This window comes from Zingiber officinale, chromosome 3A, assembly GCF_018446385.1.
Source record: "Zingiber officinale cultivar Zhangliang chromosome 3A, Zo_v1.1, whole genome shotgun sequence".
NCBI lineage: Eukaryota > Viridiplantae > Streptophyta > Magnoliopsida > Zingiberales > Zingiberaceae > Zingiber > Zingiber officinale.
The window spans coordinates 148,390,576-148,462,664 of record NC_055990.1 but is presented as its reverse complement, the minus strand read 5'-3'; the positions used below and the strand labels follow the sequence as shown (position 1 = coordinate 148,462,664).

At 38.9% G+C, this 72,089-nt stretch overlaps 3 protein-coding genes and 2 long non-coding RNA genes across 5 annotated transcripts; 4 read left to right on the top strand and 1 right to left on the bottom strand.

Moving 5' to 3' along the window:
• Positions 1–313: 313 nt before the first annotated feature.
• On the top strand, positions 314–1,120 carry LOC122054121. The gene is made up of 3 exons (XR_006132570.1): positions 314–456; positions 526–748; positions 1,061–1,120. It is a non-coding gene; the product is annotated as an uncharacterized LOC122054121 (long non-coding RNA).
• A 6,661-nt stretch (positions 1,121–7,781) lies between these two features.
• Positions 7,782–8,635, top strand: LOC122054119. Its single transcript, XR_006132569.1, has 3 exons — positions 7,782–7,993; positions 8,063–8,285; positions 8,598–8,635. It is a non-coding gene; the product is annotated as an uncharacterized LOC122054119 (long non-coding RNA).
• A 14,608-nt stretch (positions 8,636–23,243) lies between these two features.
• On the top strand, positions 23,244–26,731 carry LOC122052743 (vacuolar protein sorting-associated protein 60.2-like). Its single transcript, XM_042614426.1, has 7 exons — positions 23,244–23,472; positions 24,164–24,315; positions 25,421–25,514; positions 25,600–25,671; positions 25,799–25,910; positions 26,041–26,201; positions 26,486–26,731. The coding sequence occupies exons 1-7, from the start codon at positions 23,404–23,406 to the stop codon at positions 26,537–26,539; spliced, it is 714 nt and encodes a 237-aa protein (XP_042470360.1). The 5' UTR covers positions 23,244–23,403; the 3' UTR covers positions 26,540–26,731.
• A 10,441-nt stretch (positions 26,732–37,172) lies between these two features.
• On the bottom strand, positions 37,173–40,059 carry LOC122052742 (obtusifoliol 14-alpha demethylase-like). Its single transcript, XM_042614425.1, has 3 exons — positions 39,899–40,059; positions 39,269–39,748; positions 37,173–38,359 (listed from the first exon to the last, which is right to left on the bottom strand). Exons 2-3 carry the CDS (start codon positions 39,743–39,745, stop codon positions 37,361–37,363), a joined length of 1,476 nt encoding a protein of 491 aa, XP_042470359.1. The 5' UTR covers positions 39,746–39,748; positions 39,899–40,059; the 3' UTR covers positions 37,173–37,360.
• A 12,170-nt stretch (positions 40,060–52,229) lies between these two features.
• On the top strand, positions 52,230–54,334 carry LOC122050761 (fas-binding factor 1-like). Its single transcript, XM_042611641.1, has 4 exons — positions 52,230–52,331; positions 53,063–53,276; positions 53,376–53,825; positions 53,937–54,334. Exons 1-4 carry the CDS (start codon positions 52,230–52,232, stop codon positions 54,332–54,334), a joined length of 1,164 nt encoding a protein of 387 aa, XP_042467575.1.
• The last annotated feature ends 17,755 nt before the right edge of the window (positions 54,335–72,089 follow it).

Genomic DNA, 72,089 nt, shown 5'->3' with positions numbered 1-72,089 from the left:
CCATTTAGGCGAGGAAAAGTTATTTATTTTCTTTTCCTTTTTATTTGTTTTTCTTTTCTCTTTTATTCCTCTCCCCGACGCCGTTCATTTCTTCTCCCCCGACGCCGAGCCGCACCCTCTCCTTGCCCTAACCGCCGGCCGCGGTGCTTTTCTCCTCTTCTCCCCTCTCCTTCGCCGAAGCCAGGCCGCCGACGACGAGAGCCACCCTAGCCGCCAGCCACCGAGACCCCCCTCTCTTCCTCTCCTCTGGCCGAAGCGACACCACTGTTCTTCTTCTTCTTCTCTACCTAGCACCGACCGTGATTTCCTCTGCCGATGATGCCACCCGAGCCTTCCCGGCGAAGTTGCCACAGCCGACGGCGAGCCCTAGTTCTTCACCGTGCCTTAGTCCTCACCACCGGATCTTATTTTTTTCGCCATCAGAAGCCGGCAGAGACGAAGAAGTGTATCAAGATGGTAGGCATTATGTTTCATTTGATGGTTGAGATGTATGGGATCGATTCATATTTTTCCCTTGCTCACCAGCGACATTAGGTTGTTGAAGTAAATTGGTTGTGGAATTTTCTTCCGGCAGCAACCATCTGTGGTTGAGAATTGAACAGAGGAAGAATTCCAAGAGGTGAGGTTCTGTGCACTGGGGTATTCGGGTGGTGGACAACATGTTTGAACAGGGCAGAGAGGTAAATTCCAGTAGGGTTTCTTTGCCGGCAGCACTTCAACCAGTAACCCTATTGGCTGTGAACTTGAGGTATGATGTAGGAATCTTAATACATTTTGTAATTGATGAGGTCTATAAATTTAGAATGGAACATGTGGTTAATCATGTTTTAGATTCAGGTGTACTTGGATTTAGGTTTTTGGATTTCTATCTAATGGTTTGTTTAGAGGTAAGGTGTATAAATTTGTTCTGGTATCAGGTTCGTATTTGGAAGAGTTTAAGTTGATTTAGGTTTAGACCTAAATCAAATTTTATAGTGGAACGAATTAGGGTTCTGGTAAATAAGGAATTTTCTTTAGCTATGTGATATATATGTAGCTAAATTAAATGTGGTTATTACAGGACCTGGTCGCGAGACGAGTATCTCGATATCGGATTGGACCTTTCTATTTTCGGAGGCGGGTACTTTTGACTTATGTCATTTGATATGCTTAGTAATTAAATTAACAGGTTGCATTAATTGTGTTTCTTATCTGTTTCGGTTAATCACTACCCAGATCTTACATGCTTGATTGATTGATTGGTTTTGCATCTCAGGTATATTTTACCTGTTTATACATGCTTATAGGGGTAGTGATATACCATGCTTTACCATGTTCAGGACCTAGGTTTTATACCTTCTGTATACCTTTGGATTGTTTTGGATTCGTTGACCTATGATGCATTTTTATATATGTATGGATTAGGTCAGGATGTTTATATGGTTATTGCCATGCATCATTTGCATGATTGCATGCTGTGCGATAGTCCGCTCCATTATTGTTGAGCACATCGCCAGTTACATGGATCTGCACACACCACCACTCATGGGTTAGTGGTCGATTCGGGCAGAGTGTTGTGCAGGGACTCGTTAGGCACCGTTGGTCCGCCATGGGTAGTGTGACACAACGTGTTATCCGGGATTCCTCCCGTCATTGTGTACCGGAAGTTGAGCATTGCGCGCCCCCATCTATGATTTGGGGTAGGAGGATAGGTGTACTCGACAACATCCCGTCCACTCGGTCACTCATCGTGAGTAGTGACGACAGAGTGCACGGTTGTCATAGCCCTACCCACCCGGCCTCACTTTTGTGTGACGTCGAGGGGTGACCAGACGCATCATTGGCATCATATGCATGATGCATTTATTGCTGTGTTTGCTGCATTTACATTTATATGCTGCATATTGTTTGGATGCCTATGTTTGACATGCATGATTCCTATACCACTCGGACTGTTTGACCTTATACTCAGGACCTGTTAGTACATTCTCTCTGCTTACTTCAGATGCATATTTATATCTTTCTTATATCGAGACACGCATGATTAGTGTTAGGTGTTATTTCTTTACTTTGCATATCAATTGTACTGCCGAGTGTTGGACTCACCCCGCCTCCATTGTTGATATTTTCAGGTTGATGCTGTCAGGAGAGAGTTCCAGTTGTTGGTCCCTGCAGACCTCGAGGATAGGATTTGGTTTCCGTTTTGGTTTCTTTTCTGTTCTAGACTATTTAAAACTTGTTATGTTTTAGATTTATTCCACCTATGGACGTTGTATGGATTTTATGATGTCGATGAAATTGGATTTGGTTTTATTCTACTACATGCCTGCCTGGACGGCAGAAGAGGTAAGTTTGTCGGATTTGAGCTTTACGAGTGTAGTGGAGTAGGGTGGATTTCGAGTCAGAGTATTATTACTGCGTGGTTGTGTCAGCCAGAGGCTGAATATATATATAAACTGCGTGGTGATTGATTTTATTTATTGTTATGACTCCAGTCGCCTGTGGCTGAGTATTTAGTGCTTGTAGAAATTTTTGATTGTTCGCCGTACAGGGGAGATGCTGCCGAAATTTTCTCGGACAGGGACTCCTCTGGGGGCGTGACAATTTAGTGGTATCAGAGCAGGTATACGATACTTGCTATATGTTTTGGATTTTCGAGATTTATCTGATACCAATTTATTTGGTATCAGAGCGCTAATTTTACGATCTTTGTTTTCGTATTTGGAACATTTGAGATAACCTGATACCAATTTGTTGGTATCAAAGCGCTAAGGTTTGGCGATACTTGTTTTGATTTTCAGTATTTGGTTGATACCAATTTATTGGTATCAGTGCGGGTTATGATACCTGCTTTTGGTATTCTGGATTTTTGGGTTAGCCCAAGTTTGCGAGTCAAACTGGGTAGTTATTTTGGATTACATGGATTTTTCCATTATGTGTATGTGTTGGAGTTCTGTTTCGGATTATATGGATTTCCGATGTTTCTCGTTCGGAATTTTGAGGTCAGAAGTTGGGGACTGGACAGCGATGGAATATCTCCAGACGGCATATAGGTATGATGTTTAATTTTATAGTTTATGTCAGGTATTAGCATTCTTTATTTAGTACCTGTCTGGTTGCTGTAGCACATATTACTTGTGATGGGTTAGCCATTGAGGATGGTTGACCTTAATAGAGATAAAAGATTATAATTTCTGGTGATTTTTCTTATCATACCATTAGTAGTGTTAGCTTCTGTTACTACTAGTAGGAGATGGAGGCACATACTAGCCTTTGCTATTGTTAGCTGGGTAGTGGATGATACCTACATATTCCTGTTGACTTAGCCAGGAGAGTTTTATACTCATATCTTTTGGATGTTAGGGTATCAGGTACGATGGAAATTGATCATTGGGGGTTACCATGTTTGATCATTGTTGAGAATGGTTTGAGGTTGAGGGATATTGTGAGATCATATATTATGATATGTTGATTTCTAATGATTTATGAGAGTAAATGTTATGTGGTTGTTTGATGATCAATTACTAGATATTTGTTTTGATGATCTATTAGTGGATAACTATTTTGATGATTTATATTTGGGTTGTCATTGATGGTGACATAGTTAGTGTCATTTATAATATTCACAGGTTTGATGAATATGGTTGGTGATCAGATTATAAATTGGGTGCTAGAGAGTTTATGGTTGAGTGTGCCTATGAGATTTTAATAATCTGGTTAGTTGTGGTTAGTTAAAAGGATGATAAAATGGATAATTGCTTCCTCTGATATGGGACTATGTGGATAAATAATGATTTGATGTTTTGAATGCTAACTTGCCCTCATGGGGAGTAGAGACTGATTCATCTGATATTATGTGGGCTGATATTTTTGAGGATGAAAATGAGAGTGTCTTGATGTTCCTAAATATTGACTTTTTCTTTTGGGTTGTACACATTTATACATATGATATTATGTGGTTGGATATACCTTAGTTGCTTGTGGAGGATTAAGGTATTCTTGATTAGTTAGTAGATGAATGATTTAGTTTGTTGGGTGATCAGTAGAGGATTGCCATATTCTATTTTTAGAGTTTCGAACCTTTAGGTTATTTGTGCTTAGTTATGTATCTAGAGCACATTTGAGTACATGTTTTGTACTGACGTGAAAATGACTGATTTAGCCATATATCATTATCGGCTTGGATAGGTTATAAAGGATCGATGTATCCTATTCCATGAAGATTTTGACCATGGATTGGATATACCTGGTGGGATAACTTAGAGGGTGCTTTGGGATATGTGACCCGCTGATGTAAGGAAGTGTAGAGCTAATTGCTTAACACTTATGGGATACAATCGCTACTAGTGTAAACTGGGAGAGTATATTTGGATTTATGATGATAAAATTTTTCCCATTGGATATAGTCTTGGTAGTTTATGACATTGACTGGCAATGTTATACCACGGTGTGTATATTTTTCTTGTCCGATACCAGTTCCTTTGAACCTAGAGCAGGGTTGTTACTGGATAATTAGGCTGCTTTATTTTGGGTTGCCTTTGATTGATGTATTCATGCTTGATACATATGCATGAATTTTGTTTAGATATACCGGTAACCCATGAGTGTTGGTAGCATAAGGTTGGTCTCTTTGATTGAGCTGGTATGTTGATTTTGCATGTATATCATGATTGTTTTGGGTTGTAGGAGTCCTGTGGTAGACTGTCCATTTGCAAGTAGTATATGTATCCATGTTCTGATATGATTTGAAGGTTCCTTGTGGATCATAGATATGTAGTTGGGTGTATGTATCTGGAGGTATTATTGAAGATATCTTGTTGATTAAATCCGAGATGTAGTATAAGTACATCGGTGGTGTTTTGATGGAGGCATTTTGTCGATTTAATCTGAGTTGTGATATGTACATATGTGTTTGGTGTGGTATCTGAGGTATCTTTTTGATTATGTTTGATATGTGAGTGCACCTGGGTTTAGTATGTTTTATTGGAAGTATATGTTGGTTATACTCTTGGCATAGGTGAAGATATGTCATGTGAGTGTTGTTTGAGGTGTATTGTTAATTTTACCTACATTGATTTTTGCACACGTGTTCGGTATGTATTGTTGGAGGTATCATACTGAATATACCGGAGTTGTGAGTATGTTTGGTGTATAATAATTGGAGGTTTTTGTTGATCATACATATGTTGTGTGAGCATGTGTGCTAGGTGTATTATTGGTAGCAGTATGATGATTCTACTTATACTGAATGCAGAATGTGGAGTGACTGCATTATGTCATTTGTTGGATTAACTCATCAACTAATTCTCCTATCAGTGGATGACCCACTAGGACGCTGATAGAGTTGATGATGGATTTGATTAGTTTACTAGGTTGTTATAGCCTAGGCTAACCACAGTGATTTGTGGTAGAGAGATCTTGTACAGTCTCTAGCTGGATAGTTAGGTTTCTTGGGGTACTTATGTATTATTTTGTGGCGGAGAGTTGCTCCCACATATTACAGATTGCTTGTAGCGAAGCATTGCCCCTATATTTATTGCGATACATATTTCAGATTATTTGTAGTGGAGTGTTACTCCTACATATTGAGGATTTCTTGTGGTAGAGCGTTGCTCCCACATATGTGGTATTTCCTGTGATGGAGCGTTGCTCTCACCCTGGAGGATTTATTCTTTGGTGATTTATGTTATTGATGATCAGATTTTGTTTTGATTTATTATTGGAGATCTTATGGATAGGAATGACTGTGATACGGACATTATGTGTATTGGTTTTTGCCATATAGGCTTACAGTACCTTAGATATTTTCAGGGACTCGATGATCCCGGTATGTCGAGGATGTTTGGATAGGTGTCCATTATCTTTGTGGACGATGTTGTGATTTATTACGGATCCGAGGTGAGTCACGTACACTATCTTTGTATAGATCTAGAGATGATTCGACGAGAACATCTATATGTGATTATCAGTAGTGTTGGTTTGGATTGTCTTTTGTTATGATGTTTGGGACACACGGTCACCAGTAGGAGTGTACCGTGGTTCCACAGGAGATAGAGGTTGTTACCGTTGGGAGCAGCCGAAATCAGTGTAGGAGATCCGCAGTCTTTTGTGACTCGCAGGATATTACAGACCTTTCGTCGAGGGTTTCTTCCGCATAGCTATGCTACTTTCACGCGTGACCATGAAAGACGTGAAGTTTACTTGGACTAAGGATTGCAAGACCAGCTTCTAGGAGCTGAAGCGGAGACTAGTGTCGGCTTTGATTTTTGATTTTTACCTTCGGAAGAGGACGAATTTTGTCCTCTACACCGACGCGTCTATACAGGGTATAGGTGCTGTTCTGATGTAGCACGGTAGAGTATTCTCATATGCTTCTCGATAGTTGAGGGAGCCTGAGAAGAAAATACTCAGTTCATAATCTGGAGTTGGCTGCTATTATTTTTGTCCTGAAGATTTGGCGGCAGTACCTGTATGATATTACATTGAGATTCTCACTGACCATCGGAGTCTCAAATATCTGTTCACTCAGAAGGAACTTAATCTTCGACCGAGGAGATAGATAGAGTTCCTGAAGAATTATGATTGTACCATTAGCTATCACCTGGGAAAAACTAATGTGGTTACCGATGCACTTAGCTAGAGGTCCAGAGGGACTTTAGCTTGCCACCGAGTTGTAGTCACAGATTTGATTTAGGATTTCTCTGAGTTAGACATTGAGGAGCAGGGCAGACAGAGCAGGGTATTCTTGTTACGATGGTTGCTCAGTTGTCGATCAGGAAGAGAATCCGAGAGACCCAGTTGTTGAGACCTTATAGAGCTCAACGTGAGGCAGAGTGGTCCATATTATCAGACAGAGAATGTCAGAGGCATAAGACTGCCAGAAGTGTTATGCTGACCGGAGTCGGAGACCTTTAGAGTTCTCCATTTGCGACCAGGTATTTCTGCGAGTTTCACCCACGAAAGGGGTGAAGAGATTTGGCCTCAGAGGTAAGCTAGCTCCGCGGTACATTGGCCCTTTCGAGATTTTGGAGAGGATCGGAGCAGTAGCTTACCGATTGGCACTACCACCGTCCCTGTCAGGCGTCCACGATGTATTCCACGTATCTATGCTGAGGAGATACGTACCTGATCCGACGCATGTGCTGGTTGATATTCCAGTTCCAGTTCAGCCTGACATTATTTATGAGGAGGTTCCGGTAAGGATTTTGGATCGGAAAGAGTGTAAGTTGTGGAACAAGACTATCCGGCTGGTTAAAGTCGGATGACAGCATCATTCAGACGAGGAGATTACTTGGGAGCTCGAGGATACGATCCGAGCTCGATATCCCCATCTTTTTACTGGAGGTATGTGATTTATTTACCGTTCAGCATTTATACTCTATATCTGTTGTTAGTACTTGCTGATGGTAGATAACGAAATTTGGGGACCAAATTTTTATTAGTGGGGGAGAATATAAAATATCAGAAAATAGGCGAATATTAATAAGGGAATTTTCTGAAATTTTAGGTCATTTTTCGGGAATTTTTCAGAGCTCGTATGGACGAGTTAACGGGGACAAGAACGGGGCCCGGGAAAGCCTGTTTAGGCTACCCCATTTAGGCGAGGAAAAGTTATTTATTTTCTTTTCCTTTTTATTTGTTTTTCTTTTCTCTTTTATTCCTCTCCCCGACGCCGTTCATTTCTTCTCCCCGACGCGAGCCGCACCCTCTCCTTGCCCTAACCGCCGGCGTGCCCTCTCCGCCGGCCACTCGGCGGTTCTTCTCCTTCCTCTTCTCCTCGAGACCCCCCTCTCTTCCTATCCTCCGGCCGAAGCGACACCACTGTTCTTCTTCTTCTTCTCTACCTAGCACCGGCCGTGATTTTTCTCTGCCGATGATGCCACCCGAGCCTTCCCGGCGAAGTTGCCACAGCCGACGGCGAGCCCTAGTTCTTCACCGTGCCTTAGTCCTCACCACCGGATCTTATTTTTTTCGCCATCAGAAGCCGGCAGAGACGAAGAAGTGTATCAAGATGGTAGGCATTATGTTTCATTTGATGGTTGAGATGTATGGGATCGATTCATATTTTTCCCTTGCTCACCAGCGACATTAGGTTGTTGAAGTAAATTGGTTGTGGAATTTTCTTCCGGCAGCAACCATCTGTGGTTGAGAATTGAACAGAGGAAGAATTCCAAGAGGTGAGGTTCTGTGCACTGGGGTATTCGGGTGGTGGACAACATGTTTGAACAGGGCAGAGAGGTAAATTCCAGTAGGGTTTCTTTGTCGGCAGCACTTCAACCAGTAACCCTATTGGCTGTGAACTTGAGGTATGATGTAGGAATCTTAATACATTTTGTAATTGATGAGGTCTATAAATTTAGAATGGAACATGTGGTTAATCATGTTTTAGATTCAGGTGTACTTGGATTTAGGTTTTTGGATTTCTATCTAATGGTTTGTTTAGAGGTAAGGTGTATAAATTTGTTCTGGTATCAGGTTCGTATTTGGAAGAGTTTAAGGTGATTTAGGTTTAGACCTAAATCAAATTTTATAGTGGAACGAATTAGGGTTCTGGTAAATAAGGAATTTTCTTTAGCTATGTGATATATATGTAGCTAAATTAAATGTGGTTATTACAGGACCTGGTCGCGAGACGAGTATCTCGATATCGGATTGGACCTTTCTATTTTCGGAGGCGGGTACTTTTGACTTATGTCATTTGATATGCTTAGTAATTAAATTAACAGGTTGCATTAATTGTGTTTCTTATCTGTTTCGGTTAATCACTACCCAGATCTTACATGCTTGATTGATTGATTGGTTTTGCATCTCAGGTATATTTTACCTGTTTATACATGCTTATAGGGGTAGTGATATACCATGCTTTACCATGTTCAGGACCTAGGTTTTATACCTTCTGTATACCTTTGGATTGTTTTGGATTCGTTGACCTATGATGCATTTTTATATATGTATGGATTAGGTCAGGATGTTTATATGGTTATTGCCATGCATCATTTGCATGATTGCATGCTGTGCGATAGTCCGCTCCATTATTGTTGAGCACATCGCCAGTTACATGGATCTGCACACACCACCACTCATGGGTTAGTGGTCGATTCAGGCTGAGTGTGTTGTAGCAGGGACTCTGTTAGGCACCGTTGGTCCGCTCATGGGTAGTGTGACACAACGTGTTATCCGGCAGGGATTCCTCCCCGTCATTGTGTACCGGGAGTTGAGAGCATTGCGCTCCCCCATCTATGATTTGGGGTAGGAGGATAGGTGTACTCCGACAGCATCCCGTCCACTCGGTCACTCATCAGGAGTAGTGACGACAGAGTGCACGGTTGTCATAGCCCTACCCACTCGGCCTCACTTTTGTATGAGACGATCGACTGGCGTCAGGGGTGACCAGGACGCATCATTGGCATCATATGCATGATGCATTTATTGCTTGTGTTTGCTGCATTTATATGCTGCATATTGTTTGGATGCCTATGTTTGACATGATTCCTATACCACTCGGACTGTTTGACCTTATACTCAGGACCTGGTTAGTACAACATTCTCCTGTTTACTTCAGATGCATATTTATATCTTTCTTATATCAGGAGACTGTACGCATGATTAGTGTTAGGTGTTATTTCTTTACTTTGCATATCAATTGTACCTACTGAGTGTTGGACTCACCCCGCCTCCATTGTTGATATTTTCAGGTTGATGCTGTCAGGAGAGAGTTCCAGTTGCTGGTCCCTGCAGACCTCGAGGATAGGATTTGGTTTCCGTTTTGGTTTCTTTTCTGTTCTAGACTATTTAAAACTTGTTATGTTTTAGATTTATTCCACCTATGGACGTTGTATGGATTTTATGATGTTGATGAAATTGGATTTGGTTTTATTCTACTACATGCCTGCCTGGACGGCAGAAGAGGTAAGTTTGTCGGATTTGAGCTTTACGAGTGTAGTGGAGTAGGGTGGATTTCGAGTCAGAGTATTATTATCTTTCTGTTTACTATATATATAAACTGCGTGGTGATTGATTTTATTTATTGTTATGACTCCAGCCGCCTGTGGCTGAGTATTTAGTACTTGTAGAAATTTTTGATTGTTCGCCGTACAGGGGAGATGCTGCCGAAATTTTCTCGGACAGGGACTCCTCTGGGGGCGTGACATTAAAAATCATTTTAAAAATTATTTTTAAAAAACTTTAAAAAATTATTTTAAAAACTTTTAAAAAATTATTTTTTAAAAAAGAAATTTAAAAATCATTTTAAAAATTATTTAAAAAACATTAAAAAATCATTTTAAAAACTAAAAAAAAACTTTAAAAATTATTGTAAAAACTTTAAAAAATTATTACAAAAATAAACTTTAAAATAATTTTAAAAACTTTAAAAAATTATTTTAAAAATTCTTTTAAAAACCTTAAAAAATTATTTTTAAAAAATTAATTTAAATACTTTAAAAATTATTTTTAGAAAATTAATTTAAAAACTTTAAAAATTATTTTTAAAATTCTTTTAAAAACTTTAAAAATTATTTTTAAAACTTTTAATTTTTTTTTAAAAATAATTTTAAAAATAATTTTAAAAATAATTTTAAAAAAACTTTAAAAATTATTTGAAAATTTTTAAAAATTATTTAAAAAAAAATAAAAATTATTTTATAAATTCTTTTAAAAACTTTTAAAATTATATTAAAAATTATTTTAAAAATTCTTTTTAAAACCTTAAAAAATTATTTTTAAAAAATATTTTAAAAATTCTTTCAAAAACCTTAAAAAAAAAATTTTAAAACTTTAAAAATTAATTTAAAAACTTTAAAAATTATTTTTAAAATTCTTTTAAAAACTTTAAGAATTATTTTAAAAATTCTTTTAAAAACTAAAAAAAAAATTATTTTTTCAAAAAACAACTTTAAAAATTATGTTAAAAATTCTTTTAGAAACTTCAAAAATTATTTAAAATTTTTTTTTGAAAACTTTAAAAAAGTATTTTAAAAACTTTAAAAATTATTTTTTAAATTACTTTAAAATCTTTAAAAAATTTATTTTAAAAATTCTTTTAAAATACTTTAAAAATTATTTTAAAAATTCTTTTTAAAACCTTAAAAATTATTTGAAACTTGAAAACTTATTTTTTTAATAAAATCTTTTAAAAACTTTAAAAATTATTTTAAAAAAGTCTTTTGAATAATCATATATAATAATAATGATAATAATAATAATAATAATGATTATTTTACTATTATTCTTACCTAAACAAAATTAGAATCAAAACAGATTAACGCTCAATTCCTACCTATTGTAGGAAACCAAGTGGATCTTGGGCAGTGGTTACTCCAAACATATGACTGGAGATTACACCAAATTCACTCAACTTACCTGTAAAAGTTTAGGAACAATTGCCTTTGGAAACAATGACAAACTCAAGATAATTGATATAGATAATATTGAGTTTAAAATTGACTTCATTATTACAAATGTTTTACTTGTTGAAAATTTCAAGTATAATCTCCTAAGTATAAGTCAATTGTGTGACACTAGGTATAAGGTTAGATTCCTATCTTCAGAATGCTTAATCAAACACCTAGATAATCCTACGATAAGTCTAAAAGGATTTAGAAAAGATAACATCTATGTTATTAACTTAACTACTTTTTTAATTAACTGTTATTTAACACAAAAAGAAGAAACTTAGTTATGACATAGAAGGATGTCACACATTAATTTCAGAAATATAAGTAAATTAAATGGATTAGTTAGAGGTTTACCAAAATTACCAAACTTAGACTCAACAATATGTAATATTTGTCAATAAAGTAAACAAACAAAGTCTACTCATAAACCAACTAATCAAACTCAAACCAATTCAATTCTAGAACTTCTACATCTAGACTTATTTGACTCTCATGGGGTCAAATCAATAAATGACAGTCTATATTGTCTAGTAATAATAAACGACTATTCTAGGTTCACTTGGGTAAAATTCTTAAAAAATAAGGATGAAACTTTTGAAATCTTTACAAACTTTTGCAAACAAGTTGAAAATGAAAAAGACCTTAAAATTAAAAGAATTAGGAGTAACAATGGGGGAGAATTTAAAAATAATAACTTTAATAAGTTTTGTCTTGAAAACGGATACCATCACGAATTCTCGTGTCCTAAAACTCCCCAACAAAATGGAATAGTAGAAAGAAAAAATTGAACCTTACTTGAAGTTTCTAGAACTATGCTAAATGAATATAATTTATCCAAGTACTTTTGGGCAGAAGCTGTCAGTACAGCCTGCTATGTGCAAAATAGAACAACACTAAACAAAACACACAATAAAAACCTTTTACAAAATTTATTATAATAAACAATCAAATATAAAATATTTTAAAGTATTTGGGTGCCCAACCTTCATCCTAAACACAAGAGAGCACTTAGGAAAATTCACCTCTAAAATAGAAGATGGAATTTTTGTATGATACTTCCTAAACAGTAGGGGGTACAGAATATATAATAAGGTTACATAAGAATTGAAGAAACTAGTAATGTAAAATTTGAGGAATCCAAACAACAAACCCAACCTCAACCAATTGAATTTATTCAAGAAAATAGTAATCAAGAAGGAACCAATGATCACGAAGAAGAAGAAGAACCTTTATAAAATCAACTGCCTAGAACTATAAGAGTCAACCTAAATCATCCAATTGACCAAATAATTGGTGATCCAGACTTAAGAGTTCAGACTAGGTCATCTTTTAGGAACCTAAGTCAAATTTCTCTGATTTCAAAAATTGAACCTAAAACCCTAGCTGAATCATTACTTGACCCAGACTGGGTCATAGCTATGCAAGAAGAACTAGCTTAATTTTAACGTAATGAAGTGTGGGACTTAGTACCACCACCCAAAAATAAGAAAATAATAGAAACCAAATGGGTATTAAGAAATAAATTAAGTGAAACTGGGGAAATTATCAAAAATAAAGTTAGGCTAGTCGCTAAGGGATTTAGTCAAGTTGAAGGACTTGACTATGATGAAACTTATGCCCCAGTAGCTAGATTAGAGTCCATTAGAATGTTACTTAGTTATACAACCCATAAAGGGTTCAGACTGTATCAAATGGACGTCAAATCTGCCTTTCTAAATGGGCTGATAAAAGAGGAAGTCTATATAGGCCAACCACCCGGTTTTGAATGTCTAGGGCACCCAGACTATGTCTTTAAATTAAAGAAAACCTTATACGGACTTAAGCAAGCACCAAGGGCTTGGTATAAAAGGTTAACCTTTTACCTAATATCCAAAGGGTTTAATCAGGGTCAAATTGACCTGACCCTATTCGTTAAACTAATAAAAGAGGATATATTTATAGCCCAAATCTATGTAGATGATATAATTTTTGGCTCAACTAATTCAGATTTTTTAGAAGAATTCTCATACTTAATGGAACAAGAATTTGAAATGAGTTTAGTAGGAAATTAACTTACTTTTAGAATTACAAATCAAACAAACAAATGAGGGAAATTATATTTATCAACAAAAATATACCAAAGAATTACTTAAAAAATTCGGGATAGGAAATACTAAAGAAATAAAAACACCTATGGCAGTTAATACTATTCTAGACGACGACCCAAATGGGAAACCAATCGATATAAAATACTATAGGAGTGACATAGGTAGCCTACTATACTTAACTGTAAGTTGACCCGACATTTTATTTGCAGTGAGTATGTGTGCTAGATACCAAATCTGTGCTAAAGAATCTCATTTGACTCAAGTCGAAAGAATCTTTAGATATCTTAAAGGAACAATAAATGTAGGAATTTGGTATCCTAGAACTAATAATTTTGAATTAATAGGGTATTCTGACTCAGATTATGCTGGGTGCAAATTAGACCGCAAGAGCACAAGTGGTGGATGTCAACTACTAGGTCCATCACTTGTCAGTTGGTTTAGTCGAAAGCAACACTGTGTTGCTCTGTCTACAACTGAGTCAGAATATATAGCCATAGGAGAATGTATTGCCCAACTATTATGGATGATGCACATTTTAAAAAACTTTAACTTAAACTTTACAAATGTAAAAGTATTAATTGACAATATTAGCTCAATTAATTTAACAAAAAAATCTTGTGCATCATTCCAGAACCAAACACATTGAAATTAGGCACCACTTTATCAGGAATCATGTCACTAAAGGAGACATTGAACTCAAGTATATCGAGTCCAAATCTAATTTAGCTGACATATTTACCAAACCTCTCCTTGAAAATGAATTTAGCAATCTACGTAGAAAATTAGGGATGTGTTTAATAGACTAGGATATAAAAATTGCAAAACCTGTTTTCAAAAATAATATTTTCAAATTCTAGGATAAAATCTTTATATATTTTTTTAAATTTTCCATTTCTAGAATTTTAAATCAGTTTTAGCCTTAGCCTAGAATAATCCCTTAGAAAGCATGTTCCCCTAGGGCTTTACTTGAGCATCTCACCAACACCCTAGGATTCCCTTGTTTGTGATTGCCAAACATAGAAAGGGGTGAGATGCATAGGCAAATTGTCTGGACTTAAGATGCTTATTTTAGTGCATCGATATAAGTCTAGGCATTAAATATCAAACATACATTAATCAGGTTAAGTCATTCAGTTTAGTCAAACACTAACTGATTATAATTAGACTTAACTTGACTAACCAAGTGAAAGCTGCTATCCTCTAATAGTCAGTAAGTAGCTAACTGATTAGACAAATTTGTAATGTCAGATTCAGGGAGAGAATTAATTGTCTTTATACCTAGTTTGAAATTAATTTTTGAAAAATATTTCTTTTTAAATTTCTTTTGGATTTTTCAAACTTAGTTTTGAAAATTAAACTTACTTGTTTAAAATTAGGTTTGAAAATTAGTTTTATTTTCAAATTTTAAACTTTTCAAACTTAATTTTGAAACCAACACTTTCTAAACTTAATTTTGAAATTTATATCCGAGTTTGTAATTTAGATTTTCCATCTTGAAAATTATATTCTACTTAGTTTTCAAAACATATCTTTGAAGATTTATTTTTAAATTTGGAAGTTATAAATTTAGGTTTGTAAACAAAATTCACTTAATTGGATTCAGTTTTGATCTGAAAATTGGACTTAACTCTATAAAAATACTGTATTTGAATTTTTTTTCAATTTCTTTGAAAAATTAATATAACAAATTTTAAAGTTAACTATTTTCAAGTCATCTATATTTCTAGCTTAAACTCTCCCAAAATCTGACTTACATTTCTAGACTTTTCTAAATTTCTGTACATTTTTTAATGAATGCCAAAGGGGGAGGGTTAGGTGGTTTAAGTTAGTTAAACAACCAACAAAAACAACAAAATTTAAAAGCTAACTTAATAACCTTATGCTTGTTTTTACTTGTATATTTTTTTACTAACTTAACCAGGTTGTCATTGCATCAAAAAGGGGGAGATTGTTGATGCGGTTAACACTAATGGTCTAACTCAATTTTTGATGAATAACAAAATAGGTTAAGTTAATTTCATTGTTATCTAACACCCTGACCGAGTGTGCAGGAGAAGCCCAGACAGGTTGACGGGTTGACCTGATCAGAAGGCATAGCTCCTAATCTGCCTAGACTTCCAACTGATTGGACCCATATATGCCCCAAAAGAAAGAGAACTCATAGAAGTTTTAAATCAGATGGTACAAAAATAAAAGGCAAACAGATTGTTCAGGCTGTCCAACCAGATGCTCCTGCACCATCAAAGACCGAAGATAGAAGTTCATCATATATAGAAATAAAATGTGATGAACTTAACAAGGTTAAGACCAAAATATTGAAGGTACGGGCGAGAGTAGGTAAGCCATTATTTTTTAATCCTTAATGATAGTAGTATTTTAATTATCTCAACAAGCTAAGACATTTTTTAAGGAGAGTAAAGATGGTGTGATAGCCGATGCATTATTGAAGCTCAGTCAGTTATGATAAGGTAGTTGGCAGCCTAAATGATTATTATTGGAGTTTAATAATATTTATTATACATTTAATTTATTAAATGTATAATGTCTGTATCTTTGTGTGTAGGGTGACGGTGCATCCAATATGATCGAATGATACTTTCTCTTTAGATATACAATCTTTTATGATAATTTTTGATTGGACGCAATACACCAATGGGGATTGCATTAATGTTTATTGGAATATTCTTGTTAATGAAGCCAAAAACTCTAACTCACCGTACTACCCATCCATATTTTGTGGGGTTGGATTTCGAGTATGTCTCTTATCTCATTTTTAATTGTTTTTACTATATATTGGTTGTAGTCAATTCATTAGCTATATTGTTTGCATAGGAATTGTTTGGAATGATGCACATCGATGCATTGAAACAAACTGCAAAAACTGATGAGGACAAGCCCATTAGATATATTTTCTGCCCTCTAAATAATGAAGATGACCATTGACATCTATTGGTCATGGACCTGGAGGAAGGTCGTGTAATTCATTATAACTCTCTTGGCATCACAGAAAATGACACTGTTGTTTTTGATCAAACTATAAGTATCACATTTCTTATATCCAATAAGCGTTGGCTATATATTAATTACTATTATCTTTTATATGTAGGTGGTGTTTTTTAAGGAGTTAAACTGGTCATACTATCACATATGGCATAAAGGATTAACACTTTTCTTCGGGAGAGAGTTTAAAACCATTCAAGTTAATGGCCCAACACAAAGCAAATAGTAAGTATTTGTGTATGTTTCATCATCTTTGCCTCATAATAGACTCTCACAATTATAATACTACTTCTATTTTGTAGGTTGGATTATGCTTTTTTTATGATGCGCTATGTAGAGAGTTTGATGTTTCAGAGATCTGTAGACTTTATATAAGCTGATATGAGAGCTTATAGATTTATACTTGGACATAAAATCATGTCTAACAAAAACTTTAAACTGTAGAAAATGAAAATTTGTAATAGACTATTCTTGTAATGATTTACTGTTTGTGTAAATTAACATTATGGTGAATCATGTTTTCAATTTTGTAAGTAAAATGCTATAGACTTAAACCATATGGTAGCATGTTTTGAGTTTATAGAAGGGGGAGATTGAATCATGTTTTCTGAAACGAAACCTATCAAGCCTACGTTGGGCCTGATATGGTTTCATATCAGACCCAACAGAGGCTGATTTTTTTTTCAATACTTGCTACCACGCATACAGAGCTGTAACTCAGGATTTGCTACCACCGTTGGAGTCCTTACAATTCCAGGATCCCACTCGAACTGAAATGGGTCCAATCAGAGGTGTCTAGGTCCATCAGTGGGTTTTGACCAAAACCCACTAATGGTCCTCCCCTACTTGGATTTACCTGGAACCATGTTCCCTGGGAAGGTATGAGTTGGGAGGAGCTATATATGGTGTCAAACCTTATTTATACCCCCTGGCTAAGAAGTTCTTTCTCCGTGCCATTTGGCACGCAACGATGCACCTCTTTTCTTTTTTAATGAACGAGAACCGCTATCCAATTATATTTTTCAAGGATCACTACAATCCCTTTGTCCGAGTTTTAACTCATTTATATATCAAAACATATTTACATGACTTGAAATTACAAACCCCTTCCTGTTGAATTGAAATACAGAAATATAATAAAACTATAATGTTTCTGAATATTCACAACTGATATGGTTAACATTATGGTGAATCATGTTTTCAATTTTGTAAGTGAAATGCTGTAGACTTAAACCATATGGTAGCACGTTTTGAGTTTATAGAAGGGGGAGATTGAATCATGTTTTCTGAAACGAAACCTATCAGGCCCACGTTGGGCCTGATATGCTCTTATATCAGACCCATGTTGGGCCTGATATGCTCTCATACGTTGGGCCTGATATGCTATCATATCAGGCTCACGTTGGGCCTAATATGGTCTTATATTAGGCCCAACAGAGGCTGATTTTTTTTTTCAATACTTGCTACCACGCATATAGAGTTGTAACTCATGATTTGCTACCACCGTTGGAGTCCTTGCAATTCCAGGATCCCACTCGAACTGAAATGGGTCCAATCAGAGGTGTCTAGGTCCATCAGTGAATTTTGACCAAAATCCACTGATGACCCTCCCCTACTTGGATTTACCTGGAACCACATTCCCTGGGAAGGTCTGAGTTGGGAGGAGCTATATATGGTGTCAAACCTTATTTATACCCCTTGGCTAAGAAGTTCTTGCTCCGTGCCATTTGGCACACAACGATGCACCTCTTTTCTTTTTTCAATGAACGAGAACCGCTGTCCAATTATATTTTTCAAGGATCACTACAATCCCTTTGTCCGAGTTTTAACTCATTTATATATCAAAACATATTTACATGACTTTGAAATTACAAACTCCTTCCTGTTGAATTGAAATGCAGAGATATAATAAACCTATTATGTTTCTGAATATTCACAACTGATATGGTTAACATTATGGTGAATCATGTTTTCAATTTTGTAAGTGAAATGCTGTAGACTTAAACCATATGGTAGCATGTTTTGAGTTTATAGAAGGGGGAGATTGAAACATGTTTTCTTAAACGAAACCTATCAGGCCTACGTTGGGCCTGATATGGTTTCATATCAAGCCCAACAGAGGTTGATTTTTTTTCAATACTTGCTACCACGCATACAGAGCTGTAACTCAGGATTTGCTACCACCGTTGGAGTCCTTACAATTCCAGGATCCCACTCGAACTGAAATGAGTCCAATCAGAGGTGTCTAGGTCCATCAGTGGGTTTTGACTAAAACCCACTGATGATCCTCCCCTACTTGGATTTACCTAGAACCACGTTCCTTGGGAAGGTCTGAGTTGGGAGGAGTTATATATGATGTCAAACTTTATTTATACCCTCTGGCTAAGAAGTTCTTGCTCCGTGCCATTTGGCACAGAACATGTGAAGCTTGGAGTTAACAGGATAACAAACAATTTTTTAGTTTTCAAAAGATAGATATCATGTGCAATATAATGATTTATATAAATTACATAAATTATGTCTCTTTTAACTAATAAGCACCGACATAACAATTTGGATATTGTTATTTTTAGTTCACTAATCACTATGCAATAGTATTATTATTCTTGTGACAATTTAGTATACCCTTCTCATATCATACATACAACTGTATTAATCCACATAGACTACATGCCCAAATATAAAACTACAAACACTACGTAAATAGTATCTTTACATTGCCTACCAACTTTTTGGTTTACAACACTATGGCTATTTAATCCAATGTTTTACAAAACTAATCCCTTAAAATTGATACAATTACATCAATTCTAATTGTTTTCATGTCTCGTTGCTTGAAGTCCATCTTCATGTCGTACAGAAGACATCAAATGTATTGCATCACAAAGAAGCCACAGTCAAGGCTGTAAATAACATCACCATTTTAATGTTCAATATTTTAAATCAATTTTTTATGTTCAGACTATTTGCTCGACTTACCTGGCTTCTTGTTATGGGCATTCTATTGTACGAGACATCCATTGATCGAAGGGATGATGCCTTTTAAATTTTGGATAAATAGCAGCAAGATGCTCACGACTATAGAGTTTTAAATCTCATACCTGTAAGATTGAGAAGGAAATTTAAATTTGACATTAACTGGCATTTAGACTACAATACAAACATACACATGAATATTGGATGCTCAATGCTGCATCAAATTTATAGTTGTATTTTCTTCCACTTGCTAGAGAATTGTAATGATTGAACATCAATGAATAGGTGTCAACCAACAACAAGTGGAAATGTGCATTATCATTGCACAATGGTATAAAAATATACCTAACCTCTTCATCATCTATATGTCTTTATCAGTTGTTGGAAGGCAACCTTGCTTGAGAATTTTATTAATGACTACAAACAAGCAAATTCATACATACTTAACCATAATAAATTGTATTCAAATATTAACTATTCTCAAATAAATTCCTTACTGTGAAGAAGGTTGAACAATAAATAGACTTGTTATATGTCCTACCAGACGAGATGCCCCCCTAAATAGAATCTTACAATACGTGTCAATTAGCTCTTCATTTGTCAACGTCTCTCCATTCACACCAGAAAAGAGGGAATACACATTTAAAGCAAAGGGTGGCTCCTCCCAAACGAATTCTTTTGTAAACATACAAAGTATAGCAATGATTATAATTCACATAATTTAAATAGAGAGCCATATAATCATCTAAATTAGAAAAACATATAATTGTCTTGACTTATAAATTAATTAAATCAACTTTGTAATTCACATACTTTAGTTTCTCCAACACTTTTAACAAGTACGCCACATCTTGATCTTGTTTTTTTTTCTTCGAAGTCTTAAATTGCTTCTTCACAAATTATGTCCATCAACATAAAAGAATTTTAAATAGTGAATTAAATCAAACTAATAACTATAAATTTTGCAAATATCTACTTACATCAATGACTTGTTTCCTCATTTGGTTATCTGAGGCAATCCTATCTGCATCATTCTCTACCTCTTCTTCAGATTCATCTTCCTTTAATTCTACAATCTCTCTTTCTTCTTCCATATCATCCACATTAATTTTTCCTTCCCCCTTCTCCAGGACATCATGTTCCTTTAAACTTTTTTCCCCTCTCCTTGTCTTGAAACATTCTTTGCAGGCTCACATATTTGTATATTTCTCCGCTGTCTCTTAGATAAAATTTGGAGCCACAGTGGATTATCAATTGGAGTATCCCTGTAATCATAGCGACTTCTGTCACGTCCTCTCCTACTTCTAGTTGCAAAAGCTATTGGTTCACATTGAGGATCGTCTACAGACTCGCTATATTGAGATTGCATGCCTTTATTTTCTAATATTTTAAGTAAGTCTTTCACCCTATCATTCAAATGCATGTTCTCCATTGTTAGCTCCTTAATTCTGTTTGCTTGAATAATGCAATTACAACATCCCTTATTACTTTGTCTTCCTTCTTCCTTTACTTCAAACTATGATGTCACCATTGCACGTGTAATGTCATCAACACCAACAAGGTTCTCAACCAATGAATTCTCATATTGGATAGGGATTAAGTCAATCAGAACTTGTCAAAATATTAAAACACATGTTTAAAAAATTCCTTTTAACCAAACTTAAGTCTTCAGACGAGACTCGATCTAACAAATCCCTCACCTTACTAATATGTGAAGGAATATTTCTCCACTTATTTATTCTTGCTCCTTCTATTTTATATAGTTTTTGGATTGTAACATGCTCCAAAAACTATGCCTGATTCACCATCACAAGTGTTAACTATTCATACATGTCCGCAAATTATTGTTAAATTTACCATCATTTTTAAACTTACTGCCAAAAGACCAGCAAAACTCTTTAGGTAAGGGAGGTTGGTGTTAGGATGTGTTTTCCGAATTGAAAAAAATATGCCCCCAATCTTAGGTAATTATGGAGCCATAGATTCATGGATAGCTTCAACTCAGTTGAATCTAGCAAGATTCTCAAAATCATCTACTATATCTATGAGACATAACGAGACCTTATATGTACTAGAAGAAAATAAGACACAAACAAATATATACAAAATATAGAATTTGTAAAATAATACAACATCATCTTCTCCTTCAACACGATTGCCATAAAATTTAAGTAACTCCTCAATTCTTGATCTAGTAGCTTCTTTTTTGTTTGAGAAGTATGTTAGAAAGAGGTCACCGCATGCTTTATTTGAATTGATCGGAATTGAAACTCCTCGGTCTGCAATACCAAGCAATAATGAAACATCTCTTCTTGTGAAGGCAACCGGAACGCCTGCCCAAGTTAAATGATTAGTTGACATCTACAAACATATACATAAGTATTCGCCACACGGTGGGCCTGATACGATATCATATCAGACCCACGTTAGGCCTGATATGATATCGTATCAGACCCTTGTTAGGCCTGATACAATATCGTATCAGGCCCTTGTTAGGCCTGATACGATATCGTATCAGGCCCTTGTTAGGCCTGATACGATATCGTATCAGGCCCATGTTAGACTTGATACAATATCGTTTTAGGAATAAAACCCTTGGTTTGCAATAAGAATCCACTATCAGTGCAATTAGTTGACTAAAATATTCATCTTTGCAAAATATTTGATTTTTAAAATACAACTACTTCGTAAGAATATTACATTGTACCTGAGAATCTAAAGGTTTGAGTACTTGAATCTCAATTTAGAAATATATTGGCCAAAATACCACGGATATGCTACATATCTTGTATGTCCAAAAAAACGCTAAAGGGTGACTGTTTGATCACTGCTATGTGTCGGTCATGTAAAGTCACAGATCCATGATGCATTCCTTTCTTTGTGGATGATTGAAAAAAAAAAAAACTTTTAAAGTGACCTAAAATACTGTTCTAATGCAGTTTCTGTCCAACATCCATTGAATCCTAAATTTTGAAAATTTAAAATTTTCTAAATCATACTCTTTGAGCTTTTCAAAATCACAGAGTTTTAGATTTACATAGTTTCGAAAGGTGATACCTTTACAGATAATTAAAGTGGAGAGGATGATACACCTGATCTCCTTCTTTGCGCTATTATGAAAGAATATTATTGACGGAAACACTAAAAGTCTACACCCGAGCCTCGCAAACGTTGCTTTGGAAGGTTTAAATGCTAGATGCCGCTTGATCAAGGTACAAAGACATTACGTAGGATTTCATTAGGGGGACGATTTCACCACAATATTGGAGCTGCAATCGGAGACTTACGAAGACCACCAAAGAGATGGAGGGAGAAAAATGATCGTACTATTATTTTTAAATCTAACTAATTCAAATTATGGTTCGGATGTCTGGAAAATCACAACGAAGGAGGGGAGGTTGGCGAGAGGGTTAAAATAGAAATTCCACATGAATTGACTGTAAAATACAGAACTACTATATACCTTTTGATAAATACAATATCTAAAGTACATTTTTTGGTAAATTGCACTTAAAAAAAGTTCACCTAAATCAGGACTCTCACGGATCCGCAGCTGGCGGTAAGAAGAAGAAGGAGGAGGAGGAGGAGGAGGAGGAGGAGGAGGAGGGTTAAAGATAGAAAACAAACGAATTCGGATCTTCACCAACCCGCATCCACATTCAATGGTTAATAAACTATCTGTTCGTGCCAAACGGCTAGGATGTGCGAATCAAAGTGATGAGGGGCGATTACGGGCTAGCTGCATATATCGGAAGTGGATCCGAACCATTAGGATTTCCACGCGGAGACGGAGGATAGAGTTTCCTTGCTAAGAAAGCTTGCCCGTTCTGGCTTTTGAGGTTTGACTGCCACCGTTCGCGTCCCCTTTCTTCCTCCGTCGGCTCGTCGATCCATCGCTCGTCACAGCATAACGCTCCTCCGAAGAGGTCGTGGAAGGGTGGGAGTAAGGTCGGAATAGCCCCGAGATGAGGCGGGTCTTCGGCGCTAAGAAGGACAAGGAGCCTCCTCCGACGATCCAGGATGCCACCGATAGGGTTTGACTTCTCTGAACCTGTGCCTCTTCTTTTTCCGAAAACGTATGTATTTCCTAATTTTCTGACGTAGCTCGTGGCTTGATGCGTCATGCTAATTTGCTCGATCTCCATTGTCCATTTTGTTTAATCTAATATTTAGATTTATAGTATGATTCATTGATTTGGTCTGATTTTTGAAGAGTTGACTTAGATGTATTGCCTCATGAATATTCGTTGATCTGGCTTGGTAATTTTCAGAAAGGACGAGATTGTGTTGTTAAGTGAAATTGATCGTAGCTGGAGTATAATTCTCTAGTGGAGCCTATATTTTATTTACTTACTAACATGTTTGGAAATAAATTTTTAATTAGATCCTTTCTTGCCGTACTTATTCTGTCTGTTTAATATTTTCAATCACTTCAGATTGGTTTACAGGGAATGCATCTGCATCGTAATAAACTTGATGATTAATAAGCTAAGTTTCTGTATTTTCTTCAGTAGCTTCTATAATATGAAATGATGATTCTCTTGTATACATTCGTTGCTTTCTTTTTGGATTTGTAACACCTTTGTCTTCTGTCATTTAAATTATGGTAAGTTTGACTGTAAGCCTTATTCATTTTGCATTCTGATTTTAGTTTGTGCTGTATGGACCATCTGGAATGGTCTTTTTGTGATCCTTCTATTATCACTAAAACCGACATTTTTTCAGATAAATAAAAGGGGTGAAACAGTTGATGAGAAAATCAAGAAACTTGATGCTGAATTAGCTAGATACAAGGAGCAGATTAAGAAGACTCGACCTGGTCCTGCTCAAGAAGCTATAAAAGCTAGAGCAATGAGAGTCCTTAAGCAGAGGAGGATGTAAGTTCTGTCTTTTCTTTCCTTCAAACAAGTAACTCGTTTGACTGAGTGCTTACGGTGGTTCTGTCCAGATCATACATCTCATAACTCTTTCATCCTTCAATCCCATTTACTGAATGAATTTTGTTGGCAAATATATGAGCAAGATTTGTTGGTTTTAACTAATGCTTGGTATTGGTTTGATGGATAATTTTTATGTATATTGTTTCAGTAACTTTTAATTCTTATGAATCCTTTTGCATGGCATAAGGTTCCACTAACTGCTTCATTGTACCATTTCCCCTGAGTATGCATTAGAGGAGTAATTTCTCTTGTGTTGAGCACTTCAGGCTTCTGAATTAGTGTACAACTTTAGTTATGTGCCTGCATCAAGGTTTCAAAGATTTACAGCAGTCAACACTAATATTGTGGCATGGTTTAAAGTGATCTAAGAAACTTGTGTCTATCAACATGTTTTTTTAATTAATAGTTTTAATTACTGTTACAAAACCGTAGAGCTTGATTTGGGTACCCATCCCAGTATGATAGGTTGTAATACCCCTAGTAGGGATCACAAAATTATCCTTGAGTTGTATACTTGTGACAGTATTTTCCTTGTCTTGAAGTTGTTGAAATTATGGAATATTAGCTTAACAAGGAAACCTCTTGTTTGTAATGTAGCCTTTTGTATTGCTATTAGCTGGCAGTATCATGTTACTTGTCTTGATTAAGTTTTGGTTAACTTTTTGACTGTTATTTTGCAACTTTCTAGTGATCTGTATCAACCCAGTGCAACTAAACTAATACATTTGATAGGAAGATCTTGATTGTGCTGTGGCCTCCTTCAGCAGTCATCAAATGGCTTTGAGATGGGCACTAAGAATGTCTGTTTAGCTATGTTTAATAGCAGATCTTCTGAAAGATCTCAACTGGGCATCCCTCTTTGATGATCTTGAGAAATGTTGTGGAATTTTTATACAATGAGAACATTTTGACTCTGAACTATCCTTTTTGGTTGGATAGATATCGAACTGATTTCTCTCCTGCATAAATCAATTTTGTCATATTGCATGCATAAATGCACAATTTTCTCATCACCTGATAATTTCCGCTTGCTTTTGCTCAGGTATGATGGTCAACGTGACATGATATATAACCAGACATACAATTTGGATCAAGTTGCCTTCGCTACAGAGGGACTTAAAGATGCTCAACAAACTGTATGTTACAAAGTCTCTTGTCTAATTTTCATTGTTCCAACATGTTTTCTTTTGCTAATACACAAAAGAACAATGGCTTTTCTAGATGTCAGCACTGAAGACTGCTAACAAGGAGTTGAAAGGGGTGATGAAGACTGTGAATATTTCGGCTATAGATGTATGTTGCCTTTACTTGTAGGCTTAAAGATTGTTACCATATATTGTTCGAGGAGCCAATTTGATTTAGAGATTTGAAAATACAGTGTTTGGGTTTTTGAAGTATGCAATTATTTTCTGAAATGCAGAGTATGCAAGATGAAATGATGGATATGATGGATATCAGCACAGAGATTCAAGAATCTCTTGGAAGAAGCTACAATGTCCCTGATGACATTGATGAAGAAGAACTTATGGGCGGTATGACATTCCTATACAATTTTCATGTTATTTGCTCATTTCACCATTTGTTGAATTGATTGATTTTGTAAATCTAGAATGACTTGCAATGTGTTATTTTTTAAAAAACTTTTTTGGGTAATAAACATAGAGCTAGATGCTTTGGAAGCTGATATGGGAGCAGAGACGGAGTCTGATGCAGTTCCATCTTACCTTCAACCAGATAAGGAATCTGATCTGGACGCAGAACTTAACTTGCCTGTAGCTCCAATGGGCAATGCTTCAGCAGTGCCCAACAGAGTAAACCACCAGGTATATCTATCATTCAGTAAAATCATGTAAGAGAACTTGTAAATGTTTACAAGAAAAATTAATGGAGAATCACTCCCATGTCTTCATTAAAAATGGCACGAGTAATGGAGATTTTGTAGACTTAGTTACGGCTCTATAGCCCGTATGTAGTATTCTATTCAAGTCCAGAAAGCTGTTCTTGAAAATTGATATTGGGCAATTATGCTATCTTAGCATTTTGGTGTCTTTTTGTCCATTTGTCACATAATTGTGGTATCCTGACTAGTCTGCTTGAAATTGTGCAGGCGGAGGATGGACTAGGCTTACCTGCTGTGCCTCAAGCATCGCTACGCAGTTAGAACCAGTGTCACTGGGATCGACAGATGGAACTACTCATTTCATGTACTACTAGTGTGGATCAATGTAGTTAAGCACGACATTATCGTTTTGGGTGATGATCTATGATTCAAGAGTGCTATATATTGTCTGTCAACTGAAATAAAACTTGACCGGTCATATAGCTTTATATGGATAAGAGGTTTTATGTGGAAGTCTAGTGTGTATTTTTACGTGGAACGCGAGCATATTTCAAGTACTAGCCATCAACAAGACTCTACAGATGACTTCCACACTGCATCGAGTACAAGCTTGAGATTAAAATATGGGAAAGGGAAAACCCTTATTTTATTCTAACCCTATGAGGTCAAGAAGCAAAGTCTATGTGGTTGCAATGAATATACACGAGTCATTTTAGATAGATGCATACAATTGGCTAGAAAATGCTGGCTAATTCTTATTAATCCCATATTTGCTACATTAAGAGAAAGATCAAACAATTTCCTTTCTCTGTTATGTAAATTAATTAGATTTCTTTGGATTTTTTTTCTGTTGATATTTTCCGTTCACGAGGGCCGTTTCAAGTATCGCTGAGGCCCTAGGGAAGAAAAAAAATTTATCTTAGGTCTTTAATATTTTTTTTTTAAAAATAAATATTTTCACTTAACTTTTTTTTAATGTTATTTACAGATGATATTATTTTGATAGATAAAATACGTGAAGGAGTAAATGCTAAATTAAAATCTTGGAGAGAAACAATAGAAGGAAAATATTTTAAGTTTAATAGATTAAAGACCGAATATATGGAATTTAAGTTTAGCAATATTAGAAGTAATGAAATAATTGTTAAGATAAAAGATGACGAGTTGCCCGGAACCGAGAGATTAGATTTAAATATTTAAGATCATTTTTGCAAAACAATGGGGGAATTGGGAGAGATGTCTTACATAGAATACAAGCAGGATAAGTGAAATGGAGGTGAGCGTCGAGTGTTTTATGTGACTGTAAAGTACCTCTTAAACTTAAAGGTAAGTTCTATAAAATCGCAGTTAGATCTGCTATGTTATATGGAGCTGAATGTTGAGTTATGACTCGAGCACATGAGCAGAAGATGAGAGTTGCAGAGATGAAGATGTTAAGGTGGATGTATGGACATACGAAGATGGACAAAATAAGAAATGAGAACATTAGAGAAAAAGTCAGAGTTGCATCTGTTGAGGAAAAACTCTGAGACACATGTTTAAGATGGTACGAACATGTACTTAAACGATCAATAAATGTTCCAGTTAGGAAAAGACTTGATTATCAATAATAAAATAAGATAAAATTTATTTAAATATAAATGATGATATAATAGGAGATAAAACTCAATGACGTAAAAGGATTCATACAGCCGACCCCACTTAGTAGGAAAAGGCTTGGTTGTTGTTGTATCCTTTTTTATTTGGATTTGAGATCGGATTTAATTTCTTTTTTAAAAAATTATATATTAATTTTAAAAAATAATTTTTATATAAAATTTAATTTTCTGCTTACTTTTTTAGAAAATATAAAAAATGATTAATGAAACAACAAGAGAATAAGAAAAGATAGAAAAACAAAGATAAAAGAACATTAAAAAATAACACAATCAAAACAAACAATACAATTAAAAACTTCATGAAAATTAAAAAAGGAAAAAATATTTAAAAAGACTGGCATTCTTCTTTACATTGTATCCATAAAAAAAACTTATAATGTTCTTATTAGGCAAACAGAGGAAGAAAAATTACCGACGAGAGAGGAGAAAGGTGTGACATATGAGTATCATCAGTGAGGCAGAAAACATGTATGAAATCGTTGATGAAAAAAAAAAGGACATGGAACACTAATGAGAGATAGAAAAGTTTCAAGACCACCAATAGTTTTTTTAGAGATATTAAAAAGTAAAGAGTTGATTAGGTAAAATAAGGCATATAATTAAAAATACTAATTATAAAAAAATCTGCCTCAAATGAATTAAAAATAATTTAATATAAAAAATGAATATTTTCTTAAAAAAATTTAAAAATAAATAAATTTAAAATGTTAAAAATTATATCCACAATTTGAATAATTTTTTTTAATAAAAAAATTAAATAGAAATAAATTTAGAATGTTAAAAAGAATGAGTCTCAATTTTTATTGGGGCCCTTAATAGACCTATATCTTAAGCCGACACCATCATTCATTGATAGGTTTGGCTATTGCAATAAAATAATATTTTAAATATGTTTGATCCTGTTCGAATTAGGGAAGCTGGAAAGCTGAGGATGGGGTGACTACTGACGAGATGAAGACCTCGATCCTGTAAAATAAAACCAAATCAGGGAAGAGATCCCTGACGTTGACCCTCCGACGCTCAAGCCAGAATCAGGAAGAGAGAATGAGTAATCAAGAAATAGATAGATTCTTCCCTTTCCTCATATCTGGGGTACCCTTTTATACCTTTCTTCATGATCATTCATCTGCTCTTATTTAATGATATTAATTGCCAGAGGAAGATTTATTTGTTTTGTCTTCCGTGCATTAATGATAGATGGAATGTTCTTCTTTGTCTTGACTTCTTCATATTTAATGATGAACGGAGTGTTCTCTTTTGTTTTCTCATCTCCTCCTGTGTAATGTCATTCCTTGCGCTAGACAGGCGGTCCAAGCAGCTCATTTTCCTCCCGACCAAAACAAACGGTTACGGGTTCGTCCGTTCGACCGACCGACCCATGATGGCCATTCATCTGACCGGTCAGATGATCCGCTCGGTCACTCTCTACCGACTGGGATAACTAGACAACTACCTTTAGCTGAGACTCTTTCTGTAAGCCCTGGCGTTGACCGTCTTGACTTTGACCGACACCGTGCCAATTGACCCGTGACAGGTGAGCTCTCCCTTATCGCCGCATCATAGGCCTACCCCTCAAGTCTAGTCGAAGGATGCTACAAGTCCGATTGACTGGACAACTGGTTTCGTTGGTGATTTCAACATCCGATCGGAGTGCTCGGTCCCTAGTATCTGATCGGCGCATCAATCAACGCTGGTCGGTGGTTATCTAACCATGACAAATGGACGATCGGTCCAATAACTCATTCTCTATGTCGAGCGGGACGATGAGCAACAATACTTGAGAATTCTCCAAATGCACTTCTTCGGGCGAGCGCGATCGTCACTGACGTCATCCATATTTCTCGAAGCTCGTGCAAATCCTTGATAATATAGCCGAGAACGCACCCACCCCTTTTAATTAAGTGCATTAAATGTTGTCCGGTAACTGCATGCCATGTGCCCTTCTTTCTGCCGCCACATGTCTGACAAGATAGGCGAATATCCTCTGCTGACGTGATTAGCGCATTTTCAAATTCCACGGCCAGATCTTCTTCTAGGTTTTCGAGACCTTGGATTGGATGGTGGAGAGCGACCGACGTGAGGTTTATAAGCCTTGCGTGTGCCGTCATCATCCCCACTTCATGCCTTCGTCTTTGAGCTTCGCCACTGTGGCATTCCGCTTTTTCGCCGGTGATCTCCCTGTACTCCGGTGGTCTCCCTGTAAGCTTCTTTGATCGATTCTGTGTAATCTTCCTTGTAAGGTTCTTCGATTGATTCAGTTTAGTGTTTGTTTATCGTTCATTTTCGATCTTGTTTTTTCGTTCTCTTGATGGCAAGCTCAGCTCAATGTCCGGTCGTCGTCCCTGGACTCTGGTGCACCTCCATCGAGTCTAGGTTTGACGCAGGTAATGCAGAAAGTTTGAGGGTTGCATATGAAATTCCGCCTAACTATCAAATTGGTCTTCCCTTTGCTTTTGACCGTTCGAGCGAATCGCCACCTGATTTCGTAACATTCTTCAGGGATTAATTTACCGCCGATCTGCGGTTCCTGATCCACCCTTTCATTTATGCTATTTGTAAATATTTTTGTATTTCTCTCCACCAACTAGTGTCGAACTCCTTTCGGCTACTGTGTGAGGTCATTGTTTTGTTCCGCCAGCACGATATTTCTCTTACTCCTCGATTTTTTCACTATTTCTATTATCCCAAATTGTTCAAGTCAGGGACTTTTCCTTTTCAGGCCCGAGTGGACTTAGTCTTTTTTGACAAGATGTCGTCCTCCAACAAACATTGGAAGGACTACTACCTTTTTGTTCGATTTCCCAAGAGGCCCAATTTCACGACAGGCTGGCGGCTGGAAGTGGCGAACCAACCAAAACTCAAAAAGTATAAGAGCTACTCGGACTACTTCCATGCTGCTTCACAATTGGTCGGACAGAAATATCATATCCATAAATTGCTGCATAAGGGAGTCCTCTATGTATTCATCTTGAGCCCGATCCACACGAAGCTCCCGACCAGCTTAGGTATGCTCTTTGTCATCTTTTTCATTGAATCTAACTGATTGTTTCTCCATTTTTGCAACTCACATAATGCAAAGGGCACGTCTGGCCGGCAAAGCCAAACTCGCTGATGCAGAGATCAATGTTGCAGTCGTGGCTGAGTTGGAGAGCCACGGTTTGCAGCCGATCAACTCACAAGAAGACCCGCTTGGAGAGAGAGAGGGAGTGCCAACCCTAGTGAGCGAGGGGATAGCCAGCCGAATACCTAGTGGTGGAGCGGTTGGTGAATCAAATCCTCCCTCCGCACGACTGCCGGTGATTCCAGTTAAGGGGGCATCAGACTCGGCCTCTTCTGGGGAACCACTGATAAACCGCAAGAGGCGTCGGGTGGAGGCTACATTGCGATCCGCTTCCTCTGTGGTACGGACCCTCACCAGAACTAGCCCGCACCTTCCTTCTGCCAAGCTGGTTGAAACCTTGATGCCAGCTTCCGCTACGGCGACCGTTCCCCCTACATTATCTGATCGGACACCATCCCTATTCGGTCTGCCACAGGGAACTATTTGCGCGCCGCCAGTTACTTTCATGTCACCGCCACCGAAGGTTCAAAAGTTTGGTATCTAGCCGACATCAACGTCTCGGCTGTCCGGCAAAGCAACCTCGACCCAATTAGCCCCAAGCCGTCGACGCCACATAACGACGGTTATCCATCTTCCGACTGAGGAGTGGCAAGAGTCGGAAGGCGCTGAATTCTAAGCCCCCGAGCACTAGATAATCATTCAGGGTCTGCTTGTATAGATATGGGCTGACGCCCGAGCCCGTGCAACGATTATGAGTTTATCTGTTTATCTATACACGTGGTTTTAATTTTTCGACTCATTTTTCCAGTGTCGCATAAACTCAAGTGTGGTATTACTGATCGGCAGTGAGTTTATCTGTTTATCCGACTGATCAGTTTTGAATTTAAGTTTACCGCTTGAACGATGATGAAGACATGGATTTAAGGTCGTCGCTCGACCGTTGATGGAGCCAAGAGTGTAATGTCACCGCTCGATAGTTGGTGGAGACAAGAGTTTAAGGTTGCCGCTCGACCGTTGGTGAAGACAAGAGTTTAAGGTCGCTGCTCGATCGTTGATGACGACAGGGGTTTAAGGTCGTCGCTCGACCGTTGATGGAAACAAGGGTTTAAGGTCTCCGTTCGACCGTTGACAGAGAAATAGGTTTAAGATCGCCGCTCGACCATTGATGGAGACAAGAGTTTAAGGTCGTCGCTCGACCGTTAGTGAAGACAAGAGTTTAAGGTCATCGCTCGACCGTTAATGACGACAAGAGTTTAAGGTCGCTGCTCGACCATTGATGGAGACAAGAGTTTAAGGTCGTCGCTCGACTGTTGATGACGACAAGAGTTTAAGGTTGCGATGGAGACAAGAGTTTAAGGTCGCCGCTCGACCGTTGGTGAAGACAAGAGTTTAAGGTCGCCGCTCGACCATTGATAATGATAGGAGTTTAAGGTCATCGCTCGACTGTTGATGGAGACAAGAGTTTAAGATCGGTGCTCAACCGTTAACGAAGACAAGGGTTTAAGGTCACCGATTGACCGTTGATAGAGACAAGAGTTTAAGATCGTCACTCGACCGTTAGTGAAGACAAGAGTTTAAGGTCGCCGCTCGATCATTGATGATGACAGGGGTTTAAGGTCGCCTTTCGACCATTATTGGAAATAAGAGTTTAAGGTCGTCGCTTGACAGTTGGTGAAGGCAAGAGTTTAAGGTCACCGCTCGATCGTTGACGGAGACAAGGGTTTAAGGTCACCGCTCAACCGTTGATGGAGACAAGGGTTTAAGGTCGCCGCTCAACCGTTGATGACAATAGAGGTTTAAGGTCGTCGCTCGACCGTTGATGGAGACAAGGGTTTAAGGTCGCCGCTCAACCGTTGATGATGACAGAGGTTTAAGGTCGTCGCTCGACCGTTGATGGAGACAAGAGTTTAAGGTCGCCACTCGACTGTTGATGGAGACAAGAGTTTAAGGTCGCCGCTCGACAGTTGGTGAAGACAAGAGTTTAAGGTCGTCGTTCGACTGTTAATGACAACAGAGATGTAAGGTCATCGCTCGACCGTTGATGGAGGCAAGGGTTTAAGGTCGCCGCTCGACCATTGGTGAAGACAAGAGTTTAAGGTCGCCGCTCGATCGTTGATGATGATAGGGGTTTAAGGTCACAGCTCGACCGTTGATGCAGACAAGGGTTTAAGGTCGCCGCTCGACCGTTGATGGAGACAAGGGTTTATAGTTGTCGCTCGACTTTTAACTTGGCCTGGTCAGCCCAAGAGTATGGAAAGCTTAATTTTTGTTTATGTCGGCCTTGCATCCAGAAGGCATATACACAAGTACATTTATATTTGATCACGCACCTCTCACCCGGGCCTGTAGGATTGGAGATGATTTGCACTCAACGGCTGCTCGAGTCATCTCCTGTTTTCTTCTTCCAAGTAATAAGCCCCCGAGCGGAGTTTCTGTACGACCTTATAAGGTCCCACCCATGGTGCCTCGAGTTTGGTGACGTTGCCCATGGACTTGATTTTCTTCCACACCAGATCACTGACCTGGAAGGGCCTCAGGATCACCCTCCTATTGTAGTTCTGCCTCATCCGCTATCGGTAAACCATTAGCCAAACAACTACATTATCTCGCGTTTCATCCACCAAGTCGAGCTCCATTAACCTTCGCTCGCCATTTCCCTCGTCGTAGAGTTGCACCCCGTCAGATTCTACTCCAACCTCTACAGGAACCACCACTTCTCCTCTGTACACCAGTTGGAATGGTGTTACGCCGATCGCCTCCTTTGGAGTCGTGCGAAGTGGCCACAAGACGCTTGAGAGCTTGTCGACCCAGCTACCTCCTGCGTGGTCGAGTGTAGTTTTTAAGTCTCTGAGGATCTCCCAGTTAGTGACCGCCTTTTTCTCGCCCTCTATATCGACAGTGATGAAGGTAGTTGCTTTGGGAGGCGGGAGGGGGTTCAATGATTGCGTTTACCTCCAAACACATATTTTTTCGAGTAACTCTTGCTTCAGACTTGACCATCTGGACGTAACATCATCGAGAAGCTAACTGGTCTTCTTTGACTTCTCCTACCTTACCGTCCACCGAGAATTTAATCTTCTAGTAGTAGGTGGACACCACCGCTTGGAACTCATTAAGTGTTGATCGATCCAAAATGATATTGTAGGCTGCGGGCACATCTACCACTATGAAATTGTGGTCCCTATTCGCTTCAGGGGTTCTTCTCTGAGTGAGATGACCAACTTGATCTGGCCGATCGGCAACACTTCATTGCCTGTGAAGCCATAGAGCGGAGTCGTCATTGGCAGCAGTTTACTCTGGTCAATTTGCAATTGATCGAATGCCTTTCTGTATATGATACTTATCGAGCTCCCTATATCAATAAAAGTTCGGTGGACTGTATAATTGGCAATTACTGCTCGGATGATTAATGCATCGTCGTGGGGGACCTCCACTCCCTCCAAATCCTTAGGACTGAAGCTAATCTCAGGTCCCTCAGCTTTCTCCTTGCTGCAGCCAACAACGTGGATCTCGAGCTACCGCGTATACAATTTCCTTGCTCGGTTAGAATCTTCGCCGCTCGGCCCGCCGACGATCATTCCTATCTCCCCCTGAGCGGCGTTACTCTTGTTCTCTTCTTCCCTTGCGGACAGTTTGGTCCATTCGGAGGAGGCTCGGGTAGGGATTTGGTCCCTTTGTAGTTGGAGGTGGCGTGGCTCGGTCGTCCTTTCCTCCTCCCTTCGTTCTGCAGATTGACTTTGGTGACGCTGGTCTGGAAGTGGCGATCGACAGCGATATCCACGTGGAACCGACCTACTAGCTGCTAGGTCATAGCAGTCCCTGGTGTTGTGTGTCGTCAACTGATGGAAGGTGCAAAACATCGGTGCCCACCTCTTGCCTCTTGGACGAGCGACCACCACCTGTTGTACGACATGTGGCCTAGTCTCCTAGTGTGGAAGGACCCCCGACTGAGGCCCTTTAGGTGGTTGATGATGGCTCGGTTGACGCCGCTTGGATGTTCCTACGGGCTCTGCGGTCATCTCCTTCTTCCTTACTGCCTGGACTTCTTCCACATTAATGTATTCATTGACCTTCTTTTGGAGATGACCAAAGTCCTTCGGCGGCCGCCGAATGAGTGATCGGAATAACTCTCCCTCGGTGAACCTTAGGTGAAGGCGTTCACCAACACATACGAGGAGACTGCTGGAATGTTCATCGATACCTGATTGAAGTGTTGGATATAGGCCCTCAGGGCCTCTCGGGGCCCTTGCTTCAATGAGAAGAGATTCACGCTTGTTTTCTGGTGGCGACGACTACTAGCAAAGTGATGTAGGAATGTCGCTTGGAAGTCCTTGAGCTATGGATCGAGCTGTTCGGCAGCCGTTTGAACCATCATTGCGTTGATCCAGATAGAGTGGTAAGGAAGACTCGACATTTCACCCCGTCTGTGTACTGATGAAGGGTGGCCCCATTGTCAAACTTGACTAAATGATCGTTGGGATCAGTTGCTCCATTGTACTCCCTGATCGTCAGTGGGGTGTAATGCTTTGGCAGAGGGTCATTTAGGATCCCCTCCGAAAATTATTGATTGACCCGCTCGGGCGAGTTGTCTTCCCTTGGCGCTTTTTCCTTTCATGTATCCCGTACGGGTGCCTCATCCGAGGATGATCCCTGGTCTCTATCCGCTCGTCCCCTTTCTTCTGGGGGAGCCCACAATAGCACTCGGTTGAAGGGACTGGCGTATTACGGGCGTTCCCATAGGAGCTGATCGATCTCTTATTTGGCTCCCGAGATGAAAACTGATCCGCTCGATCTTCTCTTTCGGCCTGTCGACTTGCTGCAGAGGCAGCAAGCTCATGCGTTGGCCGATCGGCCAACGCCTGTTGCTGTTGTTCCAATATCTTCGTCACTCGAGCTTGTATTAGTGTAGCAAGATCTTCTTGCGTCAGCGTCACTATTATGAGTCGTCCAACATCTTCCATCTTCTTATTTGGATGCAGACTGCGTTCCCATAGATGGTGCTAAAATGATCCTGTCCGAATGAAGGAAACTGGAAAGCTGGGGATGGGGTGACTTCTCACGGGATGAAGATCTCGATCCTGCAAAACAAAACCAAACCAGAGAAGAGGTCCCTGATGTTGACCCTCCGACACTCAAGTCAGAATCATGAAAAGTGAATGAGTAATCAAGAAATAGATAGATCTTCCCTTTCCGCATACCTGGTGTACCCTTTTATATCTTTCTTCATGATCGTTCATCTGCCTTTATTTAATGATATTAATTGCCAGAGGAAGGCTTCTTTGTCTTGTCTTCCGTGCATTAATGATAGATGGAGTGTTCTTCTTTGTCTTGGTTTCTTCATATTTAATGATGAACGGAGTGTTCTCTTTTGTTTCCTCATCTCCTCCTGTGTAATGTCAATCCTTGCGCCGGACGGGCGGTCCGATCGGCTCATTTTCCTCCCGATCGAAATAACTGATTATGGGTTTGTTCGTTCGGCCGACCGACCGACCCATGATGGTCATTCGTCTGACCGGCCGGATGATCCACTTGGCCACTTTCTGCCGACCGAGATAACCAGATAGTCTCCTTTAGCCGAGATTCTTTTCGTAAGCCCTGGCGTTGACCGTCTTGACTTTAACCAACACCGTGCCACTTGACCCGTGATAGGTGGGCTCTCCCTTATCGCCGCATCAATGTTAATGCAATTTTAATTTATTTTCTTATATTAAGTTTTTTAAAGCCACTAACTACATTGTAAAAATCTGAAGGCAGAATGAACTCTCTCCATTGTTTCTCTACCTTCATACGATAAAATCTTGTTCTTGAATGGAATGTAGCCGCAGTGGCACTTAAGTAGAGGTTAGTTTGCTGAAAATCTTATCCATGTGTATCGACCCAGTCAATTTGGCACCCTAATACCAGCGGCCATAGTCATATTGGTTCACCGTAATCCCCTTGCAACTCTTGTTCTCGAACAACAAAGGCAGTATTTCAGCAAGCAAACTATCTGGAATTCGGCGTCCACAGGAATTGGTCTTCGGGCGGCAGAGTTACTTCAGTTTTCCGGATTAACTTGAGATAATAGCTCTTTTCAAGTTTCCTGCTGAAATCCCAAGTAGAAGAGGTAACTTCTTTCATCTCCAAAATTATTGCTAGTGGCCTTCCCCTGTCCTCGCATTTGCAATTGCCAATGTAAATTCAGCTTGTTATTTGCAAATAGACTAAAATTTGAAAAGAAAAAAGAACAATAGACTAGCGAAAATAGATTGCTTCTGCTTTAAGAGTCCACTTAGAAGATCAATCCACAAATTCGAAGGAGACATTATAGAATAAACGAACAGCTACTAGTCCAAGAGAAACTCTTCAAGACAACCACTACACCACAGGGAACCCCAGAGAATTCTTTCAAACTAGGTTAGGCACCACACACTAAATTGAGAGTCAGTAAATGGGCAGCTTCCTTCGCTTGTACTGCACCATCACTTCACCTTTTACTCCGACAACCATCGCATTCCAATCATTTTCTGGGAATGGAGATATCAGCTCGAACTCAAAGTTCCTCAGCAGGTGACTCCATATAGCCTTAATCTGCAAGTACGCAAAAGGTTCTCCCAGGCACCCATGCCTTCCTCCTCCAAATGAGATGTATGAGAAGGCCCCTGCAGCTTTGTCTTCCTCCCTTCCAGGTGCAAACCTATCAGGATCATATGAATCTGGATCCTTGAAAATGTAGGGCAGCCGGTTGGCAAAAGCTGGGGACGTTGCAACAATATGGCCCTTGGGGATATCATATTCTTTCCCTTCTCTTGTGGTGACACTGAAGTCATCATGTGAGTAGCGCAGAAGCATTATCAACGGTGGATGAAGTCTGAGAGCTTCCTTAATACATCTGTAGAGAACGTCCATCTCAGATAGGATGTCATGATTCACTTTGTCACCGTGCCTCCTCATGATCTCCTTCTGCTCCTCGAGAGCAGCTGCAAGATACTTCTTGAAACGGAGCATATATGCTCCAGTCCAGGTCGAAGTGATGGAACTGGTGTGTTGTCCTGCAAAGAGGGCAGCAATCAGCAGACCAGTGATCTCTCCTTCTGTCGTCGATCTTCCGTCTTTGTACTTTGAATCAATGAAGCACTGCAGCATATCGTCGTCAGATTTCCCAGAACTCTTGCGTGACTTGATGATGGTGGAAAAAATCTCAGCTATCCTAGCACGGGCACGATCACGCCGGCGGTGGGCAGGGATAGGAAGATAAGGGAATATAACGCTAATTGGGCGCATGCCATTGTCAAGATCATGAAAGAGGGCAGAGACATCGTCAAAAAGCTTGTCCCTTACCTCCCTCCCTAACAGGCATCGGCTTGCAGTCAATATGATGAGATGTTCCAGCTCATACTTCAAGTCTACTGTGCCACTCTCACCCCATTTTGAGAAGTAATCCTGGAGCATTCACAATGACTTATTAGGATCACCTAATTCTGTGTAACATCAACAAAACAATGTGCAAGATCCATGTCACAGTAAAATTGACAATTCTTACACAGACCTTGAACGAAAAAAATTCCACTTCATTAGCTTATTATTGGCATATATTGTGACTATTGCAACTTAAGCAGCAAATCAGAGGCAACCAAAGAACAGAACAATAACATGAACTCTCAGAAAAATTGCATCCTCAATCACTAGATCTAGATGAGTCTGCAACCATCATTATCATTCATGCTAAGGTTTATGCAAACTAGAGGAATATTTGAAGTTGCAATGGATTTATTTTAAAAGAAAATTACACCTAATTATTCAGTTCAATATTAAAATGAGCTCAAACGTCCTCACAATGTTGTTATCAAGAAAGAACAAGGGCCATAAACGTCACAAATCATCAACACAAGTTGGATTACATGTGACATCAGCATAAAAAATATCTCACCAATAATTGTTCCTGTAAGTTCTCTGATTCTACCAAATGCTATTAACATTTACGTTAGTAAAACATACTCAATAAGAGTTATTTAACCAGAGATACGAGCCGAGGGAAGTTGATTCAATTATGCTATTCACAATTACGCTAGGTGATATAGATCTGAGCCCATGGAATATGTCAAATCCATAGGAAGATAAGTGCTTCGGAGCAAATAATGTTAACCTCCAGAATGTTTTCTCATGAGAATTGAGATGGAAGGATCTGTTTCTTGACAAATGCAATTGAAGCGTATCATGGATCTAAAGATTGATTATTTTACCAAATTAATTAAGCCTATAGACTAACATGCGGTTTAAGACTGAAGCCACTATGCATAGGTCCGAATTATCATCACCACAAATGGGAGGGGGGCAAGGGGGGATAATTACCTCAGCCTCGGTCACCATCTGGTCCACATAACCCCTGAGTTTTGTCACTCTAAGCGATTCCGTGAAGAATCGGAACTGCTCCTGCCTGACCGAGTAGTCCACATCGAAGACGACGCCCGGCCCGAAGGTGGGCACGTTGAACTGGTACACCTCCTGTTGGCTGAGTTGCGCCTCCGGCGCCTTGAAAAAGTGCGACGAGACCTCCGGTCCAATGAAGAAGGTAATCTTGCGGTTCAAGATATTCACCGTGAACACGCCACCGAGCTTCGCGTACTCCTCCCGGATCATCGGGATGGGACCCTTCATGAACCGCAGCAGCCCGCCGACGACAGGAAGCGCAGACACTGTCGGCGGCAGCCGCTTCTTCCCCCTGGGCGCCAGGACGGCGGCGATGAACTTCGCCAGGACAAGCGTCGCCACGAAGAGCAGCCCCACCGCGAGGAACTTGTGCTCCTTCAGATCCATCGCCGCAACCATGATCTGCGAAGGGAAACACTAGCCAGCTCAGATCTCCCTGGTCCAAACCTTGGGATTTCACTACAATAAGGTCGGGATCTCGCAACAAAAGAGAGATCAAGAAAAACTAACACAAATCTAACAACAAAGAAGGGAAATCGAAAGCATTGGTACCTGGAGGAGAAACGATTAGGGTTGCAGAAGCGTTGGAGTCGGATGCGATCGAGAAATGGAGGCGAAATGCTTAAATAGCAGCTCGGATCAGTGGAGTCTCTCCGTGCGGATTGGAGAGGTGGGCACGGTGTAAGATAGGGGAGGCTTTCAAGTCCACCAAATAAAATAATCACGAGGGTGGTAAAGGCAAGGATAACAAGGGGCGGAAACCGGGGTTGAGTAAAATATTTTAAAGCCAAAGTTTAAAATTAAAGGAGTTTTCAACAAAATTTTAAGGGAGCAAATAATTATATTGCACCAAAAAAAAAATGGTAACTTTTAATTAAAATGGTCGGTTTTATATTTATTTATTTATTTAATATATTTTTAAAATTTATAATTTTGAGAGATTATGAAAGAATATAATCTTATTTTTCTTTTTTTGGCTATATATGTATATAGGTGTGTATTTGATTAAGAAAAATATTTTGGGTTTAGTTATAGACTTATAGTGTCTTTTGAACGTAGGATTTTACAAAAATATTTCAATCCATAAGAATAATAATATATATGATTTTTCATGTCCATTATGCCAAATATACTATCCTAATGATGATATATATTATAGAATTATTAAGATCCTTGGCGGTCGGTTAGAGGGGGGTCTGAGGGGGGGGAGGTGAATAGTCCCTGCACAAATTAAGTAAAAAGATCTTTCTCGACTTATAACTTAATTAAAATGACACTTGCATATAAGAAACACTAAAAAGACTAAAAGATAGAGACATACAGATTTGCTTGATTATAATCGGGAAGGTTGTTAATCCAAGACAGATGAAGTTACACTATTTTCTCCTTCAGGCGGAGAAGTCTTTTTACAATAATGAAAGCACAGAAAGACGAAGCTAAACAGAAAAGGAAGTGTGTACAAGTGTTGCTTGGATATTTCTTGTTCTTCTTAGCTTCTGGGAGCAAGGCTGTTTAATCCAAGGCAGATGAAGACGCACTATTTTCTCCTTTAGGCGGAGAAGCCTCTTTACAGCAATGAAAGCACAGAAAGACGAAGCTAAACAGAAAAGAAAGTGTGTACAAGTGTTGCTTGTATATTTCTTATTCTTCTTAGCTTCTGGGAGTAGGGCTGTTTATATAGCCCTGCTTGGGGCGTCTGAAAGGGTTCGAGGCACCTGGACTGAGATAATATTTTATCCCCGATGCAACGATACATACCACGTCGAATTTGGCTAAGAATTGGATTTTGAGCGCCCGGAGTCTGGGCGACCCGTCCTGGTTCGGGCGCTCCGAGCATCAGGAATCAACTTTAATTTTGCTAATTTTTGGTCCTGGTCTCCTGCTTTAGTTCCGCTTGCATTGGTCCGGGACTTCTGCTCCGGCTCCGCTCGCTTGGGTGATATTGGCCATTCGGAATATGGCTCACCCGAACTCAACTTTCGGTCTTTTCCTCGAGCAAGCTTCCGCTCCGGCTTCTCATCCTTCGGAATCGCCGCGTGCTTCCTTCTCATCCACCAGCGTACTCTTCCACAGCTTTTCGTCCGTCGGGCAGCTGCATCTTTTGTTCCTTGACCAATCTTCCGTTCCGACTTCTCGTCCCTCTGAAACACTGCACGCTCTCTTATCGTCCACTGATGTACTCTTTCGCAGTACCTCGTCCCTCAGACACACCAAACCCATCTGAGTTTGATAAAAATATTTAATTTCAATCCATAAGAATAATAATATATATGATTTTTCTAGTCCATTATGCCAAATATACTATCCTAACGATTGTATATGTCATAGAATATGATTGAGTGTGTAAGTAGAACTCGTGGAGCTTGTGAAGTTGATGGGATCAAGTTATGGAGATTGGGATCAAGACGAGATCATGGATTCAATAGCTTGGCTTGAATTAGGAGATGTGATAGAGAGGTGAGTCGTCTTGGTAATTCAATTTCCCTTATGAAATCCATGTTCAACAAAATGTTCACCTTTTAGTAATCTTTTGAGCCTTTTGATAGACATGATGCATACTGTAATTGGGGTGTAATGTATATATGTTAAACTACCTCGTCAAAATCCTTGGAATATCTCTTATTAACTATGCAAAATTTTCCTTAAAACTCATGGCAAGGCCTAGCTGTAACATGCCCGCAAATTCTATAATGTGATGAGTTTGTCACCTAACTTTAAATATCTTTCTATTTCTGTACCAAATTCCTTTAAGTTAAACAAGTTGTTCAAATTTATTCATTTAAATGATCTTATATAGATTAAACGAACATAAATAAATTTGTATTAAATTGAACATCAAATTTATCCATAAACTTTTAATTCATTTATAGCCCTATCGGTTATGCTTCATGAACTTTTAATTCATTTATAGCCCTATCGGTTATGCTTCTTTAGCTCTTTAGGCTTGTTTGGCCCACACAAACAATCTCAAATGATATTTCCTAATCAATTAGTCAAATTCGATCTATATGAAACATTTATTAGTTGTGGCCCTAGTAAAGACAAATCTATCAGTTTTGGCCTCCTGATTCATTTTTCTTCTTCTTCTTCCTTTCTTCCTTGCCTACTTAAATTCAAACCCTTTTGCATCAAAAAAATTATAATTTTCCTTCGAGCCTTCTAGCACTCCAACTCTTGGTTTTAGCTGCTGCACCTTTCTTTCTTTTTTTTTTTTTTTTAAATTCCCAATTCTAAGAATACATGTTGCATATATTTTCGTATTCACCTGCTTCAAAACTTCGAATACCTGTTGCCTTCTGCCAGTCCAAATCTCCTTGTTCAACCGGTCACATCGTCTAGTGGCCATGGCGCCCACAGACTTCGTTTTCTAGCTGTACTGTGCCTGGCTGGCAGTGCGTGGAAGATGCCTGCTTCTGCTCTCATGCCACTGTGATGATATTTAGGACCCTAAATTGTAGCAAAGTACCAGGGGAGGTATATCACGGAGTTAGTCGATCGTCAAATAATTAAGAAAAAGAAGAAATATTTTTCCAAAAACATACACTTGTCATAAATTGATCTCTACTCCATTATAAAAACCATCATCCTCTAATCAACTTGCCGCCTCCGTGAGGACTACATTTAGGACCACAAGGAACAATGATATAAACTATAAGACAGATGACATTGGACAGCACAAAGTATTGTAATTAACAAAGAGCATTCGTCAAGGGATGAGCATCAGCTGGCCCAGCTCCGACAACACTCATGCATCATGATTCATGCATGTGATACGATCCGCCTTGTTTGCATCGGCAAAATGGCCTAATTTTGCAGATTGCTCGGTACTTCTATTTAACGAGATTTATTAGAAAGTTGGATCCTGTCTTAGGAGAGAATAAAAAGTGAAATAAGGTTGATTAGATTTGGATTATGAAGGTTAATTTCTGTTCGTTGACTACAAAAGAACTTTCCATCTTATGCAAAGAAAAAGTTGGGGAGAGTTCTCAAAGGCGAGAAGGACATTCGTTGCTGCTGGACGGTCTTACAGGCTTAAACTCGTAAGCACCACTGCACCAGCCTTCGGACCCCGGACCTGCTTAAGTAAAAATATAATTAACCAATAAGAAGATACCTTGGTAGGCGTTCAAACACACACAATTAAAGATTTCACCTGATTTCTCCCCCTCGTGGTATCCTCTGTCCCAAGCACGTACTTCGCCATTTTTGTGAAGTTCAGACGAACAGAATGATGCACCACCCTGAGAAGGCAGAGCAGTGTTTCGTTGTTTTTACCAATTCAATAAACATCTGGATTTCATTAAATCTAAATTGATACGGTGTATGAAGGTGAGTATGATAAAGTCAGATAGTCAGAAGTCAAGGGATGTGATAATCAAGGACAATCAGAAGTCAAGAGGATGTGACAGTCAAACACAGCCAGAAGTTAATGAAACGTGGAAGTCAAGAGCAGTCAGAAGTCAAAGGGACGTGACAGTCAGTAGTTAGGAGGGGAAAGAAGGAGTTAGATCGCCTAACGTCATCAGCCACATAATTTCCGATCGGATACAAATAAATCAAGGTCCCAGATCTTAGACAAAAGATACAACATGAAGTAATACCTGACCTACCCCGACTGGTCGGGTTTCCTCAGCTCGGGCCGCATAGCCAGACCCTGTACTTTTAGTAAAATAACTCCCGGTCGGCCTTTAGAGATCCAAACGTAAAAAGATGGGGCCCTCATCACAGCTCATCCCCTTCATCAAGACTTGAGCCAGGTGGCACACTCGAACGGTCATCCCGAGCTGTCCGTAGCTAAAATTGGGGGAGGGGACAAAAAGCACTAGACGACAACAATGTTAGGGAATCGTAACCTCCTGTCAGGGAATAAGTGTCATACGTCAGGGAATATTCAAATAGTCTATTATCATATGCGAATGAAACTTTCCTTCCACCAATAAGAAGTCGTCGTACACTTTCTCTCACCTACAAACCCTGACACCCGACATTCTCTAACATGCAGGCTCTGAATGTACGCATCATCATATAAAAAGGGAGGTCCTCTCCCTTAGCTAGGTACGCGCACATACACACTCATCTTCTATAGTTCTTTTCTCCTTCGTACACTGTTCTTCTAGGGAAAAAGTACCTGACTTGAGTGTCGGAGGGCCTATGCCGGGGACTTTTTCCTTGGTTTCTCGTTTCTAACATTTCGTGTGCTTGTCTGAGTGTGTGCAGAGTGTAAGTACCGCCAGTCTCATCACCACTGGCCTTGAGCTCCACGTGGGGGTTCACCTTCCTGGTGCACATACCCTAGGTGTGTCCAAGTCACCTCTTCGTCAACACCGACGCCATCTCAACTGACATTCGTTTGACTAAGATTCTGGATATGATCGATTTGGCATTGTCTGTGGGAATTTCCTTCACTTGTTCTGGAGCGTGACGATGGAGGATACCGGAAAGATCAATGTCACCATGACAGCAGGAAAGTACGAACTATTCAGGGAGGCCAAGAGGCGAGTGACTTTTGAAAAATACATCATTGCTTCACAACCACACAAGATGCTTGCAGTTTTGAAGGACCAGACCCACGTTTCCGACAGGGGGTCTAAGAGGAAATAGCCCAAGACTTTCTCCCATGCTTTTTATCGCAAGCCCTACTCGGACTATTATAACAAGGGCCTAGACTATTATAACAAGAAAGAGCAGCACCTGACCTCCACGGCCGAGAGTTCCCCGTCCAGAGATCTGAAGAAGGGGAAAGCTATAGTCCTTCGGGAGGAGCTGAGGGAGTTGCCTGAGGACCAAGTGCCCTTCTCTCTAAAGGTACTCAAGGAGAAGCTACTAAAGGGGTACAAACCCCCATCTATTGGGGAATACGATGGTAGCAAGGAGGATCATCTCCAAAAATTTCAGAACATTGCATTACTATACCAATATAGTGACACCATCAAGTGTTGAGTGTTCTTAAACACTCTGTCTGGTTCGGCACAGAAGTGGTTTGATGGATTGCCGAACGGATCCATCACCTTTTTTCAGAACTTCAAGAATGCTTTCCTGCGCCATTTCACCAGTAGAAGGAAGTATCAAAAGATATACCACTGTCTCTTCGCCCTCAATCAAGGGTCTGCGGAACCCTTGAGAAGCTATATCAAACGCTTTAACCAGGTAGCACAGGACGTCCCGTCCCCTACCTTAGAGATCTTGATGAGCGTATTCTCCCATGATCTGGTGGTGTTGGTTAGTCCTAGGAAGATCGTACCGGTTCCACTGTACAAAAATTTTATACAAATGTCGAACCTATCCTAATAACCTATTGTGTTCTTTAGAAATTAAATTCGGAATCACAAACGGAACTTAACATTATTGATTCCAAATTTAACTTATCTGTTCTTAATGGTTTAGACTTGAATCGCAAACTATGCTTAACATTATTGATCCAAATCTACCTATGTTATAAATTCAATTAAATATTAATTTCAGAAATCAACTTACAGGTTAAACATGGTGAGACACTAGGCCTTCTTGGATATGGGAGCAACCACCACTTCCTAGACAAAGCCTTTCAATGAAATCTAATATTTAATTTCCTTATATAACCCTAGTTTAACCAAAAGGAACAATCGAATCACAAATTCGAAAAACAAAAAAAACACAAACTCGAATCACAAATTCGAAACCTAGAATTATATACCTCTTGTGTTTGGAATTCATACAAAGAAAAACTAGTATGATGTGAAAAATAATTACTAGTTATACCTTTCTTTGTATGCAATATGACCTCTTGATCTTCTACCGTATTTCTCTTTTTATCTCAGACGTTGTGTGGGCAACAATCTACTGAGATGAGAACTACCCAAACCCTTCTTCTTACTCCTTGCAAGTTTCGGCCAAGCTCCTCTCCTTGAGATGAAGAATTTCGGCCACACCGCCAAGCTCCAAGGGATGCTAGAAACAAAGCCTCATTTCTCTCCTTCTCCTCGAAGCAAGATCCGGCCACCACCATAAAGCTCCAAGGGATGATGCCGCCGACCACCAAAGAAGAAGAGAAGAGTAGAAGAACAAGGACTAGGGCCGGCCACCACCAAGGAAGAGAGGGAGGAAAATAGAATAGAGTTGTCCCTCATGAAGGCACCCCTACCCCCTCTTTTATATTCCTTGGTCTTGGCAAATAAAGAAAAATTAAATAAAATATTCCTTATTTTCTTTGCCATGAAAAGGAAAATTTAATTGATTAAAATCAATTTCCTTTTCTTAAATATCATGGTCGGCCACCTCATTGCTCCAAGCAAGGAAAGTTTTAACACAAAATTAAAACTTCCTAATTTGTATCCGGAAATTTTAAAATAAAAATTTCTCTAATAATTTTTTCCTTCATGGTTGGTTATAAAAGGAATTTTATAAATTAAAATCTCTTTATTAAAACATGTGGATGATTTCTGATCATGTCTGAGAAGCTTGACAAAATGAAAAGTTGGGGAGAGAACTTACTGCTGATGAAGAAGAACACTTGAGAACTCCCGATCAAAGAAAACCAAAGCAGATCTAGAAGAATAAAGTCACCAAACACCCTCCTTATACGAAGACTCAAGGACGAAAGGAGGGATCCACTGAAGAACACCAAGATCTGAAGCTTTCTCGACTTCCTGCGCACAAGAGACCAACCAACACTATTGTCAGTGACCTAAGACCGGGGTGGGAATCCCTGGCTAGGCCATCCGACGCTCAAGTCAGTGATCTCTCTTAGTGTGGAAGGAAGAAAGAAGATGAACAGTAACTCTAAATTAGGGTTTACAGTAGATGACTGTGTGTGGTGAGTGTGAGCATACCTGGCTAACGGAGAGGATTCTCCTTTTTATACCACTTCATATAACCTCCGTAGTCATGAAGTGGACCCCGGTTTGTTAGAGTTTGTTATAAGATGACGTAAGCCATGTACTTACAGAAAATAACTTTTAAGGAATCTTTTTTGTACCTAAGATGTACCTTTTTTGTCGCCTAGTGCCTGTAGAAGAGTCTAGAAACATTCTTTCCGCCAAATTAGCAAACCTGTTATACAATCATATACTACAGATATCTTCATTAAGCTATTTATGAATATTCTTGAAATATTTGTTCTCGCCCTGTCATTTAAGCTATATGGAGATATATTTATCGTCCCTACCTGCTTACCTTGTTTTTATTATGTTATAGATAGTCCGATCTTATACTATGATTTGTATCGGACGGAATTGAACCTAAATTATGTCTGGGCGAGTTACTACTATTGTTCAACATATGTCCTAATCGTCCGATAATATACTATAGATCTGGTAAGGCCTTGTATATTTTCACACCCAGGCGATCATATAAGCTCGCCCAATGCTAATATACATCCAGATATACTAATCCAAACAATCTTGGTTTATCTATCTTAAGCGTGTAAACCCGGCCGATATTTGACCCATCTTTATTAAGGTCTTATACTGGTCGATATTGACCTATTTTTCTTAAGCATATTATCCCGGCCGATATTGGCCTATTTTCCTTAAGCATGTTATCCCGGCCGATATTGACATATTTTTCTTGAGCATGTTACCCCGGACGATATTGACCTATTTTCCTTAAACATATTATCCTGGCCGATATTGGCCTATTTTTCTTGAGCATGTTACCCCGATCGATATTGGCCTATTTTTCTTGAGCATGTTACCCCGACTGATATTCATGTTTGCTTAATTATGCTATCTCCTTTCCCCTTTTCACCGGGGACCTACTAAATCTAACCCATATCACTAACATTCCCTTTAAGTCTAGTCAAAGGAGGTGTCAGCCGACTGACTAGACATGAGTTTATGTTTAGTTGAGTTACATAGCTTGGGCAATATTACGTGCTCGATTAGGCTTTGCCTATTGAGTATATGCAAAACTTATTTGTTTTTTATTTATCTGATGATATACTTTGTGCTATATAAGGCTAAATGCCTCAAATGCAGTCGATATGTTATACTCAATCAAACCCTCTTGACCTTGGTTGATACTAATCTATCTTTTATAAACATATTAACTCAGTCGGTATTAGTCTGTCTATTATAGACATGTTATCCCGATCGATGTTAGCCTACCCTTTATAGTTATATTAATTCAAACAGTGTTTCACGCATGACTGACTCTTATTATTATTTATTTTCTGTCTCCGACTGGGGATCTGTCAAACCCAATCCATCCTTCTTTATTACACACAGTAAACTACTCCTTTTTTCTAGAATTTCCTTGATTATGATTGACTTTTCAACAGTAAGAGAATGTTGGAGGCGCGCGACGAGGTGCCACCAACCCCTACATGATTCGATTCGTCGTGTCCATCATAAATGCCCGTTTATGGTCATATGATGCGTGTCTTTTCTCATATTCTTTGTAACACCAGTGTCTGCACGCTTCTATAATCAATGGTGTCTGTTGAAAAAAGGTATTCTAATCTGACGGTTATTATATGTTCTTTCAACCCTAAACCCTTCATCTTCTTGTCGACTTTGTCCCTTTTTCCTTACCTTAGCATTTCTTCTTTGCTGCAATCTTTGATCAATCCTTGCGCTCACCGTCATCCAGTGATCTTCTCTTTTAACTCTCAGTAAGTAACTTGTTGTTCTGTTAACTCTTACTTTTATTTATGGTTGAAGAAGCGATTGCCCCTTGGTATGTTCAAATTTCATCCTCTTTCAACAAGGATGCTAGGCTTGCTATTCGCAGGCAGTACGAAATCCCTAGAGAATATGGTATCATAATCCCTAAACCAGATGAGCATCCCTAACATCCTCCTGCTAACTGCGTAACTTTCTTCAGGGATCAATTAATAGGTGGTCTAAGGTTTCCCATTCCCCCTTTTCTAATCGATATAAGCCGATACTTTGACATTCTTCTTCAACAATTTACACCTAATGCCTTTCGTTATTTGTGTGACACTTATATGTTGTTTCGTATATTCAACATTCCTCCTATCCTTCAAATTTTTTTCATGTTTTCTTACCCAAAGGGGACGGAGCCGGGTGTTTTTCTTTTCCAATCTCAGACTAAGATGGTCCTTTTTACTAATATGCCTTTTTCTCTTAAAGCGTGGAAATCTCGCTTCTTCTTTATAAAGTTTCCGGGACCTATTCCTTGGTCCCATGCTTGGAGATCTTCTTTATCTCCTTTACCTGATATCAAGGAGTTTCACTTTCACCCTTCTTTCCCTCTTTATTGTGAAAAGTTGCTATGTCGTCGCCTTTTTATCACTAAATGGCTGCGAAGCGATCTTCTGTATCTGTTTGGTTTGAGCCCGGTCAATTTTAAGATACACGTCTCCTTAGGTAAAGCTCTGTTTCTTCTTCTATCAATTTTTACTAACTAAAACATTTTCTTCCATTTTGTGTAGTGGCTGGTTTTTATGCTGCTCTGATTGACGAAGAGCTACGTCTGGAAGAGGCCGAACTTCATGCTAAAGAGAAAGAGCTTCTTGCTGCACTTAATCAACCATCTTCAATTGGAGCCTCGGTTCCTCTGGTTGAAGCTTCCATCTCTCAAGTGGTTCCTAAAGTTCTTGAGATTCTTCCAGCAGGAACTCCTGCTGTCCCTTTGCCAATTGTTTCTTCATCAGTGGTTGTTGCTTCCTCACCAGCCACTTCCCTTCCCGTTGTCGAGCTTACATCCCCTGTAAGCTCAGAAAAATCCCTTGCTGAAACTACCCCTAGCAAACACCTAGGACACAAACTCACTAGAGCTCCTCCTTCTAAAAGGAGACTCATTCTTCCTGCTGAGGAATTACTCTCAGAAGGTTTTGCTTCTGCTACCCTTTCTTCTGCCGAGCCTACTTTGGCTGATCTCTATCCTTCCCTTATTTTGTCTTCCTTTTCCTCTTTCAGCAATACTGCCTCTGGCAGTACTTCATTTACTTTTCCCCTATCTATTCTAGAATTTGGGTCTTTACCTCCTTCCTCCTCTTCTTATTTAGTTTTCGCTCCCTCTTCTGTTCCAATTTCCTCTTTTTCTACAACTTCATCTTCTATCCCTGTTCTTCCTATATTGCTGGGAGGTTCTTTCACTACTGCTTGGGAGGAAATTCGCCCTCTCTTTGGAGAGCTTACTCTTCCCGAGACAATCGATCAATTCTCTCATGAGGAAACCAATGTATGTTTGCTATTACTTATTTATTATTTATCCTTGACTATTTTATGACCCATTTTTATATTCTTAGCGATGGATGGCCAATATGGGTCTGGCTCGACTAATGCATAACTTATATTATGAGAACGAGAAGCTGAAACAACAAGTTGCTGAGATGTCCTCTACCACACTTTCAGAAGAATCTAGGAGACAATATGAAACTTAGCTCGAGAGCCTTCAATCTCAATTTAAATCAGCTACGGACCTCAACACTGAGTTATCTTCCAAATTAAAAGAGAAAATTACTGAGATAAACAAGCTGAAATCTGATTACGAATCTACCTTAGCTGACAGACTCAAAGCTCTACATTTGAAGGATGATGAAATAGCTTCTTTAAACACTTCCTTGAACACAGCTAAAACAGAGATCTCCACAAAAGATGCTGAATTGAAGTCTTCCCAGACAACTCTGGTTGTTTACAAAGCTGGTGAAGACGATCGCTTTAAAGATTGGGCCACGACCCTAATTAGATCTACTAAATTCAATAGGCCGATTGTAAAATCTATTTTGGCAGCTTATACTGTCGGAGCTGAGGGAGCTGTTAAACAGTTACAGGAGCAGGACTTCCTATCTCGTGATCCTCCTCCTAACTTCTTGGATCGACACAAGCTAATTGCTAATAGGCCTGATGATCTGTTTCCTCAACTATCTATAGAGTAACCTTTTTTACTTTAATTCTGATTATTGTAAAGTTAACTATGACTTGCTATGACAATTCTTATTAGAAATTGGTTTATTTATGAGAGGTTAACCTTTTTGTGCTAATGAATTCACCTGACCACTTGGTTTGTATGCTTATTTCATGCTTTTATTTTTTTTGTATTTGTATGTTTAAAATTATTCTTCCCTTGCTATCAAACCTGTTTTTTCCCTTTACGGTGGTTTGCTGCCCCCTTCCTAAATTTATCCCCTTTTCATAACTGGCTTCTCATCCTTATCCTTATCATATTTACCGGTCTATTATTATTTACTCAAGGACCTAATTTTTACCAGTATATTATAACATCATCAATCTCGATCGATTTACTATAGCATCACCAATCTCGACCGATCTACTATAGCATCATCAATCTCGATCGGTCTATCATAACATTTTCAATCTCGACCGATCTATTATAGCATCATCAATCTCGATCGGTCTATGATAACATTCTCAATCTCGACCGGTCTATTATAACCGATCGATTTACTGTTATGTTTGCAATGATCGCCTGATGCCTCATACTAACCAAATCCCGTCTAATCAAGTATAATCGCCCAGGTTTATTGTTTAATCAGATAGATAGTCTTAAGTTGCCCGATCGACCTTATACCCGACCAATCTTACCGATACTTCCTTGAGTCTTTAAGAATCAAGTGTGAAGAGAGAGAAAAATTTGTCGTATTTTCCAAGGATGATTGCTAAGCTTATCACCCTCTCCTTGGGATCCTGCCTTCTTTTTGAATTCGATCCCCTTCTTCGATGACATCACCTCTTTATGACAATTATAATTCCGTGTGTTCTTGCATTTATGACAATTATGACATTCCCTTCTCTTTTGTACCTAAGTTTTTCACAAATTATTATTGATCTCCGGGTTTCTTCTCTTTCCAGTTTTCCCCTATCTTTTTAAGGGGTTTTAGTATAAGGCACAAAAGAAGAGCAAAGGTTTAAGACGCTCTCTTCTGCTACCCGACTATTCCTCCTTCTTCCTTTGTTCACCTTCCTTATGCTATTCAACCATGGCCACTCCTTCCCCAGCATGGTTTCTTTCGTGTGCTTCTGGCCTTATCGATTCAGAAGAAGTGGAATTGCAAGTGAACTATGGTTTTCCTTCCTATATGGTTCGTCCTACTCCTCAGAATGGTCTGCATCTTCCTCCTTTAGGAAGTATATCGATTTTCTGGGCTCAAGCTTTACAAGATTTCCGATTCCCTCTTCATCCCTTTTTCGTTGATGTTAGTATCTATTCTGATATTCCCCTTAATCAGCTTATTCCTCAATCTTTTTCTATCCTTGTGGGTTTTGTTGGGGTATCTAAACTACTAGATTTCCCTTTATCCCCTCGCCTTTTTCATTACTTCTTCGTTCCTCAACAAGTAGACATTGGTATTTTTAAGTTTCCGTCTCACCCTAAAACTATTTTGTTTAGTGGGATTCCTCCTCAAGAGGAATGACGTCACCAATTTTTCTTTATGCGTCTTCCTTCTCCCCCCTCTTTTCCTATTGCCTGGATATACAATCTCCCCCGAGTTCCTAATACTGACAACCTCCTCACTGATCTCTCTGTCTCTTTTACCTTATCCAAGCTAAAGGGGGCTAAATTTTGCTTACCAGCCTTGATTGTAGAGGGTCTAATGTTTCCCTTTGGAATAATCCCCATCAAAACCCCCTTGGAGGTCTCTTTTGGTATGTTTAGACATTCTCGACTATGTTTATTAGTCATTTGTTAATTATTTTTTGTAATAACGCCTAATTCTTATATTTCAGCTGATGCTCTTCTACTTGCTTTCATGGTCAAGAATACAACTATGACCAAGTCTTTTTTGAATAAACTTGGAGAAAATTGCTACAGGCTCGTCGAGCTAATCCTACTACCTCTACTCTGGGTTTGTTATCTAAGGAAGAACAAGCAGCGGAAGCTCTTGCTTCCCTGGAAGAGGAAGAGGAACAACCTTTTGTTGCCATACACAAGAAGCCTAGACTTACTTCAGAGGTTCCCTTTCGTGATACCTTCGGTACTTTCGTGCAGATCCCCATTGTTCCTTCAGCTATTTCTTATGAAAGAGGTAAGACACCAATGCTCCCTACCAACCTTATCTCCAACCTTTCTCTTAATATGATGAGATCGGGTCTACTTATTCCTTCCTCTTCTATTATTGTTTCAGTTGCTTCTGCCTCCCAGGTGACTGCTACTGCTTCTGCATCCTCTCAACCTCTTCCTTTGGCCTTATCTTCCCTGGCCTCTGGACCACGAGCTAAAAGAACACCTTGCAGGAGATCTTCTTCGAGTCCAGGGCCATCAGCTACATGTGCCCCATCAATTGACTCAACTTTCCTTGCTTTGCCCTCTTCCATCCCATCTGGCCCCTCCTCAGTTGTTCCCAGTTCTACTACTTCCTTCCTTTCTCTTCCTTCCTCTTCTACTCGACCTCCTTCACCTTCTGTCCCTACTTCTCTTTTTAGGCAAGCTTTTGGTCTGCCCTCTCAATTGGGACAAACCTCAGATCCTCCTATTTTTGGCTCTATACAGCTTCAGGGCCCATTGGCTGAATCTTGGTTACATAGCCAAGAGCTATTAAAGGGCACGAGTATTTCAAGTCGTGTTGACAGTCACAGTTGTTAAGCTGCTGCTGTAAGTATTTTTAACTATATGTTATTAACTTCTTATTATTCCCTCTAACTATGTTATTATTTTGTTTAGTTCTTTGCCTCAAGTTTTCATCTAGAGCAGCTACTTTTTACTTTGGAAAGGGATAATAGAAAATTAAGGGCTCAAGTAGAGACATTGAAAACCACTCTCCCTCCTTCCCATATTGATCTTACTCAATCACGAGAGAGGGTAACTTTACAGACTCAACAATTAGAGGATATAAAGAAGGAACTACAGCATAGGCATCAGTTATTGGAAAACAAAGAGCTTGAAAGGAAAACTTTGGAGTTACAAGTGGATCGGTTAAACTCCCGCCTCCAGGTGGAAACTGCTTTGAAAGACAAAGTTATTTTAGATGTTTCTCATAAAAATACTGTTTTAGAGAAAGTGGAGAGACTTCACAATATCTTTCTTTCTGAGCAAGCTCAAGATTCAGCATCAAAAGAGTTTGCTCTTCTACAAGAGCAAGAATAAAGAAAGGCTCAGCATGTAGAGATATCCTCACTCCAAAAGGAACTAGAGCAGCTTATATTAGAAAGAGACACTTTCAAAGATCAAGCTGCTAAACTACAAGTCGAATTTCAGCATTATAAGGAGCATGAGGAAGACCGATGGGAGAACATGCGTCTAACTTATCTGAGGTCTCCGGAGTTTATTGGCGAATATGTTCGTCAAATCATAGGAACTCTTGTTGACCTCCGCATGTGTACGGAAATATCGCAAGTAATATAAAAGATTATCGTATCCACAGGGACTGGAATAAGCACTAAGAATGTCTCAAAGCGAGTTAGCTTAACAACAATTCAATGAGTTAACAAGTACAAAATAAATCTACCAAAGGTAAAGATGCAAAGGAAAAGTTAAGAAACAAGAATAAGGGTAATGATAAGGGATGTTTTAGAAGTTTTGGTTTCTTTGTAAGGTTACTCAATGTAAATGATCTAACCAAATCTCATTCCTCAATTGTCCATCATTTGTAGAAGGTTGTCGGTTCTCTCTTGCAATAGACAACCGGCCTAAGACTGAAATATACACCTAAATGTGATCAAATAGGGATGAACCTATGTTGTCCTTACACGGGCTTGCCTGTCATGTGCGTCCCTCGGATAATTAACATAAGAATTCATCTCTTATCAAACGCAACTAGGTATAAAGATTAATGCATAAATCTATCCTACCCCCTTGAATGACTCTATTTCACCTTCAAGATCCTCCCTCAAACGTCCTTACATGTGCATGTTCCTGTCACGAAGATCCCTCGGAAAATCGAATGAGGAATTACCTCTACAAGATCCACAAGATATTTAAACATTCAATCAAGCATGGTAATTAGGCACAATCACAACATTCCACACAAGATCAAATAGATACAAAATAGGACAAAATCATAGAAATGGAAAATTGACATATCCACAAGAGTTTTACATCAAGATTTCCTTACAAATACTCCCTCCATCCTAGAACAAGAGATCTACTCCATAAATCGAAGAAAGAATCCTAAAGAAACAAAGATTACAAGCATTCTTAATCCCTCAAATCCAAGAAAGGAGAGAAAGAAAACTTATCTATGAAGAAGAACGATCTTCGGATCTAATCCCATGATCTTGGAGTCGAATCGGTGAAGATCTTCCCTAGAATCGCCGGAAAATTCCTCCAAGATAGAAGGAAATCGCCCAAATCTTCCTTTCTCCCAAAGGGGAGAAGATCCCCTTTCAAATCTTGAAGGAAGCCTTATATAGAAGAGGGGATTGGGTGCCACACGACCCCGAAACACGACCGTGTGAGGTTCACACGGTCTGCTCCATTCTCTTCTCTGCCAACCTCACACGGCCGTGTGAGGTACACGGCCATGGCTTGCCTCTACCAATGATCATCCTGCATGGCCGTGTAGATCTACACGGCCTAAGCTGCCTCTGGCTCTAGAAACCTGACACGATCGTGTGGTGTACATGGACAGGGCCCTCTTGCTCACTGGAAGTCCTGCACGACCGTGTGATGTACACGGCCAGGGCCTTCATGGTCTCTGGAAATCTTACATGGCCATGTGGTGTACACGGCCAGGGCTCCATCTGGCTTCAAATCCTTACACGACCGTGTGAGGTTCACACGACCATGGCAACTTCCATCTCTGCTGCATCCATACGGCCAGGAACTGCACACGGCCTGGGCAACCCCCCATGGCAGGGCCGTGTGGTTCACAGGGCTTGTGCCTTTCCTCCTTGTTCAAGTGCCAAAATATTCTCGAAATTTGACTCCTGTATACACAAAATGCATAAAAACAGATCTCCGAACAAAAAGAGTAAATATGTTCAAAAGGAAAGCTGGAAGTATGAAAGTGCATAGATAAAGCATGTACAAAGTATGTGAATGTGCGTCAAACATGCTAAACAAGCGTATACAATCTACGCACATCACACCCCCAGACTTAGACCTTTGCTTGTCCTCAAGAAAAATGCTACAATCTAAATTCATATGTTCTATAATGCTCTCATATCCCTAATGCATTCTTCTAGCTCTATCAAAAGGTTTCATTAGTAAGCATGACCATGAAAACAAATTGAGGTTGGCTCAAGCATAAGTACCCTGTGCACAGTGCAAAAAATAACTCAAAAACTCTTCAAGTTTCAATCTATGTCCTAGTCAAGTCGTCATCAAGTTTGAATTCCTAATGTTTCCAGTGATAGACAAGTAACCAGTAATGGGCACTTACTTGCCACACACTTGGTTCATATTTCTCAATCAACCCAAGGTCTCAAAGGCGTGCTTAATCTCAAGAGAAGCTAAGCAGTCATTTTCCTAGTAACCTAACTCGGTCTCAAAGGGGTGACTAGCTAGATTCCACTCACGACAACTATTTTTTATATCTCTTATTCATTTCTTTTCTTTTTTTTTTCACACTTTTTTTTTCATAAGTATTTGCATTGTGCAAATCTTATTCACAAATGTATTTTTAGCACAAATGTTGGAATATTTTGATTTTTCCAAATGAGCTTACATGAGTTGAGCCTCATCCAGTAACTAAAATGAAGTCTGAGAAATCACCATGGAAACCAAGTACTAAACAAACAAGATGAATCATGACTATTTCAATGATATCAACCATTCAAGCATCAAGTATAGGTGTAGTGAAAATAAGATCCTTAAGGTCAAGCCAAAACTAAAACTCATCTCCATATGATACTTAGCTTATGTCATGCTACCCAAGATAGAGAAAAGAGGTACATTAAGCATACTACTAACATCATTTGAGCATCATGAATCTAGATAATGAACGTGCTAACATTTAATCTTGAAGACAAGAAAGCATATAAATGAAGTTTTGATGTTTTCAAGATGTATGCCACAAGATTTTCAAAAGATAGTCAAATGACTATCAAAACAAACAATCCAAGCAAGACAATCGAAATAAAATGCAGAGCAAAAACAACTAACATGCAGAAAACAAGCAAAAACTGAAAACTAGAATGCAAAAAGAAAAATGAAAAATCAGGTTTGACACCCCCTAGACTTAAACTTTTCATCGTCTCGATGAAATCAATATGGTGGAGGAGGTGGAGGTGGACGAGGAAAAGGATGCCTACGACGTGGTTGACCAATTGGAAAACTAGGGAAACCCGGAGTTTCGCTCAGGATTATATGATACTCAAACAAAGCATCTACCTGTTGGCTAGTGACACTCATGCTTTGCATAAAATCTCTCATTCTAGCTTGATCCGTATCATAATCCTGGACAAATTTAGCCACCTGACCTTGAAAATTCCTCGTGGATTGAAAGTGCTCTTGTACTTCTCTAAACTAATTATTTGATAAAGAGAAGCGACCTTCCAACATTCTTCGTTGGACATCATGCTTCTCATGAAGTGATTCTAGAGAAGTATGAAAATCAGAAAAGTCAAATCTGGAGGGACCCGTACCATATGCAAAAGAATGCCTAGCAGGATCCGGGTGTCCGGAAGGCTGCGGGTATCCAGATGTAGAGGGCTCAATGTGTGGCTCTGTGTCTCCGGATATGGAGGGGACATTCTCAGAGTCTACATCAGTGATTACCCAATTAGTTGGGTTACGAATGGAAGTTCGTTCGGGACAAGGAAGAGGTAGAGGAAAACCATTCCTCCTAGGAAATGTGAAACCGTTCTCATCCCGAATAATCATTTTCATGGCAAGACATGCATCCATGTCGATTACATCATTGCCATGAATAACTTCCAACCCATCTAAATCAAGTTCTAAGTTAATTGCTATTTGAGTAATCAACCCACCAAGAACTATTGATCTCAAAGATGCCCTCGTAGCCCTCACTAAGGTTTGCAGAAAATGAAAACCAGAATCAAAATCAACCTTATGCAACATGGCCCATAGAGCATAAAGTTCTACTTTCTTAACGACTCCATCACTTTCCCCTCTACCAAAAATAGTTTTTCTCATGACTCGATGTAAATATCTAAAAATAAGGTTTTGCATGTGAGAAGCCTTGGCTCTAGAGGGCTCATAGGGATCTAATATGGTTATAGAATTCTAGAAATTGTTCCAATTGAACCTAGAGTCAAACCTCCGAGAGCTACCGAAAGACAATCCAAAACAAGTGTTGAAATCACTAAATGTCTATTAAAATTCTTGATTCAGTAGTCTAACAGTTATCTTGCCAACATAATCATCCTCATTGGCAAAATGGACATCAAGAGAACTTAGAAACTCCAAAACAAGGCGAGGATAAGTAGGTAGATGTGTGTACAACATATCACTCCAATCTAAGAACCCAATCATCCAATCTATGTCATCCCTAATGCCCATCATATCTAAAACGGGTGGGTCCATATACCTAGTACACACAATCTTTTTATTGACAAGAATTGCAAATCTAGTAATTTGATCATCATTTCTAAATACGATATTGAATTCGTTGTCATTACCTTCGTTGCATGAAGTCCTCTTTCCTTTGCCTTGCACTGGTTGTTTCCCTTTGTCTTTGGATGGTACCTTTCCTTTGTCTCCACCACTAGATCCACCACCACCCTTGCGAAGTCTCTTCAATAGGTTGGACATATTGTCAAGCTTGAGTGGGGAAAGGTACTGTTTAGGGTTGGAAAAAGTAGATCTTGAGGAAATAGATCTTAGAGTTATGAAAGTAGAGATCTTGAATCTAGGAGAAGAGAAGAATCTAGATCTAGGTGAAGTTTGTGGAGAAGAAAGGGTTTTAGGTCTAGATCTGAAAAAGTTTGGAAGAAAGGTTGAAGAAGAGAGGAGTTTTTGGAGAGAAAAGGGTGTTGAGATGAGGAGGGTGTGTGGGGGACACGGCCTGGATCTGGCCGTGTATAGGAGACACGACCTGAATAGGTTTCTCCACACGGATCGTGTAGATCTACACGACCCCTGTCTTCTCCTTCTCGGGTATCTTTGCACGGCCGTGTCTTGGACACGACCTCACCATCCTCGTCTAGGACACGACCTCACCAACCTCCTTCTCTGGAATCATCACACGGCCGTGTCATATTGCACGACCAATGCATGCTTCTTCACTGGTTCCTTCACACGGCCGTGTGTGAGACACGACCAAGAAGTCCTCCTCCTCTGGATTCTTCACACGGCCGTGTGTGAGACACGGTCGAAAAGTTTTCCTCCTCTGGATTCTTCGCACACCCGTGTCTAGGACACGACCATGCACCTCCTCTTCTCTGGAGACTCCACACGGTCGTGTCATGTAGACACGACCCAAACATCTCCCTTCTCTACACCATAAGCCTGGTCATGTACAGCACACGACCATGCTCTGTTTTGCTCCAATTGATGCTTCTCCTCTTTCCAAGCTCTTCCAACACTTCTATGCCCATGAAGAAGTCATGGCCAGCTCATGGAAGTGAAATTTCAACCTGAAAACAAAACAAAACCAAGTAAAAATACTACTAATGAATAATAGAGACATGGAATGAAACTAACTACAAAGAACCCTTTGGTTGCCTCCCAAGAAGAGCTTGTTTAAGGTCTTTAGCTCGACTAATCTTGATTACTCCTCTCTTTTTCTTGCCCTTGGAGGGCAGATATATTTGTCATTTTTGTTGGGAGGTCTCCTCCCAACATCTTCCACCACGTTATTCTCTTCGTTTGGTGGCCTCCCATGAGGATGGAAATTCCATTCCTCCAATTTGTAAATGCTTGCCCTGCTACAGGCATTTAAGAGAGAAGAGACATGATTAGAGGCTTTAGATAAATCATATTCTAACCGTTCCTTACCGATTATCAAAAAAACTTTATGATTCTTAACATCTATGATAGCTCCTGCTGTAGCAAGGAATGGTCTTCCCAATATGATAGAGATTTTTGGGTCCTCCTCCATGTCTAACACAACAAAATCGGTGGGAATTATACTCCCACCTACTTCTACCGGCACATCTTCAACGATACTCATAGGATACCTGCAGGAATGATCAGCAAGTTGTAGTGCCATGGTAGTAAGTTTAAAGTTTTTGAGACCTAATTTATTACAAATAGAATAAGGATTGAGGCTAACACTTGCCCCCAAATCACAAAAATCTTTCTCAATAAATTCAGTTCCTATATTGCAAGGAATATAAAAGCTTCCGGGGTCTTTCAACTTTGGGGAAGTGTTCTTTTCAAAAAGAGCACTGTATTCCTCTATAAGTACAATGGTCTCTATGTCTCCCTTCCTTTTCTTGTTTGACATGATGTCCTTCAGGAATTTGGCAAACTTGGACATTTGAAGGATTGCATCAATGAGTGGTACTTCAACACATATTTCTTTTACCTTCTCCAAGAATTTGTCAAATTCTTCATCCTTCTTTAACATAATAAGTCTTTGAGGAAAAGGGACTGCTATACTTTGATGGTTAAGTGGAAGAGTCTCTTCAACCTTAGTGGTACTCTCCTCATTATCTTGAATCTGATTTGGTGTTGGAGGAGAGAGCTCTTCTTCAGTGTGCATCCCTTTTAGAGCAGTTACTTGGGGATCTCCCAAGGTCCGTCCGCTCCTAAGCTCAATTCTGTTGCAGTGCTCCATGGAATTGACATCAGGTTTGCCAGGCAATTGTCATGGTACTCTAGAAGATGAGGAAGCTAGTGTTAGAGTGTATACTAAAAGCCTAGCTTTTGTATAAACATTTATTTAGAAATAAAGAATCACAATGGTCAAATATCTATATTTATTTGTTAAATGTAATATGTTCAATTAATTTATATAGTAGACAACATGGTGTGTGGTGTCACACACAGAAGATCATGTTGTCGGTTCTTTAGAAATTATAAACAGTTGCTCGTGACTAAAATTAAAAGGAACAAACCGTTGAAGTAGTCGTAGTGTAATTAAGTATTAGTTTATTTTAACTAATAAATTACACTGATACACTCCAAGTGTATTGAGTAGGACCATTTTAGGTAAGTTCTTTTTGTACTGACTTTATAAAAGAACTAGACCTTAGTTATTATGGAAGTGTGTGCTCTTAATCCTAATATAATAACAAACACATATATTTAGTATTTATTTCTTTGATTTATCAATGGATGAGATTTAACTCAATAAATCAATAAGCCCGATAAGTTGGGAAATGATATTACTTATAGTGTGTGTTGTTGATTATAGAAGGAAACTGTGTCCTAGTAATCTAGGTTGAGAATGACCCCAAGAGGAGTTCATAAGGATTGTCATGTTAAACCCTGCAGGTGGACTTCGTCTGACGTGACGATAAGGTTGAGTGGTACTACTCTTGACTAAGATATTAATTAAGTGAGTTGTTAGTAACTCATTTAATTAATGGACATTCATTATCTTAAACACAGGGAGACTATCACACTCATAATAAGAAGGAGCTCAAAATGTAATTTGGGATTAGTGCGGTAGTTCAATAATAGTTCTTTAGTGGAATGAATAATTATTGATGAAATTAAGTTGTGTATTCGGGGCAAACACGGGAAGCTTAATTTCATCGGGAGACCAAAATCAATTCCTCCTCTCGGTCCCTATTGTAGCCTATTGTATATAGAGAATTATACCCACCTATACCCACCTTTTTACCCAACCTATAGGGGTCGGCCAAGCCAAGCTTGAAGCTCAAGCTTAGGGCCGGCCAAGACTAAAGGTTGAGCCTTAAGGTGGCCGGTCAATTGCTTGGAGCCTAAGCTTAGGTGGTCGGCCACATCATACTAAAAAGGGATTTTTATTAAAATTATTTCTTATGTGGATATCATGATTTTAAAAGAAAGTTTAAAATTTAAATCTTTCCTTTTATAGCTTTCTACAAAAGATTAAGAAAAGATTTGAAATCTTTCCTTATTTGTAGATTGAAAGGTAGATTTTAATTTCGAAAAAACTTTCCTTTTTTAACCATATTCATGATTTAAAAGAGAGTTTAAAAATTAAATATTTCTTTTATAAAGCTTCTACAAAAGATTAAGAAAAGATTTAATATCTTTCCTTATTTGTAGATTAAAAGATATTTTAATTTTTAGAGATAACTTTCTTTTTATCCACATGTTTAAAAGAATAATTTTAATTTATAAAATTTCCTTTTTACAAACCACCATGAAGGAAAAATTAGTGGATAAATTTTTTATAAATTTCCGGAAGCAAATAAGGAAGTTTTAATTTGTGTTTAAAATTTTATTTGCTTGGAGATTTGGTTGTGGCCGACCATTATAATAATAAAAAGGGAATTGATTTTTAATTAAATAAATTTTCCTTTTCATGGCAAAAGAATTAAGGAAGATTTTTATTTAAATTTCCTTATTTGCCAAGACCAAGGATTATAAAAGAGGGGGTAGAGGTGCCTTCATGGCTAATGACTCTATTATTTTTCTCCTCTCTTTTTCTCTTTGGGTGTGGCCGGCCCCTCCTCTTTCTCTCTTCTCCATCTTGTGGCTGAACCTTATCTCATCCTTGGAGTCCTTGTGGTGGCCGGATCTTGCTTGGAGAAGAAGGAGAGAAAAAGAGGCGATATTTCTAGCATCCCTTGGACCTTGGTGGTGGCCGAACCTCTTCATCTTTGGAGGAGCTTTTGGTGGCCAAAACCTAGAAGGAAGAAGAAGGTGCTTGGTGGTTCTCATCTCGGAAGATCGTTGCCCACACAACATCCAAGGTTATAAGAGGAATACGGTAGAAGATAAAGAGGTTATTTTTGCTTACAAAGAAAGGTATAACTAGTAATTGTTTTCCGCATCATACTAGTTTTCTTTGTATAGTTATTTTTGGAAATACCAAACACAAGAGGCATATGATTCTAGAGTTTTCGGTTTTGTTTCGAGGTTGTGTTTCTTTTCTTTTATTTTTCAAATTTGTGATTCGATTGTTCTTTTTGGTTAACCTAGAGTTATTTAAGGAAATTAAATATTAGCTTTCCTTAAAAGGCTTTGTCTAGGCAATGGTGGTTGCTCCCATATCCAAGAAGGCCATGTGCCTCGCCATGCAGTCCTGGAAGCTAATTTTAGAAATTAATATTTAATGGAATTAATAACATAAGTGGATTTGAATCAATAGTGTTAAGTTCTGCTTGCGATTCAAATCTAAACCATTAAGAACAGATAAGTTAAATTTGGAATCAATGATGTTAAGTTCCGTCTGTGATTCCTAATTTAACTTCTAAAGAACACAATAGGTTATTTAAGGAAATGCTCGACACTTGTACAAAATTTTTGTACAGTGGAACCGGTACGATTTTCCTAGGACTAACCAACAGCTAGTTGGGCAATATGACTTTCCAAGATCTTGTGATGTCTATCAGAATTATCCATTCTTTGAATAAGCTTTAAAATGTCTTGTTTCATTTCATTCTGAGTGGACATAATTTCTTCAAACATCTTTTCAATTTTAGATGTAGGAAAGCCTTGAGAAGATTGTTGCTGAAAATTTTGCTGCCCGGACTGAAAATTAGGTCTTGCCCCCATAGATGGTCCTTGATCTTAATTATTTCTATAGGAAAAATTTAGATGACTTTTCCATCCAGGGTTGTAGGTATTTGAGTATGGGTTGTTCTGCCTTTGATTGAAACCCATGATTGCATCACATTGCTCTAATTGATTGATTTGTGCAGTGATAGCTCCTAATGGACATGAGTCATTTGAATGTTCAGAACTTCCACATACTTCACAAGAAGACACAATGGCATTGACCGTACTTGAGCTAGCTCCCATATTCTCAAACCTTTTTGTAAGAGCATCCAATTTTGCAGCCAATAAGGTCACTACATCAACATCAAATTTTCCTGATGCTTTTGTTGTTGGGTTCATACAAGAATAGCCACCACTTCTTTCATTAGCCCATTGATGGTGGTTTTGTGCTACACTTTCTATTATCTCTTCGGCTTCATCCAAACTCTTGTTCATAAGTGCCCCTCCGGCAGCTGAATCAAGGGACACTTTTGTATGATAATTAATGGCGTTATAAAATGTATGTAGCATTGACCACCTTTCCAAACCATGGTATGGGCATTGTCTGAGCATACTATTGTATCTATCCCAAGCTTCAAATAAAGATTCAGAGTCTGCTTGCTTGAAGTTTGCAATAAGATTCCTCATATGAGCTATTTTACTTGGAGGATAGAATTTATCAAGGAATTGTTGCTCATATTGCTCCCATGTGGTGATGCTATTTGGAGCCAAAGAATTCAGCCATTGCTTGGCTCTATCTCTCAAAGAAAACCCAAATAATAGTAGGCGCACTGCCTCTGAAGGAACACCATTCATCTTCATTGTCCGACATATCTCATAGAAGACCTCTAGATGTTGGTTCGGGTCTTCATGCGGTCCTCCACCAAACTGATTTTGCCGCACCATAGATATAATTGCAGGTTTGATCTCAAAATTGTTTGATTCAACTGAAGGCCTTGAAATACTAGATCGAAAACCCCTAGCATAAGGTGATGCATAATCCTTTAGTGGTCTATTCGCTATAATAGAATGTTCTTGTTCTTCTTGTTGTCTTTGTAGAATTTTTATTCTATGAAATGTTTTGTCTATTTCAGGGTCTAGAGGAAGAAGTTCTCCTGCAAAGTTAGACCTTCACATACACAAGAACAAGATAGCAAGATATGTTCAAAAGAAAAGAAAAAAGAACGAAACTGAATTAAAGACAAGAAAAACAGAGAAAAGTTAGGTTAGAATGTTAAGAATTAAAAAGTACAGAATTAGAATTACAAAAGAAACAAGATGTAGCAAAGAATACAAGAAAAAGTTATGAAAATAGAATTCTAAAAGTTAGTTACAACTATGCAAATGAAAAGAAAAGTTATGTCTAATCTAACTCAATTGATAATCCCTATTGTTATAGAGCAGTCCCCGACAACGGCGCCAAAAACTTGTTGACCTCCGCAAGTGTACAGAAATATCTCAAGTAATATAAAAGATTATCATATCTACAGGGACTGGAATAAGCACTGAGAATGTCTCAAAGCGAGTTAGCTAAACAACAATTCAATGAGTTAACAAGTACAAAGTAAATCTACCAAAGGTAAAGATGCAAAGGAAAAGTTAGGAAACAAAAATAAGGGCAATGATAAGGGATATTCTAGGAGTTTTGATTTCTTTGTAAGGTTACTCAATGTAAATGATCTACTCAAATCTCATTCCTCAATTGCCCATCATTTGTAGAAGGTCGTCGGTTCTCTCTTGCAATAGACAATCGGCCTAGGACTGAAATCTACACCTAAATGTGATCAAATAGGGATGAACCTATGTTGTCCTTACACGGGCTTGCCTGTCACGTGCGTCCCTCGGATAATCAACATAAGAATTTATCTCTCATCAAACGCAACTAGGTATAAAGATTAATGCATAAATCTATCCTACCCCCTTGAATGACCCTATTTCACCTTCAAGATCCTCCCTCAAACGTCCTTACATGGGCATGTTCCTGTCACGAAGATCCCTCGAAAAATCGAATGAGGAATTACCTCTACAAGATCCACAAGATATCCAAACATTCAATCAAGCATGGTAATTAGGCACAATCACAACATTCCACACAAGATCAAATAGATACAAAATAGGACAAAATTATAGAAATGGGAAATTGGCATATCCACAAGAGTTTTACATCAAGATTTTCTTACAAGTACTCCCTCCATCCTAGAACAAGAGATTTACTCCATAAATCGAAGAAAGAATCCGAAAGAAACAAAGATTATAAGCATTCTTAATCCCTCAAATCCAAGAAAGGAGAGAAAGAAAACTTATCTACGAAGAAGAATGGTCTTCGGATCCAATCCCACGATCTTGGAGTCGAATCGGTGAAGATCTTCCCTAGAATCATCGGAAAATCCCTCCAAGATGGAGGGAAATCGCCGAAATCTTCCTTTCTCCCAAAGGGGAGAAGATCCCCTTTCAAATCTTGAAGGAAGCCTTATATAGAAGAGGGGATTGGGCGCCACATGACCCCGAAGCACGGCCGTGTGAGGTTCACACGACCTGCTCCATTTTCTTCTCTGCCAACCTCACACGGCCGTGTGAGGTACACGACCGTGGCTTGCCTCTACCAATGATCATCCTGCACGGTCGTGTAGATCTACACGGCCTAAGCTACCTCTGGCTCTAGAAACCTAGCACGACCGTGTGGTGTACACGGCCAGGGCCCTCTTGCTCACTGGAAGTCCTACACGACCGTGTGATGTACACGACCAAGGCCTTCCTGGTCTCTAGAAATCTCACATGGTCGTGTGGTGTACACGGCCAGGGCTCCATCTGGCTTCAAATCCTTACACGGTCGTGTGAGGTTCACACGGCCATGTCAACTTCCATCTATGCTGCATCCACACGGCTAGGGAACTCCACACGGCCTGGGCAACCCCCCCATGGCAGGGTCGTGTGGCTCACAGGGCTTGTGCCTTTCCTCCTTGTTCAAGTGTCAAAATCTTCTCCAAATTCGACTCCTGTATACACAAAATGCACAAAAGCATATCTTCGAACAAAAAGAGTAAATATGCTCAAAAGGAAAGCTGGAAGTACGAAAGTGCATAGATAAAGCATGTACAAAGTATGTGAATATGCGTCAAACATGCTAAACAAGTGTATACAATCTACACACATCAACTCTAAATCATTCTGTGACTGGGGTTATTCAACAACTAAGGGAAGGTGGTTATCTATCTCGCGAACCCTCCTCTCAATTCATAAACCGTCGCAGACTTAACCAGGAATTACCCAAAAATTTGACGAGTCACTTTAAGTGAACATGATTGTGTATTTGTAAATGACTTGTAATCAAGGACTTGCAATTTTTGTAAAAATTTGTACTTACCTATTTTTCCGACCTTTATTATCTGACTGCTGCTTCCTGAGAATAGTACTATCTTGCTCAAAAGCTTTTCATGTTGTGGTATCTTAATTGATCATATGGCTTTGAACAATAAGGCTTTCCATAAACTCCTTGATCTTTATTCAGGCATGACTATATATAAAGAATTCCAAAGACCTCAGTGCTTCCGAGGGTCATGTAATCCTGAGCAACTTTATATGAAGAACTCCATGGGATTTATGTGTTCTTGGTCGAGCGTACAATCCCGAGCGATTTTAGATAAAGAACTTCATATGATTGTGACTTTTGATTGGGAATGTAATTTTGAAGGATTATATATATAAAGAATTCCCTCTAAACTTTGAATCCTGGTCGGGAGTGTAATACCGAGTGGTTTTTATAAAGAAATCCAGATGACTTTGAATTTCGATTGAGCGTGTGATCCCGAACGATTTTAACAGGGAATTCAATCAGCTTGTGATTTTCAGTCGGGCCCCCAATCCCCATTGATTTGAGTCACTAGAGTCCTGTGTCTATCATATTTTGATCAGGTACTCAATCTTGTATGACTCTGCTCATGATAGTTTAAAGTCTTCAGTTCCTCCCAGGAAGACCCGTCCGGGTTACTTCAAGAGATTTCCCGATCGACTGTGTTATTGTTGTTGGTGCAATATCCCTCAGGTCAAGGCTGACCTGGTTGACCAAGCTTTAGTCTTGGTTTGGGTTTCGATGTTTGACAATGCAGTTGTTCATTTGGGGAGATTGTTTGGTGCAATTCCCCTCTGATCAGGGTCTGATCAGGTTGGTTGAAGAAGAGTTAAGTAGGTCAAGGTTAACCAGATACTTGACTGGGAAGTCCTAACTGGGATGTTAGGCAGAATAGAAATCCTGGTGAGTGAAGCCAGGTGAAAATCTTAGTGAGTGAAGCTAGGTGAAAGTCCTAGTGAGTGAAGCCAGGTGAAAATCCTAGTGAGTGAAGCTAGGTGAAAGACCTAGTGAGTGAAGCTAGGTGAAAGTCCTAGTGAGTGAAGCTAGGTAGAATGGAAGTCCTGGTGAGTGAAGCCAGGCACGAGGGAAAATCCAGATGGGTCAAGGTTGACCAGACATCTGGTGAAAGTCCAAGTAGGTCAAAGGATTGACCGAATACTTGGCATGACGAAGAAAAGTCCAAGTGGGTTAAAGGGATTGACCGGACACTTGGTGAGGGAGTCTTAGCAGGTCAAGGATGACTGGATGCTAGGCATGATGAACCAACAGGTCATGGATTGACCGGATGTTGGTTTGGGGCCTTTGAGACTTGGTTTTGGGCAAAAACCAGCAGCTGGATCGATCAGTCGATCAATTGACTGGAGCCCAATCGATCAGCCGATCGATTGGGGTGTCCCCGTGAGAAGCCTTCGTCCCAATCGATCGGTGGATCGATTGGGAGGAAGTCGCGAGCACACAGAACGCCTTTGGATCGATTAGCTGATCGATCCAGAGGTCCCAATCGATAAGTGGATCGATTGGGAAGGTGCTTGTTGTCGCGATAAGCCCTGGATCGATCAGCCGATCGATTCAGGCAAATTCCTAGAGCACAGAGGCGCTCTGGATCGATCCGTTGATCGATCCAAAGCCTCCCCGATCAATTGGGAGCAATCCAATCGATCAAGATCCGACCGTTGGCGCAGATAAAGACTGCAGGCGTGCGATTTCTCAAGTAGAACTCTCGACCATTTCTTCCCATCTTCACCAGCGATCACAGAGCTTCTCCACAGGGTTCTCACCGCTAGTTCTTGAAGGTTCTTGGAGGTCTTCCAAGTCAAGAGGTGGATCTACAGCTGAAGAAGAAAGCTAGGGTTAGAGTTTTCAGTTGTAAAACCTGTAAGTTATTGCTTGTATTTGTTTTCCTTTCTTTCTTCTTGTACTGTGAGCTTGTAGGGCTTCTCCGCCTTCGGTAGTTACTGAAAAGGAGTGATTTCTTAGTGGAGGGTGCATGAGTAGGTGTGGATCCTTGGACTAGTCACCTCTTGTGAGGTGGATACCAAGTAAACCCTCCTTGTTAGCGTTGTATGTTTATGTTTCTTGTATTTCCGCTGCACACCATCGAAGAAACAAGCTACAATGAGCACCTAGCACGCGATGAGCTATTCACCCCCCCTCTAGCTACTTTTTGGTCCCAACAAGTGGTATCAGAGCGAGGTCGTTCTTCACTGGAATCATCGCCGGAAGGGGCAAACAAAACAAGCAAAGCTAGAGGGTGAAGAAGTTGGAGCAAATTCATCAAAAGTCAAAGATTTCAAGAAGCTCAACTTCAAGATGCAATTCGAAGATGAACTTGGATTTGACACAAGGGTGGCTCCACCGTACACATCCACAAGCTTCGATTCTTGGAAATCAAGAATCAAAAATTTTCTTATGATGGAGATAGAGCAATGGTTTGCTCTTATGGAAGGCTTCGAAGCTCCAACGAACTCAAAGGGAAAAGTCCTCAAGAAAAGCAAATGGAGCAAAGAGCAGATTCAAAGGAGCGAGACAAATGATAAAGTGACCAAGCTTTTGGTTGTTAGGATGTATACTGAAAGCCTAAGCTTTTGTAAACATTTATTTTAAATAAAGAATCACATTTGGTCAAATTATCTACATTTGTTTGTAGTTGTTCAATTAATTTATATTGTAGATAACATAGTATGTGGTGTCACATGCAGAAGATGATGTTATCAGTACCTTATAAATTATAAACAGTAGCTCACGACCAAAATGGAAAGGAACAAACCATTGGAAGATCGTAGTGTAATTTAAGAAATAGTTTATCTTAACTATATAATTACACTAGTATACTTAGAGTGTATTGAGTAGGACCATTAGAGGTCGTTTCTTTTATACTGACTTTATAAAGAAACAAAGACCTCAGTTATTATGGAAGTGTGTACTCTTAATCCTAATATAATAACAAGCACATATATTTGATATTTATTTCTTTAATTTATCAATGGTTGAGATTTAGTTCGATGAATCAATAAGCCCGATAAATTGGGAAATGATATCACTTATAGTATGTGTTGTTGATTATAGAAGGAAATTGTGTCCTAGTAATCTAGGTTGAGAATGTCCCCAAGAGGAGCTCATAAGGATTGTCATGTTAAACCCTGCAGGTGGACTTAGTCCGACATGACGATGAAGTTGAGTGGTACTACTCTTGGAGCTAGATATTAATTAAGTGAGTTGTCAGTAACTTACTTAATTAGTGGACATTTGTTATCTTAAACACAGGGAGACTAACACACTCATGATAAGAAGGAGCCCAAAATGTAATTTGGGATTGGTGCGGTAGTTCAATAATAGTTCTCTAGTGGAATGAATTATTATTGATAAAATTAAGTTGTGTGTTCGGGGCGAGCACGGGATGCTTAATTTTATCGGGAGACCAAAACCAATTCCTCCTCTCGGTCCCTATCGTAGCTTCTAATATATAGAGATTTATACCCACCGCATATCCACCTTCTTACCCATCCAATGGGGCCAGCCAAGCTAGCTTGGAACCCAAGCTAGGGCCGGCCAAGACCAAGTGGATGAGCCATGTAGGTGGTCGGCCAAAGCTTGGGTCCCAAGCTTAGGTGGCCGACCACTAGAATATTAAAAAGGATTTTTATTAAAATTATTTCTTATGTGGATATCATGATTTTAAAAGAGAGTTTAAAAATTAAAAATTTCCTTTTATAGCTTTCTACAAAAGATTAAGAGAAGAGATTAATCTCTTTCCTTATTTGTAGTTTAAAAGGATGGTTTTAATTTTTGGTAAAAACTTTCCTTATTTGTAAATCATCTACATGTTTAAAAGAGAGTTTAAAATTTGAAATCTTTCCTTATTTGTTGATTAAAGGAGGATTTTAAATTTTAAGAAAACTTTCCTTTTTAATCATGTTTATGATTTAAAAGAGAGTTTAAAATTAAATATTCTCTTTTATAAGTTTCTACAAAAGATTTGATATCTTTCCTTATTTGTAGATTAAAAGAGATTTTAATTTATAGAGATAACTTTCTTTTTATCCACATGTTTAAAAGAAAGATTTTAATTTATTAATTTCCTTTTTATAAACCAATCATGAAGGGATAAAAATTATTGGAGAAATTTTTATAAATTTCCGGAAGCAAATAAGGAAGTTTTAATTAGTGTTTAAAATTTTATTTGCTTGGAGATATTATTTGTTATGGCCGGCCATTGAAATTTGAAAAGAGAAAATTGTTTTAATTAAATAAATTTTCCTTTTCAATGGCAATATAATTAAGGAAGTTTTTATTAAATTTTCTTTATTTGCCAAGACCAAGGATTATAAAAGAGGGGGTAGAGGAGGCTTCAAGGGGAAGGACTCTATTCTATTTTTCTCCCTCTTTTCCTTGGTGTGGTGGTCGACCCTTCCCTTTCTCTTCTCTCCTCTTGTTGTGGCCAAAATCTATCATCTCTTGGAGCTTGGAGGATATGGCCGGATCAAGGAAGGAGAAGAAGGAGAGAAAGCATGCATCCCTTGGAGCTTGGTTGGTGGAAAATTCTTCATCCTTTGAAAGTTCTTGTGCTTGGTCGAAACTTGAAGGAAGAAGGAAGAAGGTGCCTAGGTGGTACTCATCTCGGAAGATCGTTGCCCACACAACGTCCGAGGTTAGAAGAGGAATACGGTAGAAGATCAAGAGGTCTTTCTAAAAGGTATAACTAGTAATTTTTCTTTCCGCATCATACTAGTTATTTTTGGAAATAATACTAAATACAAGAGGCATACGATTCTAGTGTTTCGAATTTGTTTTTGATATAGTGTTCTTTTGTTTTTCTTTTCCTTGTGATTTGATTGTTCTTTTCGGTTGACCTAAAGTTATTTTAGGAAATTAAATATTAGCTTTCCTTAAAAGGTTTTGTCTAGTCGGTGGTGGTTGCTCCTATATCCAAGAAGGCCATGTGCCTCGCCACGTCAGTACTGGGAACCAATTTTAGAAATTAATATTTAATGGAATTAATAACTTAGGTGA

Excerpts from the sequence above, each read along its gene's own strand:
- LOC122052743 (XM_042614426.1), top strand. The coding sequence starts at position 23,404 with ATGAGGCGGGTCTTCGGCGCTAAGAAGGACAAGGAGCCTCCTCCGACG. Across the intron at positions 25,515-25,599 it reads TTAAAGATGCTCAACAAACT|ATGTCAGCACTGAAGACTGC; the intron begins GTATGTTACAAA and ends TGGCTTTTCTAG. Across the intron at positions 26,202-26,485 it reads CCAACAGAGTAAACCACCAG|GCGGAGGATGGACTAGGCTT; the intron begins GTATATCTATCA and ends GAAATTGTGCAG.
- LOC122052742 (XM_042614425.1), bottom strand. The coding sequence starts at position 39,745 with ATGGTTGCGGCGATGGATCTGAAGGAGCACAAGTTCCTCGCGGTGGGG. Across the intron at positions 38,360-39,268 it reads AGATGGTGACCGAGGCTGAG|GATTACTTCTCAAAATGGGG; the intron begins GTAATTATCCCC and ends TGAATGCTCCAG.
- LOC122050761 (XM_042611641.1), top strand. The coding sequence starts at position 52,230 with ATGGCCACTCCTTCCCCAGCATGGTTTCTTTCGTGTGCTTCTGGCCTT. Across the intron at positions 53,277-53,375 it reads AGCTATTTCTTATGAAAGAG|TTGCTTCTGCCTCCCAGGTG; the intron begins GTAAGACACCAA and ends TTATTGTTTCAG. Across the intron at positions 53,826-53,936 it reads AAGTCGTGTTGACAGTCACA|AGCAGCTACTTTTTACTTTG; the intron begins GTTGTTAAGCTG and ends GTTTTCATCTAG.